Here is a 72089-nt window from a genome sequence, read left to right as displayed (position 1 = left end):
GGTATCCTGATAAGAGCTTGGCAGCCCTAAAGTGTTATAGGTTAGAATTTCTCTGGGCCTCCTCTGCGGGCTGAACGGAGGGGCAAGGCCATGGGTGACCCCAATGAATCAGTGTCCACTTCGTCATGAGATGATTGAATCGGCGTAGAGGTGGATCAAAGAATCACCAGCAGCAAGAGCGGCGACATTGATGTATTCAGAGAAGAGAGTCGGCCCGAGAATTGAACCCTGTGGCACCCCCATAGAGACAACAGGCCCTCCGATTTTACACCCTGACACACATTATCAGAGAAGTAGTTGGTGAACCAGGCGAGGCAATTCATTTGAGAAACCAAGGCTGTTGAGTCTGCCAATAAGAATGTTGTGATTGACAGTCGAAAGCCTTAGCCAGGTCGATGAATACGGCTGCACAGTAATGTCTCTTTTCGATGGCGGTTATGATATCGTTTAGGACCTTGAGCGTGGCTGAGGTGCACCCATAACCAGCTCTGAAACCAGATTGCATAGTGGAGAAGGTACGGTGGGATTCGAAATGGTCGGTAATCTGTTTGTTAACTTGGCTTTTGAAGACCTTAGAAAGGCAGGGTAGGATAGATATAGGTCTGTAGCAGTTTGGGTCTAGTGTCTCCCCCTTTGAAGAGGGGGATGACCACTGCAGCTTTCCAATCTATGGTAATCTCGGACGATACGAAAGAGAGGTTGAACAGGCTAGTAATAGGGGTTGCAACAATTTCGGCCGATCATTTTAGAAAGAGAGGGTAGGGAAGGATGAGGACGAGATCAGATCCTCACTTCTCAGTGCCGTCCACCTCATTGTCAGTGCCATGGACGGTGAGATAGAGAGCAGTTTTCACAGGATTCTCCAGTTATTATTTGATCAGTTCCTGGGAAACTAGGTTCACTACTGTGGTTTTATGTGTGTATAATTATATCTTCAGGAATGACAGATGAAGGTCTCTCTGTGTTGGGATCCTGTTGCAGTCCTCCAGTCTTACAGGCCCTGCAGATCCTGGTGAGTTCACACCTGCTTGATTGAGCCTCCAGTCCTGTATGACCTGGAGTTCATTTTTCTAGGTTTTTGTTTATGTAAATGTATTTGGGTTTATCTGTAGCAAATGACATCAAGCCTTCTAATGCGGACACTACTAATGAATCTCAATGGCAGCACCCAAGTGGGCTACAGCTGACTGAGTCCCCAGGCTAGCCTCTCCATAACAGATCACTGAGGGAGGCTGAAACAGCTGCATTAGGGAGCTGCCTTTCCTCAAATCAAATTGACCAAAATAACAGTACAACAGGGAACGAGCATGTACTGTGTGCTTTATTAGCTCAAGCAATTACAAATCAAATGTGTTTGAATGAAATCCAGAATTACATGCAGAACAGCGCCATCTCCTGGATAGTGGTGGGGCTGCCCTGAATGATGTATTGCATCAAAGTATAGGTCACATCAATTACACGTTTATAAGTAATTTAGGAGTTTCTTATGGAGGACACCGATCTCAAATCTAAGGTAATTTAACCTTTAAAAGTAATTTACTTAATAATTTACTAAAGATATTTGATTAATCATTTTGCTCATTATCTTTGTAATGAGTGATCTACAAGGCTGTAACACTAATGATTTGAAAGACATTTGTTTATTTTATAGCATTCAAAATAATATATCTCTAAATCTCCAAAATAACTCTACTCATCAATACTGGGACAAGCCTATTTGCTTCTAAGTATTTTAAACAATGCATACAAATCAGGTTTTGCAGTATAAAGGACTTCCATTATGTTTCACATTGATAAACAGTTCAGTATCAATTAAAACATGCATCATGTCTAACTATTTGTCATTTTAAAGTGTTTTTCATTGTTGCAAATTCTAGGGATGCAGATGCCACATTAATTCCTGTGCTGCTTGTCCTCCAGGTGCAGCATGTGGCAGCAGGGAGTGGGGAGACCCTCTCTCTGAGAGATGCTGGTCTGGCTGTTCTGACTGAGGAGGAGCTGTATCAGAGGACAGAGAGTCTCTTTGGTCACTCTGAAGTGTGTCCTCCTCTGAGGAGGACACACTGAGGACAGAGATGAAGGACCAGCCTGGATACCTTCCTCTAGTCATGAGTATCACTGTGAAAGGCCTGGCCTCTTTAGTGTAAGGAGGGAGGGAGAGGGAGAGAGAGACCATGCAACTTGTAAATCCCGTTTGAACTGATACACTCAGTATTCCATTCCATGTCTTACTCTTGCACTAGTTGAGCCACAGAACCAGTGATCAACAGTGTATGTATCCTTGTAATGTTTTCAGTAAAGTTCAACAAACGATATCAGACGTCCTGACCTCCATTCTTCTAGTCATTAGATAATACAACATAAAGTGGGACATTACAGAGGGGGGGGGGGTAGTTTATTAGGATTCATTCCCATTAGATAATACAACATAAAGGCACATTACAGAAGGAGGGAGGGAGGGAAGAGGGTGGGAGGGAGGGAGGGAGGGAAGAGGGTGGGAGGGAGGGAGGGAGGGAAGAGGGTGGGGATCCTACATTTTAGCATTGTCAAGTGACCCACATGTCAAGAACAGAAACAGAATCCTGTTCAAAATACTGTTAACCAGAATCATGTCCAAAGAACATTCAAAAACATTTCTGTGAAGTCCGTTATTGTTGTAGACTCATTTGAAAGTGTAAACTTTCTCACATTACTGTGCTACCAGGTTCAAAAAGTATAAGAGGAAGTCCAGCACCGTGGTAATCTTGATGTCTTGAATACCAGGGTGATGAAGATGTTATTCTTTTTAATAATGATTCTATGCTCAAAGATAACATCCCCAATGCTGAATATGTGGAGTCAGTATCATGGTCCATTCCTTTGATGTCTGATTCACAGTGTTTGAACAACATAGACATTTTGTCATCACCTATGTGATGTGCGCGTGTGTGTGAGAGAGAGAGAGAGAGAGAGGGTATGAGTGGGTGTATGTGTGGGTATGTGTCTGTGCATATGAATGGGAGAGTGAAGGAGGGTGAATATGAATATGTGTAGGAGGGTGGGAGAGAATGGATGTGTGGAGGACTACGCTATATGTTGTGTGTGAATGAAGGAGAATGGATGAGAAAGTAGGTGTATAGAGGGGTGTACAGTAGATGTGTTTGAGAAGAAGGGATGGGGGAAAGACAGAGGTGCTGATAAACTGGGTCTGGTGGGTAAGAGAGGACAAGGAGGGGAGGTGCTGATAAACTGGGTCTGGTGGGTAAGAGAGGACAAGGAGGGGAGGTGCTGATAAACTGGGTCTGGTGGGTAAGAGAGGACAAGGAGGGGAGGTCCTTATAAACTGGGTCTGGTGGGTAAGAGAGGACAAGGAGGGGAGGTCCTGATAAACTGGGTCTGGTGGGTAAGAGAGGACAAGGAGGGCAGGTGCTGATAAACTGGGTCTGGTGGGTAAGAGAGGACAAGGAGGGGAGGTGCTGATAAACTGGGTCTGGTGGGTAAGAGAGGAGGGCAGGTGCTGATATATATATATATGGACTTGGTCTTTTACCAAATAGGGCTATCTTCTGTATACCCCCCACCTTGTCACAACACAACTGATTGGCTCAAACGCATTAAGAAGGAAGGAAATTCCACAAATGAACTTTTAAGGCACACCTGTTAATTGAAATGCATTCCAGGTGATTACCTCATGGCACTGGTTGAGAGAATGCCAAGAGTGTGCAAAGCTGTCATCAAGGCAAAGGGTGGCTATTTGAAGAATCTCAAATATACAATATATTTTGATTTGTTTAACACTTTTTTGGAAACTACATAATTCCATATGTGTTATTTCATAGTTTTGATGTCTTCACTATTATTCTACAATGTAGAAAATAGTACAACTTATTAAATCCCTTGAATGAGTCGGTGTGTCCAAACTTTTGACTGGTACTGTATATTTATTTGTTTTCATATTATATATATTTTTTTTATTGCACTCAAGATAGGAAATGTATACATACGAACAACTACTAACAGGCGCACACAGATAATGACTACATCTCATCTGCCCAGACCCGCATGCTCACACCACCATCCCTAGTGCTTCTATTTAAAAAAAGAACTATAGCAACAACCAAGTATTTTGACTAATGTACTTTATATGACTAATCGCTCACGCCTGTCAGGCACTGTTTTTCCTGTTAAAACCTGTTGGGGCTAGGGGGCATCATTTTCACTTTTGGATGAAAGGCGTGCCCAGAGTAAACCACCTCCTACTCTTTCCCAGATGGGAATATATGCATATTATTATTACTGGTGGATGGAAAACACTCTGAAGTTTCTAAAACGGTTTGAATTATGTCTGTGAGTATAACAGAACAAAAACCTGAGAAGAAATCCAAACAGGAAGTGAGAACTCAATTTTGAAAACAGTGCCATTTGATGTCCATCTTAGATATGGATGAGCATGCACTTCCTAGGGCTTCCACAAGATGTCACAGTCTTTAGATTCTGGTTGTATGATTCTACTATAAAGGAGGGGCTCATAATAGCTCTTTTACTGAGTGGTCAGGCAGAAAGCCTCGGTCTCATTGCGCTCGGTCACGAGAGAGTGTTCTTGCTTTCCAATGCGTTTCTTCAGATAATGAAATTCTCCGGTTGGAACCTTATTGCTGATTAATGTTTAAAACATCCTAAATATGGATTGCATACATCATTTGACTTCTACGACCTGTAACGGAACTTTTTGAGTTTGTCTGGAGGAATTTCTCGTGCTTTTTGAGGATTGAATGCTGGGCTGAACAAGCTAACAACAAGTGGCTAAATGGTGGGCTTTATGGAACAAATCAGTCATTTATTGTCGAACTGAGATTCCTGGAACTGCCTTCTGATGAAGATATTCAAATGTAAGTGAATATTTATAGTGTTTTTTGTAGCTTCTGTTGACGGCAAAATGGCGGCTATTTCTTTGGGTTCTGAGCGCTGTTCTCAGATGATTCTTTTTCCGTAAAGTTTAAAAAAAATCTGACACAGCGGTTGCATAGAGGATACGTTTATCTTTAATTCTGTGAATAACACTTGCATCTTTTATCAATGTTTATTGTGAGTATTTCCGCAAAATCACCAAATGTTTTGGAATCAAAACATTACTGCACGTAACGCGCCAATGTAAACTGAGATTTATATATATATATATATATATATATATATATATATATATATATATATATATATGCACATTATCGAACAAAACACACAATACATGTGCAACATGATGTGCTATGAGTGTCATCTGATAGAGATAATCAAAGGTTAGTGATTCATTTTATCTATATTTCTGCTTTTGTGACTGGGAAAAATGGCTGTGTGTGTTTTTGAATTTGGTGGTCATCTAACATAAATATATGTTGTGTTTTCGCTGTAAAACATTATAAAAATCGGACACGATGGGTAGATTAACAAGATGTTTATCGTTCATTTGCTGTATTGGACTTGTTAATGTGTGAAAGTTAAATATTTTTAAATAAAAATTTTTTTCAGCTGAATGGGAGGAGGTGTTCCCTTGGAACCTTGCCATAACAAGTTTAATGATGGCGAGGGCAGGTGTTTGGCAGGCATGAGCGAAGGACACTGTGTGCTAACTAGCTAGTCCGTGGAGGATTCCGGTACACAGCAAGCGTAAGGCTTGGGGTGACACCGTGTGCTAGCTAATTAGATAACTAGCAAGCTAACTAGCTCATGGTGTCGCAAGCTAGCTAGAACAGTGATGCCCCAGCCTCCTGCCCGCTGTGTATCGGAAAAACTAGTGGGAAGCGGAGACAACAGTAGACAGTGTCCTTTGCCTGTGCCTGTCTGGCAGTGTTTTCCCCGCAGTTCGGTTAGCGACGGTGAGGACAGATGTTCTGCAGGCGGGAGCGAAGAACACTGTCAACCGGTGTCACCCATGCCTCCCGCTAGCTACTAAGGAGGACTCCGGTACACATCAGGCCGGGCAAAACTGTGGAACACTCTGGAACACAGCAGGCAGGGAGACACTGTGTGCTAGCTAGTAGGACTCCGGTACACAGCAGACAGGGCGACACTGTGTGCTAGCTAGCAGGACTCCGGTACACATCAGGCAGGGCAAAACTGTGTGCTAGCTAGCTAGTTAGCTAGCAGGACTTTGGAACACAGCAGGCAGGGAGACACTGTGTGCTAGCTAACAGGACTCCGGTACACAGCAGGCAGGGGGACACTGTGTGCTAACTGGCAGGACTCCTGTCCTGGTCATTCCCTGGATGGGAGACCAGATAGTGCTGGAAGTGGTGTTGGAGGGCCAGTAGGAGGCACTCTTTCCCATGGTTTAAAAAAATATCCCAATGCCCCAGGGCAGTGCCCCCAATATAACATAGATTTAGATTTCTTTAACACCTTTTTGATTACTACATGATTCCAAATGTGTTATTTCATAGTTTTGACGTCTTCACTATTATTCTACAAAGTACAAATATAGAAAAACCCTGGAATGAGTAGGTGTGTCCAAACTTTTGACTGGTACTATGTATATATTAATTTGTTTTCATATTATTATAATTTTTTTATTCCACTTCCAGATAGGAAGCGTATATATACGAACAACAAATTACAGATGCCCACAAACAATGACTACATCTCATCTACCCAGACCCAGATGTTCACACATCACTAGTGTCTGCATTAATGTTTGCCACTTGGCCTGAAATTGTACCAATTTGATTTTCTCAGTTGCCCATGCTAAATCAATGATGGCCCCCTGGTCGGTAATTCAGACCATGATTACTACAAGTTTAGATAGCTGGCTAGACTAATTGACTAATCAAAAACATGTTTGCTGACATGGGTAAGTGACTGTCAGTGACTGAAATAAGAAGAAGACTGCTGATGCAAAACCACATTTCGAAATTGCACCTTGTGTATTCTACTATTCCAAGCCTATTCCCTATATAGTGCACTACTTTAGACCAGAGCCCTATTCCCAATATAGTGCACTACTTTAGACCAGAGCCCTATTCCCTATATAGTGCACTACTTTAGACCAGAGCCCTATTCCCTATATAATGCACTACTTTAGACCAGAGCCCTATTCCCTATATAGTGCACTACTTTAGACCAGAGCCCTATTCCCTATATAGTGCACTACTTTAGACCAGAGCCCTATTCCCTATATAGTGCACTACTTTAGACCAGAGCCCTATTCCCTATATAGTGCACTACTTTAGACCAGAGCCCTATTCCCTATATAGTGCACTACTTTTGACGGGTCCATAGGGCTCCATTGAAGGGAAAAAGCCAAAGGAAACACTGCCTTCTTTCATTGGTCTTGTTACCTCTCTGAAAGCAGCTTTTCTTTGGGGTGTCGTCGCGGGTGCCAGACCCCCATTACGCTCTTCTTAACAGGCAGCTTCCACCTCAAGCCCCCCAAGAGTGTGGGACATTAGGCACAGCTCTGAGGAACAAGAGTGTGGGACATCAGGCACAGCTCTGAGGACAAGACAAGGAGACAGTAGTATGAACCTATTAATACAGACACTCATTCAAATACATTGGACTTACTGAACATTAACAGAGACCATGCACTTGATAAGGCTTTGTAATATACAACCTACATGGTCTGATTATGGGTCCAGGTGAGGGTTGACAGTTTAAAACGTGTGTTGTTGCCTGAGAAACTGGAAAATAAAAGCATATGCTCCTTCATCATAGTGTCCATTGAGTTTGATCTCTATCTCAATAACGCAGTAAGTGATGACAGTATGGGCAGGAATCTCCAGAGACACACTGCTGTCATTGAGCAGACTGCTGTTCTCCTTCACAGACACCTGTGGGTTGACAAGACAGAAACCTCACATCTGGGGTGTATTAACTACGAACCAAACGGGACAAAACAAGGAGGGACCTACCTGAATTTGTCCAGTAAGAAACTCAGCTTTTGTTGCAAAACTCTTTCTATAGTAAAATGTTTTGATATGGTGTGCCCAAATAAATACACCCTAGGGGAACTAGTTATAATCCCTCAGCTCTCTGAAAGAACATGTCTCTACTGACTAGCTAAAGAGTGGTAAAGTAGAACCCCAGCCTTCTCGGATGACAGTGATATGGATTTAACTGGGCATTGCTATGGATGATTGAACAATCTCCATTTCCCCTGATTCTCCCAATAATATATCCTTTCTCCTGCAATGTACACTTTTCACTAGTTCCCACACAGTAGGGTTTGGTCTGGGCGATAGTGAGTTTCCATGATATTTCTTAAAGCAGTAATTTCCTTTCAAACAAGTATTCGGCCCCCTTGAACTTTGCGACCTTTTGCCACATTTCAGGCTTCCAACATAAAGATATAAAACTGTATTTTTTTGTGAAGAATCAACAACAATTGGGACACAATCATGAAGTGGAACGACATTTATTGGATATTTCGAACTTTTTTAACAAATCAAAAACTGAAAAATTGGGCGTGCAAAATTATTCAGCCCCTTTACTTTCAGTGCAGCAAACTCTCTCCAGAAGTTCAGTGAGGATCTCTGAATGATCCAATGTTGACCTAAATGACTAATGATGATAAATACAATCCACCTGTGTGTAATCAAGTCTCCGTATAAATGCACCTGCACTGTGATAGTCTCAGAGGTCCGTTAAAAGCGCAGAGAGCATCATGAAGAACAAGGAACAAGGAACTTTCAGCTCATACAAGGAGAAGACTGATCAGAGATGCAGCCAAGAGGCCCATGATCACTCTGGATGAACTGCAGAGATCTACAGCTGAGGTGGGAGACTCTGTCCATAGGACAACAATCAGTCGTATATTGCACAAATCTGGTCTTTATGGAAGAGTGGCAAGAAGAAAGCCATTTCTTAAAGATATCCATAAAAAGTGTCGTTTAAAGCTTGCCACAAGCCACCTGGGAGACACACCAAACATGTGGAAGAAGGTGCTCTGGTCAGATGAAACCAAAATTGAACTTTTTGGCAACAATGCAAAACGTTATGTTTGGCGTAAAAGCAACACAGCTCATCACCCTGAACACACCATCCCCACTGTCAAACATGGTGGTGGCAGCATCATGGTTTGGGCCTGCTTTTCTTCAGCAGGGACAGGGAAGATGGTTAAAATTGATGGGAAGATGGATGGAGCCAAATACAGGACCATTCTGGAAGAAAACCTGATGGAGTCTGCAAAAGACCTGAGACTGGGACGGAGATTTGTCTTCCAACAAGACAATGATCCAAAACATAAAGCAAAATCTACAATGGAATGGTTCAAAAATAAACATATCCAGGTGTTAGAATGGCCAAGTCAAAGTCCAGGCCTGAATCCAATTGAGAATCTGTGGAAAGAACTGAAAACTGCTGTTCACAAATGCTCTCCATCCAACCTCACTGATAGAGACATACCCCAAGCGACAAAACGGATAGAGACATACCCCAAGCGACTTACAGCTGTAATCGCAGCAAAAGGTGGCGCTACAAAGTATTAACTTAAGGGGGCTGAATAATTTTGCAAGCCCAATTTTTCAGTTTTTGATTTGTTAAAAAAGTTTGAAATATCCAATAAATGTCGTTCCACTTCATGATTGTGTCCCACTTGTTGTTGATTCTTCACAAAAAAATAGTTTTATATCTTTATGTTTGAAGCCTGAAATGTGGCAAAAGGTCGCAAAGTTCAAGGGGGCCGAATACTTTCGCAAGGCACTGTATATATATATATATATATATTAATCTGTACTTTATTCTGTATAGATTAATATATATGGTTAACTTCAACACTTGTAATATATAATATCCAAGCCTAACAAATAGAGATGATTAATGTAACAAATCCTACAATGCTCTTCATCTCTCTCCGTCTACCTGGGTGCTCTTGGGCCCACAGAAGCTCAGCAGCTCCCCTAACTGCCCCCCCTGCTAGACCTCCTCTTTGACCGAACATGGCTGGGTCGTCACCATCCTCTCCTTCACCACCGCAAACACCTCCCTGGACTTCTCACATGTCTGCTGGATCAGACAGTGGGACATGTCCAAAATTCTGAAGGAGAGACAAATAAATCAGAGTTGTCCTTTGATGAGGTCAAAGATGATTCAAATCTATTATTTTTCGTGGCTGATAATAATGTATTCTGGAGAAATCCACTGTTTGTGCCAACATTCCACTCCTCATTGTGCTAAACATGGCAAGCAGTGGCAAGGAGTGTAATGTTAGCACAGACAGACTGGATTTCTCCAGGTTACTTATAACGCTGTGTTCAGATTCATTAAGACATTTACTGGTCTTTGTTGCAGGAATTTAATTCCTCTGTTTTAATTCCCAATTAAAATTAAACACTCTGTCAATTCATAAGAATTTGTATGACCCTTATTTTATAGAGATCGACAGAGCCCGGTCTTAAAGTCAAATAGCAGCCTTTATTCACGAGAGTACTGAATACGACACAGTTTACCACAGGTTATAAACTGAAAATGACGTCATTAGTTTCAGCACCAACCCGTGCCATCTCCGTTCCAGTACAAAGGCTGTATCTCAAGCCTTCCCACATCCGTCTCACTACCAATTTAATATAATTTACGAGCCAATGTCTTCTCGTGTAGATAAGCATTCTAGCCAGTCTGAAGATATCGTTCATTCATTCCTACCCAGGAACAGACCGTCATTGTTATAATCCTTGATTCATTCACACACATTATATTCAGTACTGGGATCAAGAATTAAAACTCATACATATACAGCAACATAATAGTATTCTGATTAGTACATATACAGTAACATAATAGTATTCTGATTAGTCAGTCCTGATTGTAAGGTATACATAATTAGTCATCATTGATAAAAATTCCCTTAACATATCCACCCTTTGATTAAATATTATACATCCAATCACACATGTAGTTATATTGTAATATTAAAAAGCCTATTTCTATTTTTATTAGAGATATTTCTTGTCATCAAAACATCACCTAAACATAACCCACTACTTGCATTCGCCATGACTGCTTTTTAGGCCTATATCTTTTTAGGCCTACATTTTTAGGCCTCTTCTTATCAGGATTTTCGTTACAATCTTCATAAAAAAACAGTCTAATATTGAAACAGGATACAACCTAGCCTCCCTACACATCAAAATGGTCTCCTCAAACGCAAATTTGTATTTATTTTTTATTTCACCTTTATTTAACCAGGTAGGCTAGTTGAGAACAAGTTCTCATTTGCAACTGCGACCTGGCCAAGATAAAGCATAGCAGTGTGAACAGACAACAGAGTTACACATGGAGTAAACAATGAACAAGTCAATAACACAGTAGAAAAAAAGGGGAGTCTATATACATTGTGTGCAAAAGGCATGAGGAGGTAGGCGAATAATAAAAATTTTGCAGATTAACACTGGAGTGATAAATGATCAGATGGTCATGTACAGGTAGAGATATTGGTGTGCAAAAGAGCAGAAAAGTAAATAAATAAAAACAGTATGGGGATGAGGTAGGTAAAAATGGGTGGGCTATTTACCGATAGACTATGTACAGCTGCAGCGATCGGTTAGCTGCTCAGATAGCAGATGTTTGAAGTTGGTGAGGGAGATAAAAGTCTCCAACTTCAGCGATTTTTGCAATTCGTTCCAGTCACAGGCAGCAGAGAACTGGAACGAAAGGCGGCCAAATGAGGTGTTGGCTTTAGGGATGATCAGTGAGATACACCTGCTGGAGCGCGTGCTACGGATGGGTGTTGCCATCGTGACCAGTGAACTGAGATAAGGCGGAGCTTTACCTAGCATGGACTTGTAGATAACCTGGAGCCAGTGGGTCTGGCGACGAATATGTAGCGAGGGCCAGCCGACTAGAGTATACAAGTCGCAGTGGTGGGTGGTATAAGGTGCTTTAGTGACAAAACGGATGGCACTGTGATAAACTGCATCCAGTTTGCTGAATAGAGTGTTGGAAGCAATTTTGTAGATGACATCGAGGATCGGTAGGACAGTCAGTTTTACTAGGGTAAGTTTGGCGGCGTGAGTGAAGGAGGCTTTGTTGCGGAATAGAAAGCCGACTCTTGATTTGATTTTCGATTGGAGATGTTTGATATGAGTCTGGAAGGAGAGTTTACAGTCTAGCCAGACACCTAGCTACTTATAGATGTCCACATATTCAAGGTCGGAACCATCCAGGGTGGTGATGCTGGTCAGGCATGCGGTTGCGGCAGCGAACGGTTGAAAAGCATGCATTTGGTTTTACTAGCGTTTAAGAGCAGTTGGAGGCCACGGAAGGAGAGTTATATGGCATTGAAGCTCGTTTGGAGGTTAGATAGCACAGTGTCCAAGGACGGGCCGGAAGTATATAGAATGGTGTCGTCTGCGTAGAGGTGAATCAGGGAATTGCCCGCAGCAAGAGCAACATCATTGATATATACAGAGAAAAGAATCGGCCCGAGGATGGAACCCTGTGGCACCCCCATAGAGACTGCCAGAGGACCGGACAGCATGCCCTCCGATTTGACACACTGAACTCTGTCTGCAAAGTAATTGGTGAACCAGGCAAGGCAGTCATCCGAAAAACCGAGGCTACTGAGTCTGCCGATAAAAATATGGTGATTGACAGAGTCGAAAGCCTTGGCAAGGTCGATGAAGACGGCTGCACAGTACTGTCTTTTATCGATGGCGGTTATGATATCGTTTAGTACCTTGAGCGTGGCTGAGGTGCACCCGTGACCGGCTCGGAAACCAGATTGCACAGCGGAGAAGGTACGGTGGGATTCGAGATGGTCAGTGACCTGTTTGTTGACTTGGCTTTCGAAGACCTTAGATAGGCAGGGCAGGATGGATATAGGTCTGTAACAGTTTGGGTCCAGGGTGTCTCCCCCGTTGAAGAGGGGGATGACTACGGCAGCTTTCCAATCCTTGGGGATCTCAGACGATATGAAAGGGAGGTTGAACAGGCTGGTAATAGGGGTTGCGACAATGGCGGCGGATAGTTTCAGAAATAGAGGGTCCAGATTGTCAAGCCCAGCTTGATCGGGGCGGCAGGGTAGCCTAGTGGTTAGAGTGTTGGACTAGTAACCGGAAGGTTGCAAGTTCAAACCCCCGAGCTGACAAGGTACAAATCTGTCGTTCTGCCCCCGAACAGGCAGTTAACCCACTGTTCCTAGGCCGTCATTGAAAATAAGAATTTGTTCTTAACTGACTTGCCTGGTTAAATAAAGGTAAAATAAATAAAAAAAAATTGTACGGGTCCAGGTTTTGCAGCTCTTTCAGAACATCTGCTATCTGGATTTGGGTAAAGGAGAACCTGGAGAGGCTTGGGCGAGTAGCTGCGGGGGGCGGGGCTGCTGGCCGAGGTTGGAGTAGCCAGGCGGAAGGCATGGCCAGCCGTTGAGAAATGCTTGTTGAAGTTTTCGATAATCATGGGTTTATCGGTGGTGACCGTGTTACCTAGCCTCAGTGCAGTGGGCAGCTGGGAGGAGGTGCTCTTGTTCTCCATGGACTTCACAGTGTCCCAGAACTTTTTGGAGTTGGAGCTACAGGATGCAAACTTCTGCCTGAAGAAGCTGGCCTTAGCTTTCCTGACTGACTGCGTGTATTGGTTCCTGACTTCCCTGAACAGTTGCATATCACGGGGACTATTCGATGCTATTGCAGTCCGCCACAGGATGTTTTTGTGCTGGTCGAGGGCAGTCAGGTCTGGAGTGAACCAAGGGCTATATCTGTTCTTAGTTCTGCATTTTTTGAACGGAGCATGCTTATCTAAAATGGTGAGGAAGTTACTTTTAAAGAATGACCAGGCATCCTCAACTGACGGGATGAGGTCAATGTCCTTCCAGGATACCCGGGCCAGGTCGATTAGAAAGGCCTGCTCACAGAAGTGTTTTAGGGAGCGTTTGACAGTGATGAGGGGTGGTCGTTTGACTGCGGCTCCGTAGCGGATACAGGCAATGAGGCAGTGATCGCTGAGATCCTGGTTGAAGACAGCGGAGGTGTATTTGGAGGGCCAGTTGGTCAGGATGACGTCTATGAGGGTGCTCTTGTTTACAGATTTAGGGTTGTACCTGGTGGGTTCCTTGATGATTTGTGTGAGATTGAGGGCATCTAGCTTAGATTGTAGGACTGCCGGGGTGTTAAGCATATCCCAGTTTAGGTACACCTAACAGAACAAACTCTGAAGCTAGATGGGGGGCGATCAATTCACAAATGGTGTCCAGGGCACAGCTTGGAGCTGAGGGGGGTCGGTAGCAGGCGGCAACAGTGAGAGACTTATTTCTGGAGAGAGTAATCTTCTAAATTAGTAGTTCGAACTGTTTGGGTATGGACCTGGAAAGTATGACATTACTTTGCAGGCTATCTCTGCAGTAGACTGCAACTCCTCCCCCTTTGGCAGTTCTATCTTGACGGAAAATGTTATAGTTTGGTATGGAAATCTCAGAATTTTTGGTGGCCTTCCTGAGCCAGGATTCAGACACGGCAAGGACATCAGGGTTAGCAGAGTGTGCTAAAGCAGTGAGTAAAACAAACTTAGGGAGGAGGCTTCTGATGTTGACATGCATGAAACCAAGGCTTTTTCGATCACAGAAGTCAACAAATGAGGGTGCCTGGGGACATGCAGGGCCTGGGTTTACCTCCACATCACCCGCGGAACAGAGGAGGAGTAGAATGAGGGTGCGGCTAAAGGCTATCAAAACTGGTCGCCTAGAGCGTTGGGGACAGAGAATAAAAGGAGCAGATTTCTGGGCATGGTAGAATATATTCAAGGCATAATGCGCAGACAGGGGTATGGTGGGGTGCGGGTACCGCGGAGGTAAGCCCAGGCACTGGGTGATGATGAGAGAGGTTGTATCACTGGACGTGCTGGTTGTAATGGGTGAGGTCACCGCATGTGTGGGAGGTGGGACAAAGGAGGTATCAGGGGTATGAAGAGTGGAACTAGGGGCTCCATTGTGAACAAAACAATGATAACTAAACTGAACAACAGTATACAAGGCATATTGACATTTGAGAGAGACATACAGCGAGGCATACAGTAATCACAGGTGTTGAATTGGGAGAGCTAGCTAAAACAGTAGCTAAAACAGTAGGTGAGACAACAACAGCTAATCAGCTAGCACAACAACAGCAGATAAAATGGCGTTGACTAGGCAGGGAGGGTCGGATTAACTACACACAGAGCCTGAGTGCGGCTGGGGCCGACAGATAAAACATAAACAAGCAGAATGGAGTACCGTGATTAATGGACAGTCCAGCATGCATCAGCTATGTAGCCAAGTGATCAGTGTCCAGGGGGCAGCGGTGGATGGGGCAGGGAAGCTAGACTGGCGAGTATTATCCAGGTAAAAAAAAATGGCTGGCTGTGCAGAGGGTAAAAGGTAAAAGCCGCTAGCAGTGGCTAACAATGACTAAATAGCTTGTAGCTAGTTAGCTGGTTAGCTTCTGGAGGTTCTTGAGTGTGTTCTAAAAATGAATAATAGAGATTCCGTATCACATTGGGTGAGGCAGGTTACCGGAAGGTATAAACAAATTAAAAATCGAAAAGAGATTGAAAGTAAATATGGGTCCAGTGAGTGGTTGGGACGCGGCGATTCAGATGGTTAGCAGGCCTGTGCTAACGAGCTAACAGTTAGTAGGCCGGGGCTAAACAAGGTAGCAGTTAGCGGACCGGGGCTAAACAAGCTAGCAGTTAGCAGGCCGAATTAGCAAGCAAGGAGATAGCAAGGGCTAGAAAGTTAGCCTTTGGGGGACGTCGCGATGGGGTGAGTCTGTTTATGCCTCTTCATGCGGTGACATCGATAGACCGGTCGTGGGTCCGGATATTGTAGCCCAGGAGTATGCTTCGGTGGTAGCACAGGAGCTCTGGCCGGGCTAGCTTCAAGCTAAGTGGGTGGAAACGCTAGCCAGGAGTAATCATCCGGGGTTGCGGTTAGCTAGTTAGCTAGTTGTGAAGATCCAGTTGAAAATGTTCCGTTTGCGGTGGGAATCCGGGGATAAAAAAAATTATAGGTCCGTTATGCTCTGGTTAGAGTCGCGTTGTTCGAACTGGCGAGAGCTTTCCGAGCTAAAGGTTAGCTGATGACCGGTTAGCTGAAGACCGCTAGCAATGGTTTGCTGACTGATAGCTGGTAGTTAGCTGGCTAGCTTCAGTTGAGGGGTTCTGCATCCGAAGTAAATATAAATACTTTAGAAAAAAAAGCTGATCCGCGCTACATTGGGTGAGGCGGGTTGCAGGAGAGTATTTAGAAGTTGAGGTTTAGCAAAATGATTTAAAAGATATGCGAAGAAAAATATGTAAAAAATCGACTGCTACGCCATCTTGGAGGATCCAGATTTGTCCACTTGTTCTGTAGACATGCATTCAGCACTCCACGGGTCAGAACCTGGAATCCACTGGTACCTCACCATCTATTGTCATCGATTTCTCTAGAGTCCTGGAAATAAGGCCTCGTACACAGGGAATTAGACAACAGCCCCATAAAACTAAAACAGTCACACAGGTGAATGTAGCCCATAATACAGTGATCATAATATTTTTTCCATTTTCCGAACATACTATCAAACCAATTAGTCAGAGAAGTATCCACCCCAGAGTTTTCTGCCAAACCGTGAGCCAGGGTGGTCAAACCAGCTGAGGCTTCGGGCACTGATTCGTCCGGAGCTGTGTTATTTGGGATGTAAGCACAAACATGGTCCCGATAATCACACATACTTCTCCCTTTTCAGCCAATAACATATCTAATGCAATTTTATTCTGCCAAGCCATCAGGCTGATTGCTTCAATCTGTTCTGAAAAACCTTTAATAGCATCTCTGGTATAATTGTTAAAGCTCTGTTGATTATAATAAATATAATTAATCCAGTCCACTTATTGAGAGTAGACCACCCGGAAATGCTTAACTCTAATCCTGCTAGGATCTGATTTCTTGCTTTGAACTCATTTGGCACCCCCCGTGGAACCCCAATGTTATGAAGGTATACTTTGTCATCAAGAGACCCGGATGGAGTAGCTCTTTTATCCCATTTGGCTAAACTTCATGTCTCGGTGTTGAATGAGTGTGAAAGGCATTCCCAAATGTACAAGGGAGCATAATCCTGTCCAATCTGCCTGGTAAAACCTTGCCCTGACATCATTTCCCAAGAGTACTGTACCGGGCCAAACGGTAATAATCTCCTCCGGTCACTGTAAAGGGAGGAACCTGTGGATATAAATCGTGCAAGTCAATGCAACTGTCATTATCTGGCATTACTGCTTTCGTGAACAGCTTTACCATACTGGCCTAAACTCCTCTACCCAGAACCGTACTAGGGTGTCGACCAAGACCTGGTCATATCCATCATACCACAACCCTAGATCCTCCTTCATTACTGTTTAAAGGGTCAGGCGTATCTTTATGCAATACATCCCTCTCTCCGGATTACAATCAAAAACTCTCACCTTCACTATACTCCACCTCCTTCCATACTAAGTGAATGGATTCATATAGCCCTCTCTCTCCAAATGAGCTATGACCTGTGTCCACGATCAATATGGGAACCTGCACCGATATATGCAATAATGGCTCAGAGTCCTAGACTGCCATGTAGACCATTTGGTCTACATAAAACTCCATTGAGAGATCCTTCCCAACCTCTACTCTAACTTCCTGTCTACCCAGATCTAGGGATCTCTTGTGCTTTTTTTGGAACAAAATCCTCATTGTCTAAACCATGGGTCAAATTACCACTCTCCGCATACTCAGGTAGGACGTGCTGTATCAGGAATATGGCACCCACGATAAGACAGCTCAGACGAACAGCTTCCATGTGAAGCCCCACCCTCTCCCCGAGAACACATCACTAGCAAGAGCCAGACACACCTTCACTTCTATGAACAAAAACAGGGGTGATAGGACAGGGAGGATTACTTCATTCGAGAGATGGCGCCCGGAATTCTGTTAATTCCAGTTTTCAACTCGAACACTGTTTATTGTTCGACAGTGTCATTGGGTCTTACCCTCCCGCCGTGCGATATGAATCCAGGTAGCTCTTTCAGCTAGCTGTCACCAGGAGTCCTTGGTATGGTCCCCCCAACAAGCCTCGGGGACTGGATTGAGTGACTTCACCTGTAGTTCACCTGTAATGCATAAAATCCTGGACATACAGGCTTGGTTAACAAACAGTTTCTCATGTGTTTTATCTGATTATATCTTTAACTTCTATGCCTATTTGTTAGCTAATTTTATTATTTTTTATTATTAGTTTATTATCCTGTAGGCCACTAACTTACCCACCCCCCTTTTGATACCTGGCTCTGCCCAGGTAACAACCTTATATACCCTAAATAATGACTTAGGTAGGATTAGTAAATTATCCTTCTTTTCTGACATTATCATGTATGTCCAATTCTCCCTTGGGCATCCATTCATCTCGATCCTGTATCAATTCTCTGTCCAGTGTCTCATCTAGTTTAAGAAGTATCTGTGCTATTTCTATATGTTCTTACAAATAAATGCTTACCGATTTAAACAGTAATTCCTTTCTCTCCTATCTCTCAAAATGCCACTAAGCGTCTCATTGTTTGACTATTTAAAATCATTGATTTTTAGTAAAAACATGTCTATAAGTGGCAATCTCTAAAGTCCTTACATTTCCTTAATCAATCTTAATCCTTACAAAAATCCTAAATCACCACAGATGTCCTATATTCCTGTTAGATTTAATAATAATATCAAAATCCTTCATAAACTTACAAGCTCTTTCCTTCAGGGATCCTCAGTATTCTCTGACAATAACATGAATTTAATATATGTTGCATAGTGTGGAATACCTTATCTACAGTAATTTATCACCCCTATTTATTCTCAATGATAAATATAATTATTTTCTGTTGTAATATCAAATCCATAATAGCCCATTCAAAAACTTCACAGCTAATATTGTAAAACAGAATCCTGAAACACTTTCTCTTCAGTGATTCAAACAATAATTCTAAACCCCAAACTAAAACTCCATTATAATTAATTTACCTTAAAATTAGTAACCCAACAATTCATTATACAAATAGCTCTCCCCTGAGGCTGATCAGACCCCAAAAGATAGCCATGATAAGGTCAATAGGTCATACCACCCTTTTATAGTCATGTTCCATACTACATTAGACATATTAAAGAACCCTTTATCCTTAAAATAAAAAAAATCACTTGTGTAATTAAAACTCATAAAATAAAAACTCATAAAGTTCCATATGTGAGCGTGCCTCTTTAAAATACCTTTGCACTAAAACAAATAGTCCTAACAAATATTTTATGTGTATATATTTGCAAACCTTAATGGATAATCAAAACCAGGCCTTTTTCAATTTGGTCGTTTATGGCCGCCACAAATCTATGATGCCCACCTAGCGAATCAGCTGCTCGTTTTTACCATCTTTCCTGACGACTCACATACTCCTTTTAAAAATGTATTTGGAAACTTTTATCAACTTCTGAAAAGTGACTCAAAACAATAATGCACGCATTTTCCTTCTAAAAGACAAACAATTTTCTCCGTTACCCCTAGTCACAACATAATTTCCGTCGCGACAAAAGTGCCTTGCGAGTGATGTCATCAACAAGCGCTCAACCTCGACCCAATCTGTAACGACTTTCAATGAATTGTAAATAATTGTTGTTCGATAAACCAAACCTAATATATCACATCTGTTCAAATCTTAAATTATAATTTACAACACCAACCAATATCTCTAAATTCGCAAATTTTATAAAAACATTTCGATGGGCCCATCGTTACATCGTAATTGTCTCTTCGTTATTATTTAGAATTAATTTTGATTTAAGTAACTGTCTCGTCTTTGACTTAGCATTTTAATTACGACTCTATTCCAAATACGTTATTCACTTGTCTAATTAAAACTCCTAATAATCCATATGTGAGTGTACCCCTTTAAGATATCTTGTCTCTGGTAACAGGGAAATCCCCTTAACCCAAACTTTTACTACAACAACGAAAGCTAATAATTATGATAATCCCTTCACATCATTTGTTTTAAATCTCTTGATGTTTCATGTTTCATGTAACAGTCTATCTTCAAATTGTCATCCCAAAATATTTTATACACTGCCATACACTCAAACCACTGTGATAAATGTGCACTGTCCCTTTAAGATAAGACATTTACTTGTTCCCTGTAATGAAAACAGATAGTGTTTTTAGAATATGTTAACTTCTTGTTCGAATTCACTGGCATTACCTAACCAAAAATCAATACTCGGGAAAACAATCACAACTTTTTACGATGAAACTATTCTTACCTATTTTATAGTCCAAAGCGTTGCACTATATAGCCCCATTGAATGCCTAGCAATTCCGTTGCTAGCTGTAGCATGTTTTCAGACTATCCTTACGATATTTAGCTCCTTTAAAAAAAATGTATTTGGAACTTTTAGCCACTTTTGAAAAGTAACTCTAAGCTATAATGCATTTTCCCTCTAAATGCCACAACCCATTTTCTCTGTTTAAATTTATCGTATGTCCGTCGATTCATAAAAATATAACATTCTGGTTATCGTATCTCTCTGTTATTCCCTACATTTAACTTTAGGTGACTTTCTCTTCTATAATACATTTATTTAGATGCGACTCCCATCTCAATACATTATTCTAGCAGATCATTTTGGGCAAAATAGCGTATTACAACGAAATTGTCTCGCCATTATTTTCAATGACTTCTTTTTCCAATTCAATCTAAAACAACATATTTAAACGTTTCAGTTCATATCTTATACAAACACTAGCGACCTTATTTTTCAGGCAAAACATACAAATAGATGAATTACAATCTAAAATCAAGTTTAGTCTATCGGTTTCAAAGCTGAAATACGAACCTTGGTGTCCCGCTATTAAAATGATTGTGATAACTATATTATTATAATTGTCTGTAGTCGCAAACTTCGACACCGAGAATTCTCAGAAAATCGTCCTAATTTAAAACCCTTCCTGACTATATTAGTAATATCAGCTTCCATTCAGGTTCTTTGTCTGAGTCAGATTTTGGACGCCTCCCTTCCATTCTCTTTGTTCTCCTATAACGGTAATCTCCCGTTAGTTCTTCCATTGCTTTGTGGAATTTCTATCCATCCTTAATCCTTACCGTTACTTAGCTATGGTATTTAATCACTTATCTATGCCTTTCTATATTTAATTTTACATTCTATGTGCGTGTATTTCTATGAATTTGCAATTTAACATTACTTAGTTACTTTAGTTGCTTTTCTGTCTGACTATGTGTGTGTCTCTTTTATGGAAATCTTATCAATAGCTTTGACTGTTGAATCAGATATTAGGTCTTACCTATACAACTATAAGCCCAGGGGTTGTAAATCCCTAGTTAATATCTTATTTTCCGGTTGTGTCAGAGGGCTTTTAAAGAACGCTAATAATCGTTATCTCACGCCACTATTTCTTAGGCTTCCCTCTCGCATGGAACCTCTTGTCTATAGATTTGGGTTTTATCCCATTCCTTTAGATTTTGGTTCCCTCTCCTCCTTATTTGGATATTTCAGTAGTATTTGTTGAATCGGAACGATGATCAATACTGCCACAATTCAAATGACCATTCCAGTTATCTTGAGCATTCCCTTCCTGTCTCCCCACACCTAGTATTTGTACAAGATCACCGTCCTATCCCCCAGCACCTATTTAATATCCCGTCTTAATCTCGGGCGAATATGCCTCTCATGATTAAGTTTAGTTTATTTACGGTAGTGCACATTACCACAGGTAATTTTCGAACCTGCTCAGTGTATATCGGTTATACAAAACCTAGTGTATGTTGGTCATACAAAACCCTGTGGGAATAGCAAAGCTCCCATTATTGATGAATTCTAAAATTTTTAGAACATCAATCAAAGAACTCAAATCCCCCCAGAATCGAGAATATAGGCTACTAACCTTGCCGCCGACTGGGAAAAGCATTGTTCGTTGGATCTAGTCACCGTACCTGCCGTCTGGGGTGTATACCAGCCTGTTTTTTAACCTCAATTTAGGGGCCAGGTCTTAAATAACGGGACCAGACCCGCTCGTGCACAATTTTTCCGGCGTACGACCTCCAGATGGCAGAGACGGGTATTTTAGATCCCGGTTCGAAGGACCAATTGTTGCAGGAATTTAATTCCTCTGTTTTAATTCCCAATTAAAATTAAACACTTTGTCAATTCATAAGAATTTGTATGACCCTTATTTTATAGAAATCGACAGAGCCCGGTCTTAATGTCAAATAGCAGCCTTTATTCACGAGAGTACTGAATACGATACAGTTTTACCACAGGTTATAAACTGAAAAGGACGTCATTAGTTTCAGCACCAACCCGTGCCATCTCCGTTCCAGTACAAAGGCTGTATCTCAAGCCTTCCCACATCCGTCTCACTACCAATTTAATATAATTTACGAGCCAAGGTCTTCTCGTGTAGATAAGCATAATAGCCAGTCTGAAGATATCGTTAATTCATTCCTACCCAGGAACAGACCGTCATTGTTCTAATCCTTGATTCGTTCACACACATTATATTCAGTACTGGGATCAAGAATTAAAACTCATACATATACAGCAACATAATAGTATTCTGATTAGTACATATACAGTAACATAATAGTATTCGGATTAGTACATATGCAGTAACATAATAGTATTCTGATTAGTCAGTCCTGATTGTAATGTATACATAATTAGTCATCATTGATAAAAATTCCCTTAACAGTCTTATACATCTATTTTTTAACTATAGCTACAACCTCAAATGTTTATGCGATAATTAAGGTTTTGTTGAAGGTCAATGTTGATGTATTATTTTTTATTTGTTTTCGTATTCCCCAGTCAGCCCATATGGTGTTGGGTAGTCAGAATACAGTTAGCCCATATGGTGTTGGGTAGTCAGAATACAGTTAGCCCATATGGTGTTGAGTAGTTAGAACACAGTCAGCCCATATGGTGTTGGGCAGTTAGAATACAGTCAGCCTATATGGTGTTGGGCAGTTAGAACACAGTCAGCCCATATGGGTAGTCAGAATACAGTCAGCCCATATGGTGTTGGGCAGTTAGAACACAGTCAGCCCATATGGGTAGTCAGAATACGGTCAGCCCATATGGTGTTGGGCAGTTAGAATACAGTCAGCATATATGGTGTTGGGCAGTTAGAACACAGTCAGCCCATATGGGTAGTCAGAATACAGTCAGTCCATATGGTGTTGGGCAGTTAGAATACAGTCAGCATATATGGTGTTGGGCAGTTAGAACACAGTCAGCCCATATGGGTAGTCAGAATACAGTCAGTCCATATGGTGTTGGGCAGTTAGAATACAGTCAGCCTATACAGTGTTTGGCAGCTAGATAACAGTCAGGCAACATGGTGTTGAGCAGTTGGAATCCAGTCAGCCCATATTGTGTGGCCACATCACCTACGAAGACATCTTCAATTATTTTGTCTCATCTCTGGTGTGGATGGGTCAGAGATGAGGCGCTACAAAAGCATTTCAATACCTCCATAGCGGCGAAGTTGGGCGGGTGCGTATTCCCTGTCTTGAGGATGACAACCTGGTGTTCCAGAAAGCTAGCTAGGTAATTGTGATGACACCACCAGAACTGATACCATTAACTATTACAAAATGTACACACGGTTCCTGGTTTCAATTGTACATTGTGTAAATATATCAGCTTATTTTCGAATGGCAAAGATGGTACAGAATCAAGGTGAGTTTTACAATCAAATAGGAAAACGACCAACATAACCTAAACCTGTTGGATTCTGTATTTTACATTATAGCCATTAGCATATATATGATTAAATATTATCTGATGTTGGTTGTGAGGTGTCTGCATTTGTGCACTGGAGCATCATTATGAGATTAAACAACTGCTTGCTACTTGCCTGTTTGTGTGTGACAAGAACTGAGTAACATGGTGTGACCTGCATGTTGCAAAACTGTAGATAACAGCCCAGCAGATGCTTTGTCCTTGTGTTTGTATGTAACAATGTTGAGCACATGGTGTGACTTGCTGTATCTTACAAAGTTGTGATAGGGAGGGGTGGTCATCACGAGGTTTAACTGAAATGGAAAAATACTGAACAACACAATAGCAGGAACTGAGCAACTGTTATAACTAGGGGGTGATACCAGAACAGTAAGGATCTATACATCGACGGAGGGAGAACTCCAAGAAGCGCCAAGAGGCGGGGACCCGCCTGAGCACCTGTGATAGGCTGGGCAAGTTTAAACCACGCCCAGCCTCTACTGTGATAGACATTGTCTCAACCCGTCTGTTGGCCTATCACAGTATAAGAACACTGTTTACATACATCTGGTCAGTTCTCTGTTCTGCCCTGCGTGTTATTATAGTGAGCCCGTATATACGAAAGTTGCATTTGCCATTTATTACTTAGCTAATAAAAAATACATAGTATAAAATCGGTGACTCATTGTTATATTTATCCTGATACCAGATTCAAATTTACGCAACTCTAACAACCTAGTAGTTACAAGGAAACTGTAAATTAGTCAGCTGTGAACGTCATGTAAACTAGTGTTATGTACTGTGATTGACTATTCTAACTATTCTAGCTAAGCTAGCTAACTTCTGCATGATTCAGGACACCCATCTGTTACGATCGCTAGCGAGTAGCAGCTAGTTAATGTATGTGTTGATGGCCTGATGAGCTGTCGCCTCCTGGTCTGTATTGGAGCATCATAGCTCACCCGCTTCTCAGGGAATGGATGCTCTTCCCTCGGCCTCTTGTCCACGAAGTGATAGGAACACACAGGGTCGGTTTGAGCCAATGCCCGAAGAGAGTCCTTGTCCTTAGGAGTAGGCTGAACAATAGAACAAGTCAAAATTCATCCAAGGCTGACAAATGGCAAAATAACGTTGGCTAAGCTGGAACACTAGCGCGAGCCCATAGCAAATGAACGGAATCGAATGTTCGCAGAGCCTCGTTAAACTTAGAATCCCATTTCGCCTAAATGGCACCTAAAAATGTATCCCTTTATATTTTACAACAATCAATTCAAATTAAGTAATCTAACAATTCCACAACAACTACCTAACACACACAAATCTATGTAAAGGAATGAAATAAGAATATATACACATAAATATATGGATGAGCAATGACCGAGTGGCATAGGCAAGATGGAATAGATGGTATAAAATACAGTATATACTAATGAGATGAGTAATGCAAGATATGTAAACGTTATTAAAGTGGCATAATTAAAGTGACTAGTGATCCATTTATTAAAGTGTCCAATGATTTTGAGTCTGTGTGTAGGCAGCAGCCTCACTGTGTTAGTGATGGCTGTTTAACAGTCTAATGGCCTTGAGATGGAAGGTATTTTTCAGTCTCTCGGTCCCAGCTTTGATGCACCTGTACTGACCTCGCCTTCTGGATGGTAGCGGGGTGAACAGACAGTGGCTCGGGTGGTTGTTGTCCTTGATGATCTTTTTGGCCTTCCTGTGACATCACGTGTTGTATGTGTCCTGGAGGGCAGGAAGTTTACCCCGGTGATGCTTTGTGCAGACCACACCACCCTCTGGAGAGCCCTGTGGTTATGGACGGTGCAGTTGACATACCAAGCTGATGCAGCCCGAAGGATGCTCTCTACTGCGCATCTGTAAAAGTTTTAGCTGACAAGCCAAATTTCTTCAGCCTCCTGAGGTTAAGGCGCTGTTGCGCCTTCTTCACCACACTGTCTGTGTTGGTTGAACTTTTCAGTTTACCCAATCTGTTCTTAGGATGGAACTGAGAAATAAGTTGTGTAGAAAGTAAACATCCGCACCTCGATGGTGCTTATGTCTGCATAATAAGGGAGGAGGAAAAACATGGCAACTTCTGACTATTTCTAGTCTAGCATTTGATGTCAATGGAATACACTGCCCAATTTACATAATTAGAAAGAGGAGATTCTCTTGTGATTAAAATGGTGTCCAATTTAAAATCTAAATATACACATTGCGAGATATTTGGCAAAATAGACAGACATACCGATATTTCCTTATAGGAAACAATGGGACGACCTCAGAGTACCATGAGTCATTTTTTGTTTACATTTAAACTACCAGCAATGTGGGCAGGTCTCCTATACAACAATAGCAAATCAGGCATTGTGAAGTAGAACAATAGGCTGGGAATAGAACGTTTGGAAGGCGGGTTGGTGCCACGGGGCTCAATAGAACTAATAGGAGCTGGCAGGGAGATAAATGCCCTATAATAAGGCCTGTTTTTAAAAAAATGATTACTTCTAAACAATGGCAAGCAGCTGGGACATATGGTAATATTACGAAACTGGGCTCCACGGCAGATGCAATTAACTTTTTATTTAAAAAAATAAAAAAATGCATTGTTAAAAATATGTCATGTGTCCAGCCTATTAGGAGGTGAGTGCAAATCAAGAGGCGCCTCACAACTGCACTTGCTCCTCAAAAGAGTTTGGTGTTCAAAACACTCTTGCTCAGGTTCCATTTCTGCCAGTTATTGTGGCATCCCCTTACCACGTTTTGAGGAGTGGAACTGAGTTAGTTTTCACTAGCTAGCTACCTACAAAAATAAATAAACAGACCCCGCCCATATTTCCATTGAAAATGAGGTGAATAGAATGCTCTTCAAGCCAATCAGAAAGGAGTATTCAACAATGCCATTGCATAACGTATGATAACTCCCAACTAAGGGCTGTTCGCCTAGAGCCGGTGACAACTCTTAGGGGGGAGTTATCACACGCTAATCCCTGGGTTCGAGGGCATTATTCCTGATAAAACAGTTGGCAACATATTTATAAAAATCGTAAATGTTTTCATTAAAAACATTATTTTAACAAGTAAATTTGTTTTTTATTTTGAAGTTGCCATCCAAGAGGGCTGGTCTTAAGTTATTTACTCATTTGACACGTAGTTATCTAGAAGAGATTCAATGATGAGACAGAAGAACTTCAATAAATAATTATTTTAATAAATATCCAATATGCTGCACTGGTTAATTAATTAAAGGAATTCTGATTGCATACGGTTTTCCTGGTGAATTATTAGTTTCATGTTCATTCTTGGGCTTGCTATCCTACTGGCACGGTAGAGATCGGATTTGTAAATACAATTTTGCACAGGTCAGAGGCAAACTGGTAGGTTTATACAACGTATAGATGCTTTTTTTCAGAGGGAGAATAAGTTTATTCATGTTCTGCCTTGTACAGTGCTGCTGCGGTACAGTAGAATTATGAGATTAACACATGGTACTTTGTGGGAGTTGTTGTCCCACAATTCCTGCATATCAACCAATCAGCATCCAGGATCCGAACCTCCCATTTTATATTATTATTATTATTATCATTGCATTGTTGGGAAAGAGCTCACATAGTATGAATTTCACACTATTAAACCTGTTGTATCCTGTGCACATGGCAAATTAACTTTGAACTTGAATGAAGCAGCAAAATGCAGATTTTTACAGTATATCTGAACTGGATAACTTTATTCATTTTAACATTGGTGTCAAGACAGCTACTCTGTGCAAAATAAAAACAACATACATTTCATTAGTTCAGTATAATGTTTGCCTTGTTTTCATAAAGTCAGAACCAAACCCAATCTCAGTTTAGTTTGCCATTTATTGATTAGTATTTAAGTTATTCTGGAAACATCACATTGAAATTGCTAATTGAACTTCGGATCTTCACATATGAGTCATACAGTTAGACACCATCAGTGTTTTAAGGTTAGTAATGACTATGCTCTCAACTGTCACACACCTCCACCTTCATGACTGCACGACTACCGCATGACATGGAGGCCTTGATGGTCACATGATCACCTTTATAAGTGATACTGGAGCCATCTCCTTCACCCCTAACAAATCTTCTCTCCACACTGTTATACATCTCACCATAAAGAGCTTCATCACATAGTTTGCAGTTGTTGAAGATTCCCACTGCGAACCAGTTGGAGAACAAGTTATAGTCAAAGGGCACAGAGAACATGACAGCTATTATTATTGTAGGGATTGAAGAGCTCATAGGTGAAAACACCAACAGCTCCCCTTGCTTTACCGGCGGTCTTGGTGAACGTGCTGACGTCTCTCTTTGAAGGTCCTACAGTAGGCTCCAAGGGACTTAAGTTGTAGCCACTGTACATGTGGACCCTAATGATAAAAGAACATCACAAGGTTACTCCAAAAAGCACCAAAATAGAAAACAATCACACTTTTTGTAAGAGCAAATTGGATATCCTAGGCTAAAACTACACAAATAATGCATTGGTAAATGAGCAACGAGAGTTTCATGAAGCTGAACCTCCCGAATCCCTTTACCCACATACAGTGAAGTATTCAGACCCATTGACTTTCTACATTTTGTTATGTTAGTCTTATTCTAAAATGTATGAAATAATATATGTAATCCATCTACACACTACCCCATAATGACAAAGCAAAAACAGGTTTGTGGAATTTCTCTCCAATATATTAATAATTAAACAATTACATTATTTACATAAGTATTCAGACCTTTTGCTATGAGACTCTAAATTGAGCTCAGGTGCATCCTGTTTCCAATGATCATCTTTGAGATGTTTCTACAACTTGATTGGAGTCCACCTTTGGTAAATTCAATTGATTGGACATGATTTGGAAAGGGACACAGCTCCCACAGTTGAAAGTGCATTTCAGAGCAAAAACCAAGACATGAGGTCAAAGGAATTGTCTGTAGAGCTCCGAAGGTCTCCAAAAACATAGTGGCCATCATCAATCTTCAATGGAAGAAGTTTGGAACCCCCAAGACTCCTCCTACATCTGGCCGCAGGCCAAACTGAGCAGTCGGGGGAGAAGGGCCTTGGTCAGGGAGGTGACCAAGAACCCGATGGTCACTCTGACAGAGCCCCAGAGTTCCTCTGTGGAGATGCGAGAACCTTCCAGAAGGACAACCATCTCAGCAGCACTCCACCAATCATGCCTTTATGGTAGAGTGGCCAGACGGAAGCTATGACAACCTGCTTGGAGTTTGCCAAAAGGCACCTACATAACTCTCAGACCATGAGAAACAAGATTATCTAGTCTGATGAAAACAATATTGAACTCTTTGGCCTGAATGCCAAGTGTCACGTCTGGAGGAAACCTGGCCCCATCCCTACGGTGAAGCATGGTGTTGGAAGCATCATGGAGTGGGGATGTTATTCAGAGGCAGGGACTGGTAGATCAGTCAGTATTGAGGGAAAGATGAACGGAGCAAAATACAGAGATCCTTGACAAAAACCTGCTCCAGAGCAGTCAGGACGTCAGACTGGGGCGAATATTCACCTTCAAACAGGATAACAACCCTAAGCACACAGCCAAGACAATGCAGGAGTGGCTTCGGGACAAGTCTCTGAATGTCCTTGAGTGGCCCAGCCAGAGACCGGACTTGAACCTGATCGAACATCTCTGGAGAGACGTGAAAATAGCCGTGCATCCAACATGACAGAGCTTGAGAGGATCTGCAGAGAAGAATGGGAGAAACTCCCCAAATACAGGTGTGTCAAGCTTGTAGCATCCAAATACCCAAGAAGACTCGAGGCTGTAATCGCTGCCAAAGGTGCTTCAACAAAGTACTGAGTAAAGGGTCTGAATACTTATGTAAGTGTCACATTTCCATTGAGTTTTTTTATACATTTGCAAAAATGTATAAAAATCTGTTTGTTTTGTAATTATGGGGTGTTGTGTGTAAATTGATGAGGTGCGGAAAACAATTTGAATACATTTTAGAATAAGGCTGTAACGAAAGAAAAATGTGGGAAAAGTTAAGGGGTCTGAATACACTGTAGGTTAGGCCAGCCTATCGGTTTCTGAAAGAATGCTGATTGGCCTGATTGTGTCTACAATTTGGCAGTCTATCGGTTTGAAGTGCTGTCAGACACTGAATCACCAATTAAAATAATAATAGGGGGAGGAATGAACAATTCATAGGCTGGGCCAGGCAAAGTAAATGCTACCAAGAGGATACTGTCATTTTCTCAATAACCAAAATGTGAGTGTGAAAACTGATTGGATGGACTGAAAGGAGTCTGGGATAGTGGTAAATGAGATACGATTCTTCAAATCAATAACCTTTTAAGTATTGTGGCTCTGACTCTAACCTCCAGTCTACACTAGAAGCAGCGCGCAGGCTGATCCATGCCAAACAGAGCCGCCACGGCAACGGTGAAGTCTGGGGGTTAGAGATCACAGAATAAAAAAAGTAGTTACTTTGGGTTGACGAGAACATGGGAACTGCAATCATTTGTAGTCTCAATGGTGCAGTTCCGGTTAGTCGGAATGCTTGAAGAAATCGCCATAAGCGACTCAGCCCAGGTAGGAATAGACATGATGGCGGTTGTAATAGCGATGGTGGCCCTTAGCCTGTGGAGACAGACACAGCACAATGGCACAACAACATTCAGTTACACGTTCACCTATAATTTCACCTAGCAGTATACAACTCCTATTGACAACTATAGTTTCACCTAGCCGTATGAAACTCCTGTTGACACCTACCGTTTCACCTATTAGTATAGAACTCCTATAAATCAGTCACTTTATGGCATAAATGAAAAGAGCTGTAAAGTCAACCTCTAACAATACATTATTGTTAGTTATATGCAGAGCTGGATCAAATTCCAACATGTATTTGCATTGCTATTTGAAAATTTTATGAATTATTTGAATTAATAAATAACCAAAACAACCACTTGTATTAACAGTATATAAGAGCAGCGTCAACTCCCCATCAGTACGACCAAGAATATGACTTTCGCGAAGCGGATCCTGTGTTCTGCCTTTCACCCAGGATAGCGGAATGGATCCCAGCCGGCGACCCAAAAAAACGACTTCGTAAAAGAGGGAAACGTAGCGGTCTTCTGATCAGACTCCGGAGACGGGCACATCGTGCACCACTCCCCAGTATACTTCTCGCCAATGTCCAGTCTCTTGACAACAAGGTTGATGAAATCCGAGCAAGGGTAGCATTCCAGAGGGACATCAGAGATTGTAACGTTCTTTGCTTCACGGAAACATGGCTCACTGGAGAGACGCTATCGGAGTCGGTGCAGCCAGCTGGTTTCTCCACGCATCGCACTGACAGAAACAAACATCTTTCTGGTAAGAAGAGGGGCGGGGGCGTATGCCTTATGGCTAACGAGACGTGGTGTGGTCACAAAAGCATACAGGAACTCAAGTCCTTCTGTTCACCTGATTTAGAATTCCTCACAATCAAATGTCGACCGCATTATCTACCAAGGGAATTCTCTTCGATTATAATCACAGCCGTATATATTCCCCCCCAAGCAGACACATCGATGGCTCTGAACTAACTTTATTTGACTCTTTGCAAACTGGAATCCATACATCCTGAGGCTGCATTCATTGTAGCTGGGGATTTTAACAAGGCTAATCTGAAAACAAGACTCCCTAAATTGTATCAGCATATCGATTGCGCAACCAGGGCTGGCAAAACCTTGGATCATTGCTATTCTAACTTCCGCGACGCATATAAGGCCCTGCCCCGCTCTCCTTTCGGAAAAGCTGACCACGACTCCCTTTTGTTGATCCCTGCCTACAGACAGAAACTAAAACAAGAAGCTCCCGCGCTGGTCCGACCAATCTGATTCCACACTCCAAGATTGCTTCCATCACGTGGACTGGGATATGTTTTGTATTGCGTCAGACAACAACATTGACAAATACGCTGATTCGGTGTGTGAGTTCATTAGAACGTGTGTTGAAGATGTCGTTCCCATAGCAACGATTAAAACATTCCCAAACCAGAAACCGTGGATTGATGGCAGCATTCGAGTGAAACTGAAAGCACGAACCACTGCTTTTAATCAGGGCAAGGTGACCGGAAACATGACCGAATACAAACAGTGTAGCTATTTCCTCCGCAAGGCAATCAAACAAGCTAAGCGTCAGTTTAGAGACAAAGTAGAATCTCAATTCAACGGCTCAGACACAAGAGGTATGTGGCAGGGTCTACAGTCAATCACGGATTACAAAAAGAAAACCAGTCCCGTCACGGACCAGGATGTCTTGTTCCCAGGCAGACTAAATAACTTTTTTGCCCGCTTTGAGGACAATACAGTGCCACTGACACGGCCTGCAACCAAAACATGCGGCCTCTCCTTCACTGCAGCCGAGGTGAGTAAAACATTTAAACGTGCTAACCCTCGCAAGGCTGCAGGCCCAGACGGCATCCCCAGCCGCGCCCTCAGAGCATGCGCAAGACCAGCTGGCTGGTGTGTTTACGGACATATTCAATAAATCCCTATCCCAGTCTGCTGTTCCCACATGCTTCAAGAGGGCCACCATTGTTCCTGTTCCCAAGAAAGCTAAGGTAACTGAGCTAAACGACTACCGCCCCCGTAGCACTCACTTCCGTCATCATGAAGTGCTTTGAGAGACTAGTCAAGGACCATATCACCTCCACCCTACATGACACCCTAGACCCACTCCAATTTGCTTACCGCTCAAATAGGTCCACAGACGATGCAATCTCAACCACACTGCACACTGCCCTAACCCATCTGGACAAGAGGAATACCTATGTGAGAATGCTGTTCATCGACTACAGCTCGGCATTTAACACCATAGTACCCTCCAAGCTCGTCATCAAGCTCGAGACCCTGGGTCTCGACTCCGCCCTGTGCAACTGGGTACTGGACTTCCTGACGGGCCGCCCCCAGGTGGTGAGGGTAGGCAACAACATCTCCACCCCGCTGATCCTCAACACTGGGGCCCCACAAGGGTGCGTTGTACTCCCTGTTCACCCACGACTGCGTGGCCACGCACGCCTCCAACTCAATCATCAAGTTTGCGGACTACACAACAGTGGTAGGCTTGATTACCAACAACGACGAGACGGCCTACAGGGAGGAGGTGAGGGCCCTCGGAGTGTGGTGTCAGGAAAATAACCTCACACTCAACCTCAACAAAACTAAGGAGATGATTGTGGACTTCAGGAAACAGCAGAGGGAACACCCCCCTATCCACATCGATGGAACAGTAGTGGAGAGGGTAGCAAATTTTAAGTTCCTCGGCATACACATCACAGACAAACTGAATTGGTCCACCCACACAGACAGCATCGTGAAGAAGGCGCAGCAGCGCCTCTTCAACCTCAGGAGGCTGAAGAAATTCAGCTTGTCACCAAAAGCACTCACAAACTTCTACAAATGCACAATCGAGAGCATCCTGGCGGGCTGTATCACCGCCTGATACGGCAACTGCTCCGCCCACAACCGTAAGGCTCTCCAGAGGGTAGTGAGGTCTGCACAACGCATCACCGGGGGCAAACTACCTGCCCTCCAGGACACCTACACCACCCGATGTTACAGGAAGGCCATAGAGATCATCAAGGACAACAACCACCCGAGCCACTGCCTGTTCACCCCGCTATCATCCAGAAGGTGAGGTCAGTACAGGTGCATCAAAGCTGGGACCGAGAGACTGAAAAACAGCTTCTATCTCAAGACCATCAGACTGTTAAACAGCCACCACTAACATTGAGTGGCTGCTGCCAACACACTGACTCAACTCCAGCCACTTTAATAATGGGAATTGATGGGAAATTATGTAAAATATATCACTAGCCACTTTAAACAATGCTACCTAATATAATGTTTACATACCCTACATTATTCATCTCATATGTATACGTATATACTGTACTCTATATCATCTACTGCATCTTTATGTAATACATGTATCACTAGCCACTTTAACTATGCCACTTTGTTTACATACTCATCTCATATGTATATACTGTACTCGGTACCATCTACTGTATCTTGCCTATGCCGCTCTGTACCATCACTCATTCATATATCTTTATGTACATATTCTTTATCCCCTTACACTTGTGTGTATAAGACAGTAGTTTTGGAATTGTTAGTTAGATTACTTGTTGGTTATTACTGCATTGTCGGAACTAGAAGCACAAGCATTTCGCTACACTCGTATTAACATCTGCTAACCATGTGTATGTGACAAATAAAATTTGATTTGAGTATTTGTTCATTCAAATACTCTTTCAAATATATATATATTTTTTTAAATATTATATTTTTTTTCCGGCATTGTCACGCCCTGACCATAGTTTGCTTTGTATGTTTCTATGTTTTGTTTGGTCAGGGTGTGATCTGAGTGGGCATTTTATGTTGTAAGTCTACGTTAGTTGCTTGTGTCAGCACAGTTCTTATGATAGCTTCACGGTCGTTGCTCGTTTATTATTTTGTATATTTTGTTCAGTGTTCTCTGTTGATTAAATTCACGATGAACACATACCACGCTGCATTTTGGTCCTCCGATCCTTCCAACTACCCCTCCTCAGACGAGGAGGACGACGATCGTGACAGGTATATTTAGCTTGTCATTAAGGGTGGGTTGCACCAACATGGAATAACTCTTAAACTGGGTTAAAATCCAGGTTTATCGATTAATCTTGTTGCACCAAATTTTTAATCTGGTTCTAAATTAATCCAGGTTCAATTAAATCCTTCCTTTAATCTACATTTAGTTTTCACTTTAAACCTAGATTAATATTAAGCCTGTTGCTAAATAAATAAAAAAATATATAAATTTAGATTCGAGATTCTAAACTGCCACTTGAGGTGGTTGAACTGATCAAATGTCAGCATATCTACTGTGGAGAGACCCAAACGACAGAGTTCCTCAGAGAATGATTAGAGACAGGTTGAATCCTGTTCAATTTTATGATAATGATACGTTTTAAAGGAGATACAGAGTCCTTGGAGAAGCGGTAATGCAACTAGAAAGAAAGGTTGAACCAACCATTAAGCATGGGAGTGAAAGGAACACGGCTGTACCTCCTGGTGGCCCTATGGTTCTACACACCTGGATGTTTCCAGATGGTGGATGGGGACCTTTTTGGACTCCACAAGTCAACCGTCTGCAGGATTGTATCAGGATCAGTATCCAGTGCTATTGCCGGTCTGAAGAATCAGTACATAACGTTCAATTCTACAGAGGAAACGGCAGCTGGATTTTACAAGAGAGCTAGATTCCCAGGTGTATTAGGGGCAATAGACTTTACACACATTCCTATTCCCAACTATTCCGTATTCTGAAAGGTTACTGCTTTATCAACATGCAGGCTGTCTGTGATGACAAATGTCAGCTCTCCAACATCCTACTGCTCCATCAACGTGCAGGCTGTCTGTGATGACAAATGTCAGCTCTCCAACATCCTACTGCTCCATCAACGTGCAGGCTGTCTGTGATGACAAATGTCAGCTCTCCAACATCCTACTGCTCCATCAACGTGCAGGCTGTCTGTGATGACAAATGTCAGCTCTCCAACATCCTACTGCTCCATCAACGTGCAGGCTGTCTGTGATGACAGATGTCAGCTCTCCAACATCCTACTGCTCCATCAACGTGCAGGCTGTCTGTGATGACAAATGTCAGCTCTCCAACATCCTACTGCTCCATCAACGTGCAGGCTGTCTGTGATGACAAATGTCAGCTCTCCAACATCCTACTGCTCCATCAACGTGCAGGCTGTCTGTGATGACAAATGTCAGCTCTCCAACATCCTACTGCTCCATCAACGTGCAGGCTGTCTGTGATGACAGATGTCAGCTCTCCAACATCCTACTGCTCCATCAACGTGCAGGCTGTCTGTGATGACAGATGTCAGCTCTCCAACATCCTACTGCTCCATCAACGTGCAGGCTGTCTGTGATGACAGATGTCAGCTCTCCAACATCCTACTGCTCCATCAACGTGCAGGCTGTCTGTGATGACAGATGTCAGCTTTCCAACATCCTACTGCTCCATCAACGTGCAGGCTGTCTGTGATGACAGATGTCAGCTCTCCAACATCCTACTGCTCCATCAACGTGCAGGCTGTCTGTGATGACAAATGTCAGCTCTCCAACATCGTAGCTAGATGGCATGAGGTCTCAGAGTTTTTGTAGTGTGGAAAAATAGATTCCTGTGCCTACAGGAGGGGCTCCGCATGCCGATGGACACTACAATGACAATCATTATTGCAGTGGCAGTTCTGTATAAATTTGGCAGGAGACTGAGGAGGACCTACCTGAGGAGAATGGAGAGAGCCAGGTGCAACAATGGAAATAGAACACTGTGAGGAAAATCTTGATTGAGAATCATTTTGCAGTCTAAGGTGTATAATGTAGTATTGGTAACAAGTAAAAAGCAATATTATATTTTGATAACCTAATTAGCAATTGTACGTGTCTATCTGTATTAAAATGTATTATTAAGACTTGTTCTCAATACCATACAGGGTGGAACTGGAGGCACCAGAACACAAGAGTGGGGACAAGACTGGAGGACAGCAAATTGCTTGGGAAAGGATTGTTTTAATAAATAATTGTTTAAATAAATAAAAAGATCAGCATTAAGTATTTGTTTCCCTGAAGGAGTTTTTGTTTCTGAATTTGCAGTAACTCTTTTTGTAAATTCAGGACCTTTATCTGCAGTAGATTCTTCTCTCCAGCTCCAAAACATCAATATGAGCTTGATTTCTGTCAGTTCTGGGGCGTCGCCTTGGCCTGTGACGTTTTTGCTGATGTTGCAAGATCCACGCACTGCTGTTTCTCCATGGCACAGGCTCAACTAAAGGAAATAAAGAAAATTAACTCATTATTAGTAGGCTATTTACGTGCCCATTCGGTACATTAATTGAATTGAGGCTTATGATATGCCCAGCCTTGGTACAAATGATGTTATGCAACATGCTGTAATGGGCCTGATTACGGTAACATTGTAGTAAAGTAGCATTAACGTTAGTTTTAGTCATTCATATTTACCAGTTATTTATGCTTACTAAATATTGGTGGGTCGATTTTTCCACTGTCATCATAGGGGGCAAACTGCTGGGGAATCATCTCGCATATCTTCTGGAAGAGAGGATCAATTCCTTTGGACGGAGGCCCCCTCCCGTCAGAAATAGCCCCCGCCTCTCTCTGCCGCATCTTTTTTTGCCTTTCGCTTTTAAGTTTTTCCAGCACGCCTTCATCCCTCTTCTCTTTAATCCGAGTCGATCTGTCGCATAAAATGGCCCGTGTCTTCCTTCTTTTTGACAGTTATGTTGTCTGTCTTTTTATCTTCCAGTACATTACTAAATTCCTCCCATCACATATTTTACGTGCCATGATCAGGTGGCTAGCAGACAAATAATACATGACTAAACAACAATGTTAAGTAATGACAATATTAAGTTATATTTCATGCTAGCTAACTTGGTTTATAATCTAGCTAGCTACAGTAGCTAACGTTAGCTACCGAATGACTTTTCTGTCTAGTACTGGCAAATAATGGAATATATTTCAAATCAGCCAACCCATGAGATCCTTTCACGATGGAGTTGCAGTACTTCTACATTGTTATTATTTAATCAAGGAACAGCACCTTTGTGGCCTCATTTGCAAAGTAGGCTAGCTACATCGTTTAAACTCATGAAATACCTAATATATTGGTGTAACATGTCACTACTCATAGTTAAATCCATTAATCATAAATCATAAATGAAGTGGTGCAACACATATCTGATTAATTATAAACCTAGATTTACAAATCCTAGTAGATTAGTTCTAATCCTAGATTAATTTTCACCATGTTGGTGCAACCCACCCTAAGAGATGATTTAATCATAATGAAAATCAAACACACACATTGTGTTGCCAGTCACAGTGTAGGGCGCAAGATGCAACTGAACATTTACAGCTGTGGAGAAAGCAAAAAGGATGGAGGAAACTTGCCTTGAAGTGTCGTAGAAATATTGGTTCAGTAATATCTCTCAGATACCGGAACTTGTGAATTCAAAATAGACTTTATTTCAAAGTAATAAGCCAAGTTGGTCCATGGAGCAACTGCCAGGCCCAGACTCAGAGATCTCTTTATATACACAGCTTCAGTGTGACGCAACACTCCTCTTTATATAAATTATCTTTACCCTTTGGTGTTCAGACACTATCATCACTTTGTTCAATCCCATCTTCCCTTATTAGCACATACTTCAGGGCATAGTTTCTATTGGTGGCGGAACCATAGCAATGATAAAAAATACGGACATACACAATGCAAGTGCATGTCTTAAGGATACTTATAGGAGTAGGTAATGGCTTTCCCTAGGCCTATAATGACACAGACATACATACATATACACATAATGGCTTCTCTTAATCATATATTGATTTTTATTACTACTCTGAGATGCATAATATATGTACTGGAAGATCACCCATAGAAGAGCTGGGCATCTTGTTATGACATGCATTAACTGAATTAGTTCCACATAATTAAACCTATGGAGAAGCGGCTTCTATGGGGGATCTTTGAATATCTTTTAACCTCTGAGTTGGTTTAATGTTGGACCAGAGCAAACGTTACTTAGCTAACTAGCTAGTGTGCAGAGCAGCACTATAATTAAAAACACATCTTACCTTTTTGCAGTTAATGAATCCAATGTGACGTGTGATAACTATAGCACAGAGAGCACAATGCCTGCAGTCCAAACACTAAAAAAGACACACCCTATCCCCTCAGCCCTCAAATGAAGTGGACACTTCTGATGACGCATCATGACTGCTTAAAAGACGCACCCTATCCCCTCAGCCCTCAGCCCTCAAATGAAGTGGACACTTCTGATGACGCATCATGACGTCTGACGACTATACACTTGCAAGGCGAAGGGCGAGAGAGGAAGGAAGGAATGCCTTTTTAAATGGACCACCCTTGGCCTGAAATTGTTCACTTGTTCATCCCGCGATGATTGTGTTTTCAGCCACCGGTATCTTGTGGGTGCTTTATATACGCTACAGTTAATTATGACTGCATGTCTACTTATATTAACTATATAAATATTAATATACAACTACTGTATGATAGCTAGCAAATAAATTAGCTAACTAACGTTAGCCTATCTAGCTGGAACTTCTGAAGGAACATTTTTTATTTCTACAATTTCCAAAAGATAACCAAACAAATACATATGTACTTTTTACGAGACATGTTTGTGCCGTCATGTGCATTAGTAGCACAGTTTCTAACTGATTTGTATTTGTTTTAACTTACACTTGTATGTTGACCTCTCCATTGATGTTGTTTTTACGTTTTCGCAGACTTTTCTTAGCAGACATACAATCATCACAAATTGAATTTATGGGGAGTTTCAGGTCCCGGAGTGAACATAATTGTACACTCGCAAAGCCGACTAAAAAGGAGGGCTGAGGGGCTTACTTTGCAAACTTCCCTTGCTTGGCCAATCATTGGGACCGCCCGCCAAAATGGCGATGGGGATTCCCCCAAAGGAATAAGAGGGTAAGTGGACGAGGGTGTGTCTTTAAGTGTTTGGACCGTGAGCTATTAGACATATATTTCACCGGATGTATAAAAGTGAAGCATCCGGTTGGCGTTTATGGTGGTGAGGAAGCCCAGTGACCGGCAGTGGGAGAAGATGGAGCGACTCGAGATGGATTTTGCCCGATATTCTGCTAATTTTATTATCAATGAAACATTTGATCTCCATACAGTTTTCTGTTTCCAAAACTAGAATCTGTAACTAAAAGAGTGCACAAAGTTTGGTGGACTTAACTCATTGTACATACAGTGAGTCTGGAAAGTATTCAGACCCCTTTACTTTTTCTACATTGTGTTACATTACAGCCTTATTCAAAAATGTGTTGTATTTTTTGGTCATCAATCTACACACAATACCGCATAATGACAAAGTGAAAACAGGATTTTAGAAATGTTTGCAAATGTATTAAAAACAGAAAACTAATATTATTTACATCAGTTTTCAGACCCTTTGCTATGACTCGAAATTGAGCTCAGTTGCATCCTGTTTCCATTGATCATCCTTGATGTTTCTACAACTTGATTGGAGTCCACCTGTGGTAAATTCAATTGGTTGGATATGATTTGGAAAGGCACACACCTGTCTATATAAGGTCCCACAGTTGACAGTGCATGTCAGAGCAAAAACCAAGTGATGAAGTCGAAGAAATTGTCCGTAGAGCTCCTAGACCGGATTGTGTCTAGGCACAGATCTGGGAAAGGTACCAAAACATTTATGCAGCATTGAAGGTCCCCAATAACACAGTGGCCTCCATCATACCTAAGTGGAAGACGTTTAGAACCATCAAAACTCTTTCTAGAACTGGCCACCCGGCCAAACTGAGCGATCGGGGAGAAAGGCCTTGGTCAGAGAGGCGACCAGAAGGACAACCATGCAGCACTCCAATCAGTCCTTTATGGTAGAGTGGCCAGACGGAAGCACATGCTTCAACAAAGTACTGAGTAAAGGGTCTGAATGCTTATGTAAATGTAACATTTCCAGGTTTTTTTTTCCTATAAATTTTCTAGTGTTTTTAGTTTTTTTTGCTTGTCATTATGGGGTATTGTTTGTAGATTGATGGGGGGGACGGGACAATTTAATCCATTTTAGAATAAGGCTGTAACGTAACAAAATGTGGAAAAAGTCAGGGGGTCTGAATACTTTCGGAATCCACCGTAGAGGACTTTGTTTAGGACGGGTGCACTAGGTAGGATTTGTCATTTGAAACTAAATGATCCAGTATCTTTATCCATTGAACTAACATTGTTCCAGAAGAAAGACAGAAGGAAACAAGAGTGACTTTTAAGTCTCAGATTTCCATTAATGTATTCCAAACAGAATGTTGTAGCTTTACTACATCGGAAAAGGCCCAGGTAAAATGAAAAACTGTGTATTAACCTGTGTTTCTTTTCTAGTAGTGCGCCAACGTTTCATTTCAGGACCACGGACAGCTACTGTTAGCTAGAGCAGGAGAAATGCAAGGCATGCTGTGGCGAGTTCAGCACCAAGGCAGTGGAGACTCTAGAGCGCCACTAACAACTAGGAAGACCACATGATGATTTTTGGACTACTGTACCCTCCAGGGGGCAGCAGCAACTTTCTCGAATAGCTGAGCCTGGTTGATAAGCACATCATGTTGCTGCCAATTAAGGTGATTGTGAGTCAGTGTCCCAGGTGGCAAGCCGTGAGGCTGCTGGGTTTGTTTGGTGGCCATATTTATGTTTTATCACCATATGAAAAATGATTATGCGCTTGGACTGGCCGACCAAGAGGACAAGACGGAGATGGCCCTGAACTCCGTATGTGGCTGTCTCCTGGATACATGCGCATCCAACATCGTCCTCAAAAGCAAATTTCTCAAGTAAATGCACACATTCATTCAGGTTACAGACCATGTAACTAGACCTAGGACCCCTAGACATAATGAGTGAGGTTACAGACCATGTAATTAGACCTAGGACCCCTAGACATAACGAGTCAGGTTACAGACCATGTAATTAGACCTAGGACCCCTAGACATAACGAGTCAGGTTACATACCATGTAACTAGACCTTGGACCCCTAGACATAATGAGTCAGGTTACAGACCATGTAACTAGACCTTTGACCCCTAGACATAACGAGTCAGGTTACAGACCATGTAACTAGACCTTTGACCCCTAGACATAACGAGTCAGGTTACAGACCATGTAATTAGACCTTTGACCCCTAGACATAACGAGTCAGGTTACAGACCATGTAACTAGACCTTTGACCCCTAGACATAACGAGTCAGGTTACAGACCATGTAACTAGACCTTTGACCCCTAGACATAACGAGTCAGGTTACAGACCATGTAATTAGACCTTTGACCCCTAGACATAACGAGTCAGGTTACAGACCATGTAATTAGACCTTTGACCCCTAGACATAACGAGTCAGGTTACAGACCATGTAACTAGACCTTTGACCCCTAGACATAACGAGTCAGGTTACAGACCATGTAACTAGACCTTTGACCCCTAGACATAACGTTATGGGTTATGGGCTTCCTAACAATACATTAAAAAAATCATTATAACAACAATAAGCTATGCAAGTGACTCTGAAAATAGCCTTGTTGTTTTTGAATTTTGTATACTTTTTGAATGGTCTTCAATAGGCAAAAACTTCATTAAAGGCATCTGGCAGAAGTAAATACAACTGCGTTTTGATGAAAAGCCATTAACACGGAAATATGACGTAGGAATGTGTCATTCATTAATGTACAGTAGTGGGAATATTATTTTGTACATTTTTCTTCACACATGTGCATTATCTTGTTTTTGATATGTTTTACTCCTGCTCTAAGTCTCTTTGCAATCATCAACAATATGTTATCAAATGTGACATTTCTGAAATTCTTACCTTACGGTGCAGTTCATATATCCACTTTGTAGCACAAGGAATGTTTCTATTCGGCTCAATCTATCCTAAAGAGGCCAGGCCATTCACAGCGATACTCATGACAAGAGGAAGGTGTCCAGGACACATAACTGAAGTCACTGTGAATTCTGCGTCCTCATTCAATCTGGCAAGTTCTACATTGGAGAGGGCAAAGAGACTCTCTGTCCTCTGATACAGCTCCTCCTCAGTCAGAACAGCCAGACCTGCATCTCTCAGAGAGAGGGTCTCCCCACTCCCTGCTGCCACATGCTGCACCTGGAGGACAAGGAGCACAGGAATAAGCTTACATGCACTCTTTTCTAAAAGGTCATATAGGACTAGAGGCTCAATCAAGCAGGTGTGAACTCACCAGGATCTGCAGGGCCTGTAAGACTGGAGGACTGCAACAGGATCCCAACACAGAGAGACCTTCATCTGTCATTCCTGAATAAATAAATATACACACATAAAACCACAGTAGTGAACCTAGTTTCCCAGGAACTGATCAAATAATAACTAGAGAATCCTGTGAAAACTACTCTCTATCTCACCGTCCATGGCACTGACAATGAGGTGGATAGCACTGAGAAGTGAGGATCTGATCTCGTCCTCATCCTTCCCAACACATTGGTCTACAAGATCCAGTATGGCCTGGACTGTTTCTCTCTCAGACTCTTCCAGGTCACCCAGGTCAGGAGTCTCACCTTCACACATCTGATCCAGCTGTGACAAGGGGTGGGGGAGGGGGAGAGAGAGTGTGAGAATATGAAAGACAGTGAGAATGTTACAGATATTCAGGGTGAGATATTCATTCCTGCTATTAGTTGTGTGTGTGTGAGTGTCTACATTGTGTGTGTGTCTACATTGTGTGTGTGTGTGTCTACATTGTGTGTGTGTGTCTACATTGTGTGTGTGTGTGTCTACATTGTGTGTGTGTGTGTGTCTACATTGTGTGTGTGTGTGTGTGTGTCTATATTGTGTGTGTGTGTGTGTCTACATTGTGTGTGTGTGTGTGTTTGTGCCCTGTTTCTGTACGTCTCACTCACCACACTCTCCAGCACACTGACTGTCTCTCTGTCCTCCATGGTTGTCTTGAGGAGCTGGAGCAGAGAGGACCGTTTGGCTGCTGGCAGGACTGACAGCAGCTGGAAATGACCACTCAGTTTCTCCAGTTCTGTCAACACACAAACAACAGACAGACCATGTTACTTTGTCAAAGTGTGATCAACAGTGTGGTAACTTCATAATTACTAATCAAAGAGAACAATTTAAATATTGAACATTCCATTCAGTAGACTACATTACATGTTGACCAGACGTTCCATTCAGTAGACTACATTACATGTTGACCAGATGTTCACTTCAGTAGACTACATTACATGTTGACCAGACGTTCCATTCAGTAGACTACATTACATGTTGACCAGACGTTCCATTCAGTAGACTACATGTTGACCAGATGTTCCATTCAGTAGACTACATGTTGACCAGACGTTCCATTCAGTAGACTACATGTTGACCAGACGTTCCATTCAGTAGACTACATGTTGACCAGACGTTCCATTCAGTAGACTATATTACATGTTGACCAGACGTTCTATTCAGTAGACTACATTACACGTTGACCAGACGTTCCATTCAGTAGACTACATTACATGTTGACCAGACGTTCTATACAGTAGACTACATGTTGACCAGACATTCCATTCAGTAGACTACATGTTGACCAGACGTTCCATTCAGTAGATTACATGTTGACCAGACATTCCATTCAGTAGACTACATTACATGTTGACCAGACGTTCTATTCAGTAGACTACATGTTGACCAGACATTCCATTCAGTAGACTACATTACATGTTGACCAGACATTCCATTCAGTAGACTACATTACATGTTGACCAGACGTTCTATACAGTAGACTACATGTTGACCAGACATTCCATTCAGTAGACTACATGTTGACCAGACGTTCCATTCAGTAGATTACATGTTGACCAGACATTCCATTCAGTAGACTACATTACATGTTGACCAGACGTTCCATTCAGTAGACGTTGACCACTAGACAGGAGACATTACCATCCACTGGCATTATTACCTTCGTTCAGATTTAAGGGGCTGTTGGCATCAGAGTCGCCTCCCAGGTCCATAATTCCATCCTCTTCAATGTCATCCTTTGACGTAACCTTTTCAAAGCCCCCATTGTTGGAGAAGAGGCACAGCTCTGTGGACAAGAGCAGACAACAGTCATAACCAGTCACTCACAGACAGATACAGTGGCTACACTAAATACACTGAGGAACATAGACGCTGGCTGTGTACTTTACCATGGTACTTAACCATGCAGCTATACCTGGGACATTGATAAACCATACACTTCCTCACCAAACTGTCCATTGCATTTGACGTAGAGTTCAATCAGACTGTAGGCCACGACAGTGTATTCAGGAATCTTCAGCGACACATCACTATCTGTCTGAGTACTGCCGCTCTGCTTCATAGAGTCCTGTGGAGGAAATGTCAAATCAGTCAGAGACGTTTGGTGCCCAGACGACCCAGATTCTAACCCAGACAGTCATCTATACTACACCATTACATCTTCAGGAAGTGGTTCTAATGATAATAACAGGAAATTATCTATGTGGGAATTCAGGGCTACAGTATTCATCACTCCTGAACAGACATCTGTGATCTGTCAATATGCTCCTGACATTTATTTTATTTATCATAAAGTGAGATTATTGAGATTAAAAATCCATTTTACAACAGAAAATCTAAATCTGTGTTGTCAATTATACATTATGAATGATTTTCCACTCAAAATGATGAAAACATCATTCACTTCAATAGAAAGCTTGGTAATCTTTCCTACTACCTTCACACTCAGGGCCACGCAGGCGCTGATGTTGGCTCCTGCATTGCCACGCTTCCGGACTTTGTTTGTGACCTGGCAAGGTTGTGATGTCATAATCCTCTCTGTCAACACCCCTAATATTGCCCTGGGCTTCTCCTGGGTCTGCTTGATCACAGGGTGGGTCATGTCCAGGCGTCTGCAGGAGGGACCCAAATAAATTATACAAAATATAGAGTGGGCAAGGAAATATTATTTAAAGCTATTAGCTGTGTTTCTTACTAGAGGGTTATTCTTGAACTGCATGTATAAACTGAACTGCCTCCTACTCTGTCCCAGATTCTAATATATGCATATTATTATTAGTATTGGATAGAAAACACTCGTACCATAGCTCAGAACGAGAGTCACTTCATGTGTACCTTTTGATAGAGGCGCGTAAACAGAAAAGTAGCATCAGTTTGTTTTGCTCCTGTATTGAACACAGATCATCCCGTCTTCAATTTGATCGATTATATACGTTTAGAAGAACCTAAAGTTGTATTACAAAAGTAGTTTGAAATGTTTTGGCAGCGGTGTTTTTCTGGATCAAACGCGCCAAATAAATGGACATTTTGGATATATATCGACGGAATTAATTGAACAAAAGGACCATTTGTGATATTTATGGGACATATAGGAGTGCAAACAAAAGAAGCTCATCAAAGGTAAGGCATGATTTATATTTTATTTCTGCGTTTTGTGTTGCGCCTGCAGAGTTCAAATATGCTACTCTCTCATTGTTTACTGTTGTGCTATCATCAGATAATAGCATCTTATGCTTTCGCCGAAAAGCCTTTTTGAAATCTGACATGTTGGCTGGAGTCACAACGAGTGTAGCTTTAACTTGCTCTCTTGCATGTGTAATTTAATGAAAGTTAGATTTTTATAGAAATGTATTTGAATTTGGCGCTCTGCATTTTCCCTGACTATTGGCCATGTGGGACACAAGAGTCCCGCCTACCCCAGAGAGGTTAAAGGCTCTCTTCAATCTGTAACACTGACGCCTTAGACTTTTAAAGGTAATTTCTCTTTGAGCCGACATATGCAATGCTTAATGTGAATGCTGTCTCTGCCAAATACATTTTTTACAACTTACCTGGGAAAATAAGGGTCAAATAAAAAATTGCCTTTACATGTCAATCACACTGTAAAGCTGAATTTCCACGATGCGGATTGAGTACAGCCCTAAAATGACAAATAGTTAGACATTATAAGAGTTTTAGTTGATATTGAGCTGTTTATCAATGTGAAAACATAATGGAAGTCCTTTACATTGCAAAACATTATTTGTATGTATTGTTTAATGAACTTAAGGAAAGCAAATAGGTTTGTCCCAGTAGTGATGTGTAGAGTTGTAGGGACATGTTGCGGGGATTTAGAGACATCGTTCTATTATTTTGAATGATAGGAAGTAAATAAAGGTATTTGATATATTGTATAGATCAATAAAAACAAATAAGGCTATTAAAATACTTTTTTTAAACAAATATAATATGTGTCCTTAAGCTTCATGTCTTTAGTGTTCCCACCTTATAAATCACTCATTAAAATAATATAAAAGGACATTAAGCATTCTCTCAAGTGGCAAGCTGTTATACTAGCTAATCACACCCTTTAAGTACAGTATGTCAGACATTTGAGGATTTTATTGATCATTTGGTGTGTGTCTAAATAAAAAGCGTATTTGCTGTTTAAATGAAGGGAAATTACATTGTGAGCAAAATACTTAATCATATCTCTTTAGTAAACTATTTTTTAAAAGGTTAATGACCTTTAGATTTGGAGATAAACGCTGCATACTGTACATGTCGTCTCAAGTGTAAATGACCTTCCATGGTCCGGATTGAATCTAGACCCTGTGATTCTTTAGTGTTATGCTGATTGTGATAGCAGTGAGGATTCTAAGCTGTATTCTAAGTATGAATCTAGACCCTGTGATTCTTTAGTGTTATGCTGATTGTGATAGCAGTGAGGATTCTAAGCTGTATTCTAAGTATGAATCTAGACCCTGTGATTCTTTAGTGTTATGCTGATTGTGATAGCAGTGAGGATTCTAAGCTGTATTCTAAGTATGAATCTAGACCCTGTGATTCTTTAGTGTTATGCTGATTGTGATAGCAGTGAGGATTCTAAGCTGTATTCTAAGTATGAGGAAGTTGCTAAATCAGTACAGTTCCACTTCTTTGTCATCTGACAGAACTTCAACCAGAAAACACCCTTTTCACAACCAGTATACAACCTGACCATGATGTCAGATTAGATGCCAGCATGACCGCATTGCAACCCATTTTGCCTGCTGGTCTTGGGTCTAAATATTGACTCCTTGGGCAGGTGAACCGTATGATTGTAGTTAACATACCAATCTGGACTCCTTGGGCAGGTGAACCGTATGATTGTAGTTAACATACCAACCTGGACTCCTTGGGCAGGTGAACCGTATGATTGTAGTTAACATACCAACCTGGACTCCTTGGGCAGGTGAACCATATGATTGTAGTTAACATACCAACCTGGACTCCTTGGGCAGGTGAACCGTATGATTGTAGTTAACATACCAACCTGGACTCCTTGGGCAGGTGAAGCATATGATTGTAGTTAACATACCAACCTGGACTCCTTGGGCAGGTGAACCATATGATTGTAGTTAACATACCAACCTGGACTCAGGGATTGAAGTGAACGTAAATCTGTCTCTCTCCATTTAGTGTAATATGTTACGTTTCGTATGTATTCATTTGTGGATGTCCATCATTCATTTCGTATGATATGTTACGAAATACTATTCGTAAGATATGTTACGAATTACTATTCGTATGATATGTTACGAAATACTATTCGTATGATATGTTACGAATTACTATTCGTATGATATGTTACGAATTACTATTCGTATGATATGTTACGAATTACTATTCGTATGATATGTTACGAAATACTATTCGTATGATATGTTACTAATTACTATTCGTATGACATGTTACTAATTACTATTCGTATGACATGTTACTAATTACTATTCGTATGACATGTTACTAATTACTATTCGTATGACATGTTACTAATTACTATTCGTATGACATGTTACTAATTGCAACCCAGATTCACCTGGTCAGTCTGTCATGGAAAGAGCAGGTTTTCTTAATGTTTTGTCCACTCAGTGTATGTACAGTATAGGGCAACTCACTTGTCTTTCGAGTAGTTAACCAACTCCTTCACTTCCACCTCCTCCTTCTTCAGTCTGCCAAAGGACGACTCTTGTTCGTTGAAGCATTTTAAGCCCAAGTTAAGTTTTAAATCAGCCGCCAATCCCTCCACATTTCCTTCTGAGTTCATTTCTTTCTTGTCAGCAAATGTCCCACTGTGGTCCACGAAGTCAGACTCCTTCACATCTGAGGGAACATTCAACATTAGAATAGACACATGATCATTTTCATATTTTTTTCATAAAGGGGGAATTCAGACCCGAGTTACTCTGAAAAATAAGAACCTAACAGATGGCGCTGCGAGCAGAGTTCACCATGATTTGTCATCAAACCAAAGAGTCCACATCAGTGGAGCAGAGCTGGCAACAAACAAGGTAGGCTAGTTCCTATATCTGTTTACACTCATTTTGACATCTTGGGGAGATGAGAATCGTTGGCTGAACTAATTATGGGATACGGACCTGGAGAGCCTGAGTTTAATTATATAAGCCCATTGTGTAACAACCGGTCGTAGCTTTATAGTAAATGGTAATGCCCGGAATGTAAACTCATACAGGCTGGTACCTGTAGGGTAAATCCTAGGGGGTTACTCCCCAGTGGGTTGGTTCCTGCTATTACTATAAAGTCAATAGTAAATCCCAGTGGGTTAATACCTGTGATTACTATAAATATAGGGTGAGTCCCGGAAGGTAAGCCTGCACAGGCTGGAACCTACGAAGGGTGAGTTCTAGGGGGTAAATCCCGGTGGGGTTGGTTCCCTGCATAGCTATAACGGGGTGAGTTGTATTGGCCATAAAAGTGTGTGTGAATGGAAGGTTAGTTGTGTGCCCTATTGGGGTTGTAAACCATTGCAGATTATGTGGATATATTGAAGCAACATCTCAAGACATCAGTCAGAAAGTTCAAGCTTGGTCGCAAATGGGTCTTCCAAATGGACAATGACCCCAAGCATACTTCCAAAGTTGTGGCAAAATGGCTTAAGGACAATAAAGTCAAGGTATTGGAATGGCCATCACAAAGCCCTGACCTCAATCCTATAGAACATTTGTGTGTGCGAGCAAGGAGGCCTAGAAACCTGACTCAGTTACACCAGCTCTGTCAGGAGGAATGGGCCAAAATTCACCCAATTTATTGTGGGAGCCTTGTGGAAGGCTACCCGAAACGTTTGACCCAAGTGAAACCATTTAAAGGCAATGTTACCAAATACGAATTGAGTGTATGTTAACTTCTGACCCACTGGGAATGTGATGAAAGAAATAAAAGCTGAAATAAATCATTCTCTCCACTTTTAAAATAAAGTGGTGATCCTAAATCACCAAAGTAGGGGAATTTGTATTAGGATTAAATGTCAGATATTGTGAAAAACTGAGTTTAAATGTATTTGGCTAAGGTGTATGTAAACTTCCGACTTCAACTATATATACAGTCGTGGCCAAACGTTTTCAGAATGACACAAATATTAATTTTCACAAAGTTGGCTGCCTCAGTGTCTTTAGATATTTTTGTCAGATATTACTATGGAATACTGAAGTATAATTACAAGCTGTCAAAGGCTTTTATGTGTCAAAGGCTTTTATTGACAATTACATGAAGTTGATGCAAAGAGTCAATGTTTGCAGTGTTGACCCTTCTTTTTCAAGACCTCTGCAATCCGCCCTGGCATGCTGTCAATTAACTTCTGATCCACATCCTTACTGATGGCAGCCCATTCTTGCATAATCAATGCTTGGAGTTTGTCAGAATTTGTAGGTTGTTGTTTGTCCATCCGCCTCTTGAGGATTGACCACAAGTTCTCAATGAGATTAAGGTCTGGGGAGTTTCCTGGCCATGGACCCAAAATATCGATGTTTTGTTCCCCGAGCCACTTAGTTATCACTTTTGCCTTATGGCAAGGTGCTCCATCATGCTGGAAAAGGCATTGTTCATCACCAAACTGTCCTGGATGGTTGGGAGAAGTTGCTCTCGGAGGATGTGTTGGTACCATTCTTTATTCATGGCTGTGTTCTTAGGCAAAATTGTGAGTGAGCCCACTCCCTTGGCTGAGAAGCAACTCCACACATGAATGGTCTCAGGATGCTTTAGTGTTGGCATGACACAGGACTGATGGTAGCGCTCACCTTGTCTTCTCCGGATAAGCTTTTTTTCCGGATCCCCCAAACATTCGGAAAGGGGATTCATTGGAGAAAATGACTTTACCCCAGTCCTCAGTAGTCCAATCCCTGTACCTTTTGCAGAATATCAGTCTGTCCTTGATGTTTTTCCTGGAGAGAAGTGGCTTCTTTGCTGACGGCACGTGTTTCCTTGCAGGTAACCATGTTTGACAGAGGAAGAATAATGAAATAAGCACCACCCTCATTTTGAAGCTTCTAGTCTGTTATTCAAACTCAATCAGCATGGCAGAGTGATCTCCAGCCTTGTCCTCTCACACCTATGTTAACGAGAGAATCACTGACATGATGTCAGCTGGTCCTTTTGTGTGGCAGGGCTGAAAAGCAATGGAAATGTTTTCTTGGGATTCAGTTCATTTGCATGGCAAAGAGGGACTTTGCAATTAATTGCAATTCATCTGATCACTCTTCATAACATTCTGGAGTATATGCATATTGCCATCATACAAACTGAGGCAGCAGGCTTTGTGAAAATGTATATTTGTGTCATTCTCAAAACTTTTGGCCACGACTATATATATATATATAAACACATACATTATATACATTATATATATATTATATATATATATACACATTATATACATATTTACATATATTTCACTGTGACCTGCTTCAACTGACTCAGGCAGTGAGGCAGGCTGTTGCTGAGTGAGTGAGTTAGGGGAGTGCTAGAAGGGTGTGTATGTTGAGACACTGGATTAGGGTGGTTGAGAGATAACTGCTGCAGGCAGCTTAGTCCATTATTGGCTGAGTCACATGAGTGAGAGGAGACAAGGCAGCAGACTCACACTTTATGACAACTTTTTACCAGTTGTAGGGAGGCTATTTAGAATGCCATTATGGAGTCACCTATTTTTTCCAACCATTTTACAATAAAACATGTTAACACGCTACAACTGATGTGCATCAAGAAATACCGGTGACAAAACACAGGATAACCACTTTGGGCAAATTAGAATAATTCACGTGGAGGTGGTTTAAACTCCATTCTAATGTGGACTGGGTTTTACACATGCTCAGTTCTAGGGTTTCCGGGGATGTGCTAGTGGAAATCCTAAATGGAAGTTCTGGAACTCCCTCGCTGATTCTGTGATTGGGAAAAGTCCTCAATGAAACAGACAAATGTGAAGAATGACACGTTTGCATCCGTTGACCTATTAGCCTATTAATTGATATGCCGTTGTTGGCTACTGTAGAATATCATTTGACAAAATACTTATGTTGAAATGGAGTTGCTGGAGTCGATGCAAATCAATTTGTGCCACTTGTGCAGCCTACTTGGAGCTGGAACACGGATTTAATAAATAGCCTGTAACTTCAGTTTAATGTTGTTATAGCCAAGTGTTATTATGAAGTTATTAATGGCCATGTTTAGTTAATTAAATTGTAAGTTATCAAAGTTCTATCGCAATTGTCATCAATTGTTAGAATGCATTAGATTGACAGTAAGAGTCAGTCAGATTAGGCTACAGGTAAACAAACTCTGGCTGTTGTTGACAAGCATATGCAGTTCATTACATATTATTCATATTCAATTCAGTGATTGAAATTATGACCTCATCCCAAATAGCCTATTCCAGCAGGCTATTGGTTAACACAAGCACCCTGCCTGAGGGGCTGCTCTGGTGTTTACAGGGTAGCCTAGTGGTTAAAGCGTTGGACTAGTAACTGGAAGGTTGCAAGTTCAAATCCCCGAGCCGACAAGGTACAAAGCTGTCGTTCTGCCCCTGAACAGGCAGTTAACCCACTGTTCCTAGGCCGTCATTGAAAATAAGAATTTGTTCTTAACTGACTTGCCTAGTAAAAAAAATAAAAAAATGGCCAATATACCACAGCCAAAGGCTGTATCTAGGCACTTGGCGTTTCATTGTGTGTTTAAGAACAGCCCTTAGCTGTGGTATATTGGCCATATACCACATCCCCTCGGGGCTTATTGATAGGATCCCTGTCTTATAAGAGTTTATTGTTTATCTTGTCATTATTGTACTGCCGTGTATTGTTTATATGGTCTGTCTTTGAGTTTAATATCGACATCCATTGATGGAAAATTATCTGGTGAGTTTAATAAGGGCAAATTATATTTTCTCTTGCGACATATTCAAATTCCTATCATGTTATAGTTTGCAATAAATATTATTTGGATAAAAAAGGTTTATTGCTGTAGGAAATAAAGGTTGGACTAGTTTTCAGGCCTTTTGGGTGGGTTTTGCGTAGTCAACGCCCGGGAATTTTTTTCTAGACCTGGCAACCCTGCCAGAGGGGCTGTTTTATTTATTTGACCTGTATTTAACCAGGCAAGTCAGTTAAGAACAAATTCTTATTTTCAATGACGGCCTCGGAACAGTGGGTTAACTGGTCTAGGAACAGTGGGTTAACTGGCCTAGGAACAGTGGGTTAACTGGCCTAGGAACAGTGGGTTAACTGCCTTGTTCAGCGGCAGAACGACAGATTTTTAACTTGTCAGCTCGGGGATTCGATCTTGCAACCTTTCGGTTAATAGTCCAACGCTAGTCCAATGTTCTGGTGTTTACCTGGGTTTAAAGGTTTGTCTTCAGGTTCTCCGGGTTTCAGCACATCACTCAGGGAAAAGCCTCTGGACTGGTATTTGGGTTCCTGCCAGAAGCATCCACATCTGGGCCTGGTCTTCACAATGAGTGAGAGGAGATTCAGTTTACCAGAGCTGTCGTTCAGACTGGACACAGGAATCAGGCTACCGTTAGAATCTACTTCCTTCAACATGGATTTTACGGCCTTGGAAATCATGATGGTGGTGGATCGTGTTTCTGGCTGCAGCAGATGACAAAGACACAAATTAAAAAGATGTCTAAGAAACAAAACTAGGATGAAAACATGAACACTCAATACAACAGCTTCAGAAGTGCATTCTAAATACATTTCACAGTTGTCAAGACACTCAATAATGCAAACACAAGGTTCAATTTCCCTGGGAAAAGAGTGGATCAGAACAGAGTAGCATTGCTTTTGACAAGACAGGAATACAGACAGGAAATAATTTCAGTCAAAATTGTTGGTCATTCAAGACAATCCAAAGCATGCTGTCTTTTATTCTGATCGCAACACTGCTTCAATACCTGGTTCCCACTGCTTCTTCCTCTGGGTCCTTATGACTTAGAGATACGTTATGAATGAGATAGGAATATGTCTGAAATGCATTAGCTAAGAGTTCATTATATACTAGTAGGAGGAGTCTCTTTTACTGGGAAACTGTCCTGTTCCACTCTTACATTCCTGCTCTTCACTTCTGTTTTATTTGATGAGAAAATAACTTCTCTAGAAGCAGTTAGAGCTACATGCCACATTACTGGGAAGTATATTCTGGTTTGATGTGTTGTCATCCTCATAGCATCCTTCAACCAAGCAGACGGTAGTTCCTGCAAGTACCTGGATGTTCGTATGAACAATGTGCGTCGCTGGAAAGTCCAAGTAGAGTGTCTGCTCCAGTGTCCAACAACACCTCTATTTCCTACACAGACTCAGGGTTATTACAGTTACCAGAGAATAATGCTCCTGTTCTTACATGTAATAACTCAGTAACTCATCCACTTTCACTTTCACTTCAGGCTACCGAAGCACAGCTTTGTTTTTACACTGCTGCTACTTCCTGTTTATTATCTATGCACAGTCACTTTACCACTACCTACATGTACAAATGACCTCAACTAACCGGCACCCCCAGTATATAGTCTAATTTTTGTTATTTTATTGTGTCACTTTTTTGTCATTTTTTACCTTGGTTTATTTGATAAACATTTTCTTAATTATTTCTTGAACTGCATTGTTGGTTAAGGGCTTGAGGTTAATAAGCATTTCACTGTAAGTCTACACCTGTTTTGTATTCGGCGAATGTGACAAATAAAGTTTGATTTGATGAGGAATGTTTCCTTTAAGGCCCTGTACACACTGAAGTTGTAGAACTAATAAAGCACAATGGTAACACTGGTTTAATACAACAGAGAGTTTCTGCACAAACAGCGTTATGGAGACATTGTACAATGGTTGTGTGAAATATTTTGTGTAGATGAACTCTGTTATAGCACAAGAATATCAGTATTAGCCTACTGTATTTTAAGGCTCCCGAGTGGCCTAAGGCACTGTATCTCAGTGCTACAGGTGTCACTGCAGACCCTGGACTGTATCACAACCGGCCGTGATTGGGAGTCACATAGGGCAGCGCACAATGCATCATCCGGGTTAGGGGAGGCTGGGGTAGGGGATGCTGGGGTAGGTGCGGCTGGGGTAGGGGAGGCTGGGGAAGGGGAGGCCGGGGAAGGGGAGGCCAGGGTAGGGGAGGCCGGGGTAGGGGATGCCGGGGTAGGGGAGGCCGGGGTAGGGGAGGCCGGGGTAGGGAATTCTGGGGTAGGGGAGGCCGGGGTAGGGGATTCTGGGGTAGGGGAGGCCGGGGTAGGGGAGGCCGGGGTAGGGGATTCTGGGGTAGGGGAGGCCGGGGAAGGGGAGGCCGGGGTAGGGGAGGCCGGGGTAGGGGAGGCCGGGGTAGGGGATTCTGGGGTAGGGGAGGCCGGGGTAGGGGATGCTGGGGTAGGGGAGGCCGGGGTAGGGGATGCTGGGGTAGGGGATGCTGGGGGAGGCCGTCATTGTAAATAAAAAAAGTCTTAACTGACTTGCCTAGTTAAATCATTGTATAATTTTATAAAGTATCATTCACAACCTTTGTGTCCAACGTGTGGTAAATCAGTTGTCCAACCTGAGTGTGTACGGGGCCTAACTGTTACTACAGGGTCAGAAAGTCACATCCATATACTTCACCACTGTACCGTAGGAGAGTCCAACACCAACAGACACTTATCAGTTCCAATGTGCAATAACAGTTCTCAAGGTCAAGTGTTAGTTTCAGTTTGAACAAATCCCAGGAGCCTTGCAGTAATAACATACTGTAGTATAGGGTTTCTGATGACAAAATGTCTATGTTGTTCAAACACTGTGAATCAGACATCACAGGAATGGACCATCATACTGACTCCACATATTCAGCATTGGGGATGTTTTCTTTGAGCATAGAATCATTATTAAAAAGAATAACATCTTCATCACCCTGGTATTCAAGACATCAAGATTACCACGGTGCTGGACTTCCTCTTATACTTTTTGAACCTGGTAGCACAGTAATGTGAGAAAGTTTACACCTTCAAATGAGTCTAGAAGAATAACAGACTTGTTTTTGGGACATGATTCTGGTGAACAGTATTTTGAACAGGATTCTGTTTCTGTTGTTGTCATATGGGTCTCTTGACAATATGTAGGACCCCGGTCTTCTGTCTTGCTCATTCACCCTCTGAATGACACACACACACAATCTGTCTTCATTATCTCAAGGCTTGAAAATCGTCATTTAACCAGTCTCCTCCCCTTCATCTACACTGACTGAAGTGGATTTAACAAGTGTCATCAATAAAGGATCATTCACCTGGATTCACCTGGTCAGTCTGTGTCATGGAGAGAGCAGGGGTTCTTAATGTTTTGTACACTCTGAGAATAACTATTATTTTAATGTAATGTAATGTAATATCTTCTGTTGTTCTTGTCTATAACCGTTCTGTAACTTGTAATGTATTTGTCGGTTTCATGTGCACTCCAGGAAGAGTAGCTGCTGCATGTACAGTATCTAATGGGGATCCTAATAAACTAACCCCCCCCCCCCCCTTTAATGTCCCACTTTATGTTGTATTATCTAATGGGGATCCTAATAAAGTTACCCCTCCCTCCCTCCCTCCCTCCCTCCCTCCCTCCCTCCCTCCCTCCCTCCCTCCCTCCCTCCCTCCCTCCCTCCCTCCCTCCCTCCCTCCCTCCCTCCCTCCCTCCCTCCCTCCCTCCCTCCCTCCCTCCATCCCTCCTTCTGTAATGTGTCTTTATGTTGTATTATCTAATGGGGATCCTAATAAACTAACCCCCCCTGTAATGTCCCACTTTATGTTGTATTATCTAATGGGGATCCTAATAAAGTTACCCCTCCCTCCCTCCCTCCCTCCCTCCCTCCCTCCCTCCCTCCCTCCCTCCCTCCCTCCCTCCCTCCCTCCCTCCCTCCCTCCCTCCCTCCCTCCCTCCCTCCCTCCCTCCCTCCTTCTGTAATGTGTCTTTATGTTGTATTATCTAATGGGGATCCTAATAAACTAACCCCCCCTGTAATGTCCCACTTTATGTTGTATTATCTAATGACTAGAAGAATGGAGGTCGGACGTCTGATATCGTTTGTTGAACTTTACTGAAAACATTACAAGGATACATTCACTGTTGTTCACTAGTTCTGTAGCTCAACTAGTGCAGGAGTAAAATACTGAATGGTTCAAACAGGATTGACAAGTTTCATAATATGCCATTTAGCAGACACTTTTATCCAAAGCAACTTACAGTCATGCGTGCATACCTGTTACATTGCCAAAGCAACTTACAGTCATGCGTGCATACCTGTTACATTGCCAAAGCAACTTACAGTCATGCGTGCATACCTGTTACATTGCCAAAGCAACTTACAGTCATGCGTGCATACCTGTTACATTGCCAAAGCAACTTACAGTCATGCGTGCATACCTGTTACATTGCCAAAGCAACTTACAGTCATGCGTGCATACCTGTTACATTGCCAAAGCAACTTACAGTCATGCGTGCATACCTGTTACATTGCCAAAGCAACTTACAGTCATGCGTGCATACCTGTTACATAGCAACTTACAGTCATGCGTGCATACCTGTTACATTGCCAAAGCAACTTACAGTCATGCGTGCATACCTGTTACATTGCCAAAGCAACTTACAGTCATGCGTGCATACCTGTTACATTGCCAAAGCAACTTACAGTCATGCGTGCATACCTGTTACATTGCCAAAGCAACTTACAGTCATGCGTGCATACCTGTTACATTGCCAAAGCAAGTGAAATAGATAATAAACCAAATTTAAATAAACAATAACAAATGAACAGTAAACATCACACTCACAAAATATTATGTAAGAATATTCGAAGATAAATACACAATGCAGGGAATTAACAATCAATGGAAATAGTTGTTTTTCAGTTCAACGTCTGTTTAGAATCTGCGTGTGGGATTCTAGTCCATGACTCTCTGCCTCTCTCTCAGCTTAAACTAAATAGGCCTTTCACAGTGATACTCATGACTAGAGGAAGGTATCCAGGCTGGTCCTTCATCTCTGTCCTCAGTGTGTCCTCCTCTCTCTTCAGTGTAACTTTAAAGAGACCAAAGAGACTCTCTGTCCTCTGATACAGCTCCTCCTCAGTCAGAACAGCCAGACCAGCATCTCTCAGAGAGAGGGTCTCCCCACTCCCTGCTGCCACATGCTGCACCTGGAGGACAAGCAGCACAGGAATACATTGATATGCTTTATTTTCTGGGTCATTCTGCATCCCTCCACTTTGCAACAATGACAAACACTTTAAAATGACAAATAGTTAGACATTATACATGTTTTAATTGATATTAAACTGTTTATCAATGTGAAACATAATGGAAGTCCTTTATACTGCAAAACGTTATCTTAGTGGCATGTTTTTGGGATATATTATTTTGAATTTGATAAAATAAACAAAATTATTTCATATATTTTATAGATCAATGAAAATAAATATAATACATTGTTAACCCCTTGAACATCACTCATTACAAAGACAAATATATATATATATATATATCTACACAGTAAACTACATTTATGAATACACTGTATATAGATCAATAAAGCAAAGAAGGCCACTAATATATTTATATATTTACAGTTATTATGTGTCCCTACGTTTTATGTAATTAGTGTTACCGCCTTAGGAGAGGGGTCAATATTAAAGAAGATTTTTAGCTAATCACACCCTTTTAGTATGTCATCAATGTTATGATTCCATAGATAATTGGTGTGTTTAAATAAAACATATCATTGGTGTAACTCAATTTAAATGAAGGGAAATTACACTCTGAGCAAAATGATTCATCAAATCTCTTTAGTGAATGATTAAGTCAATTATTTTTAAAGGTTAAATGACCTTAGATTTGAGATCGGTGGGCTCCATTTAAGAAAATCCTAAAATACTTACAAAAAGTAATTGGTGTGACCTATACTTTGATGTAACACATCGTTCAGCTCCACCACTATCCAAGAGATGGCGCTGTTCTGCATGTAATTCTGGCTTTCACTCATGTCACAACATTATGTCAGTAAGCAAACACATTTGATGTGTAATTGCTTGAGCTAATCAAGCACACAGTACGTGCTCGCTTCCCTGTTGTACTGTTATTTTGCCAAATGTTATTTGAGGAAAGGCAGCTCGCTAATGCAGCGGTTTCATTCTCACTCAGTGATCTGTTGTGGAGAGGCTAGCCAAGCCCGCTTGGGTGCTGCATAGAGAGTCATTAGTAGTGCCCGCCCATAGTTGTTAATCGTCTTCTAGCTACCTAGCTGAAAAGTCATCATGAATCATGTCAACAATCACCAAGAAAATTATTTTCAAACTTGTAGAGCTAAAATATATTGGTGCTCATCAACCGCTGGACAGGCTTCCGTTAAAATAAAGCAAGTTATAAAATAATTAAGCTCATCAAAGGTAAGTTCATATTTATAATGCTATTTCTGACTTCTGTTGACTGCACAACACGGCGGATATCTGTTTGGCTGTTTTGTTGTCTGAGCGCTGTACTCAGATTATTGTAAAGCTTTTTTGAAATCTGACACAGCGGTTGCATTAAGGAGAAGTTTATCTAAAGTTCCATGTACGAGCCTCCCGGGTGGCGCAGTGGTTAAGGGCGCTGTACTGCAGTGCCAGCTGTGCCACCAGAGACTCTGGGTTTGCGCCCAGGCTCTGTCGTTACCGGCCGCGACCGGGAGGTCCGTGGGGCGACGCACAATTGGCCTAGCGTCGCCCCGGTTAGGGAGGGCTTGGCCGGTAGGGAAATCCTTGTCTCATCGCGCACCAGCGACTCCTGTGGCGCGCTAACCAAGGTTGCTAGGTGCAAGGTGTTTCCTCCGACACATTGGTGCGGCTGGCTTCCGGTTTGGATGGCGCTGTGTTAAGAAGCAGTGCGGCTTGGTTGGGTTGTGTATCGGAGGACACATGACTTTCAACCTTCGTCTATCCCGAGCCCGTACGGGAGTTGTAGCGATGAGACAAGATAGTAGCTACTAAAAACAATTGGATACCATGAAATTGGGGAGAAAAAGTGGTACAAATACAAAAAATAAAAAGTTCCATGTACAACACTTGTATTTTCATCAATATTTATGACGAGTATTTCTGTAAATTGATGTGGTTCTCTGCAAAATCACCGGATGTTTTGGAACTACTGAACATAACACGCCAATGTAAACTCAGATTTTTGGATATAAATAAGAACTTTATCGAACTAAACATGCATTTATTGTGTAACATTAAGTCCTATGAGTGTCATCTGATGAAGATCATCAAAGGTTAGTGATTCATTTTATCTCTATTTCTGCCTTTTGTGACTCCTCTCTTTGTCTGGAAAAATGTCTGTGTTTCTCTGTGACTAGGTGCTTACTTAACATAATCGTTAGGTGTGCCTTTGCCGTAAAGCCTTTTTGAAATTAGATACTGTGGCTGGATTAACGATAAATGTATCTTTAAAATGGTGTAAAATACTTGTATGCTTGAGGAATTTTAATTATGAGATTTCTGTTGTTTTTAATTTGGCGCCCTGCACTTTCACTGGCTGTTGCTGAGGTGGGACGCTACCGTCCCGAATATCCCAAAGAGGTTTTAACAGACAGGCAGAGGCAACTGCACTCAGAATGGTGTTCTGCTGCGTCCCATCACTCTAACAGTGATTAGCAATATTGCAGAGCGATGCTGATATTGATTCTGAAGTAAAATAGACTTTACTCTATAAAGTATGCTGGACTACCGTGGTCTTCCTTGCAATAGGAGCCAAAGATATGGACAGTAGCATATACACTGGTCATAACCCTTATGTTATAACGTTTGTGTGTGTCTGATAAGTATTTATGATGGTACGTCCATTCAATGTTTAGTGTAGTGTAGTAATGTATCGATGCATATTCACTTTTTTTTCAATGAGTTTGCCCCACCAATATTTTTGTTAAAAATCGCCACTGGTTACCGTCAATGGTGTTACTACTGCTACTGGTGGTACAATGTTATCATAATGGTAGAAATATTAGTTTATTTAACATGGGAAGATACATTTACATAAACCTAAATACATTTACATAAACCTAAATACATTTACATAAACTCAAATACATTTACATAAACCCCAATACATTTACATAAACCTAAATACATTTACATAAATGCAAATACATTTACATAAACCCAAAACATTTACATAAACAAAAACCTAGAAAAATGAACTCCAGGTCATACAGGACTGGAGGCTCAATCAAGCAGGTGTGAACTCACCAGGATCTGCAGGGCCTGTAAGACTGGAGGACTGCAACAGGATCCCAACACAGAGAGACCTTCATCTGTCATTCCTGAATAAATAAATATACACACATAAAACCACAGTAGTGAACCTAGTTTCCCAGGAACTGATCAAATAATAACTGGAGAATCCTGTGAAAACTGCTCTCTATCTCACCGTCCATGGCACTGACAATGAGGTGGACGGCACTGAGAAGTGAGGATCTGATCTCGTCCTCATCCTTCCCAACACATTGGTCTACAAGATCCAGTATGGCCTGGACTGTCTCCCTCTCAGGCTCTTCCAGGTCACCCAGGTCAGGAGTCTCACCTTCACACAACTGATCCAGCTGTGACAAGGGGTGGGGGAGGGGGAGAGAGAGAGTGTGAGTGAGTGAGTGAGTGAGTGAGTGAGTGAGTGAGTGAGTGAGTGAGTGAGTGAGTGAGTGAGTGTGTGAGTGAGTGAATGAATGGTAAAAAGAGACAAGGCAAGAAGGGCCTTTGCTCTTGGGGGAGGCAGGTAGACTAGTGGTTAGAGCGTTGGGTCAGTAACCGAAAGGTTGCTACATCGAATCCCCGAGTAGACGAGGTCAAAATCTGTCATTCTGAACAAGGCAGTTAACCCACTATTCCTAGGATGTCATTGTAAATAAGAATTTGTTCTTAACTGACTTGCCTGGTTAAATAAAAAAATGCCATCAAAATTTGACGTTTTCAGCACCCCACACTACAAATACTTGAATCAGATATAGAACCTGTTACCACTGGTTATGGTTGTGAGGTCTGGGGTCCGACAAAATGGGACAAACACCAAATTGACACTCTGCAGAATTCTGCATCCTCCGTGTACAACATTAAACACCTAATAACGCATGCAGAGCAGAATTAGGCCGATACCCACTAATTATCAAAATACAGAAAAGAGCCATTAAATTCTACAACCACCTAAAAGGAAGCGATTCACAAACCTTCCATAACAAAGCCATCACCTACAGAGAGATGAACCTGGAGAAGAGTCCCCTCAGCAAGCTGGTCCTGGTGCTCTGTTCACAAACACAAACAGACCCCACAGAGCCCCAGGACAGCAACAGCAACATAATTAGACCCCAAAAAATCATGAGAAAACAAAAAGACAATTACTTGACACATTGGAAATAATTAACAAAAACTGAGCAAACTAGAATGCTATTTGGCCCTAAACAGAGAGAACACACTGGCAGAATACCTGACCACTGTGACTGACCCAAAATTAAAGAAAGCTTTGACTATGTAGAGACTCAGTGAGCATAGCTTTGCTATTGAGAAAGGCCGCCATAGGCCGACCTGGATTTCAAGAGAAGACAGGATAGGTGCACATTGCTCACAAAACGAGGTGGAAACTGAGGTGCACTTCCTAACCTCCTGACAAATGTAAGACCATATTAGAGACACATATTTCCCTCAGAATTTTAAAATAAATCCTATTTTGATAAACTCCCTTAACTATTGGGGAAATACCACAGTGTGCCATCACAGAAGCAAGATTTGTGACCTGTTGCCACAAGAAAAGGGCAACCAGTGAAGAACAAACACTGTTGTAAATACAACCCATATTTATGTTGATTTATTTTTGCTTTTGTACTTTAACTATTTGCACATCGTTGCAACATATTTGAAATGTCTTTATTATTTTGGAACTTTTGTGTGTGTAATGCTTACTGTTATTTTTATTGTTTATTTCACTTTTGTTTATTATCTATTTCACTTTCACTTGTAAACATACAGTACCAGTCAGAAGTTTGGACATAGCTACTCATTCAAGGGTTTTTCTTCATTTGTATTATTTTCTATATTGTAGAATAAGTGAAGACATCGTAACGATGAAATTACACATATGGAATCATGTAGTAACCAAAAAAGTGTTAAACAAATCAAAATATATTTTAGATTCTTCAAAATAGCCACCCTTTGCCTTTATGACAGCTTTGCACACTCTTGGCATTCCCTCAACCAGCTTTACATGGAATGCTTTTCCAACAGTCTTGATGTAGTTCCCACATATGCTGAGCACTTGCTGGCTGCTTTTCCTTCACTCTGCGGTCCAATTCAGCCCAAACCATCTCAATTGGGTTGAGGTTGGGTGATTGTGGAGGCCAGGTCATCTGATACAGCACTCCATCACTCTCCTTCTTGGTCAAATAGCCCTTACACATCCTGGAGGTGTGTTTGGAGTCATTGTCCTGTTGAAAAACAAATGATAGTCCCACTAAGAACAAACCAGATGTGATGGAGTATCGCAGCAGAATGCTGTGGTAGCCATGCTGGTCAAGTGTGCCTTGAATTCTAAATAAATCACAGACAGTGTCTCCAGCAAAGCACACCCACACCATCACACCTGCTCCTCCGTGCTTTCCGGTGGGAACCACACATGCGGAGATAATCCGCTCACCTACTCTCTGCATCTCACAAACACACGTCGCTTGGAACCAAAAATCGTAAATTTGGACTCATCAGACCAAAGTTGTGACGTGATGAGGTTGGATCCAGGTGCAGAGAAGAGACCAGATGAGGAATCAGTGGCTAAACATACATACTTTACTGAGAAACGGTATCCAACGGATCACAGTAACAACAAACACTAAGTCTCAAAAACTCACTCAGGAAACAAACGCACACGGTAAACAATTGAAGCTTCAGCAGGAAACCAGAACACACCCCTGTTTTAACAGGGAAATCATAATGAATAATAGGACACAGCTGAGTGTTGTTAATGTCTCTAGGTGACAAGTGGAACCATGACAAAAGGACAGATTTCCACCAGTCTAATGTCCATCGCTTGTGTTTCTTATCCCAAGCAAGTCTCTTCTTCTTATTGGTGTCCTTTAGTAGTGGTTCATCTTTGTAGCAATTTGACCATGAAGGCCTGATTCACACAGTCTCCTCTGAACAGTTGATGTTGAGATATTTCTGTTACTTGAACTACATAAGCATTTATTTGGGCTGCAATTTCTGATACTGGTAACTCTAATGAACTTATCCTCTGCAGCAGAGGTAACTCTGGGTCTTTCTTTCCTGTGGCGGTCCTCATGACAGCCAGTTTCATCATAGAACTTGATGGTTTTTGCAACATTTTCCACATTGACTGACCTTCATGTCTTAAAGTAATGATGGACTGTATTTTCTCTTTGCTTATTTGAGCTGTTCTTGCCATAATATGGACTTGGTCTTTTACCAAGTAGGGCGATCTTCTGTATACTACCCCTACTTTGTCACAACACAGCTGATTGGCTCATACTGTAAGGACCGACGCTGGAGTAGAGAAGCAGGTACGGGGAGTCAAACATTTAATCGGAACAGACATAGAACAAGACAGGAAGAGCATCAGCACAATGCTGAAGTAGGGAAAAGAGGGGGGGGGTGACAGACAGATATAGGGGAGGTAATGAAAGAGGTGATTGAGTCCAGGTGAGTCCAATAATCGCTGATGCGAGTGACGGGGGAAGGCAGGTGTGCGTAATGATGGCTGGCAGGAGTGCATAATGCTGGGGAGCCTGGAGCGGGAGCAGGCGTGACACAAAAGCATTAAGAAGGAAAGAAATTCCACAAATTAACTTTTAACAAGGCACACCTGTTAATTTAAATACATTCCAGGTAACTACTTCATGAAACTGGTTGAGAGAATGCCAAGAGTGTTTAAAGCTGTCATCAATGCAAAGGGTGGCTACTTTGAAGAATCTCAGATATGTGTTATTTCATAGTTTTGACGTCTTCACTATTATTCAACAATGTAGAAAATAGTAAAAATTTTGATAAACCCTTGCATGAGTAGGTGTCTCCAAACTTCTGACTGGTACTGTATGTTTCCCATGCCAATAAAGCCCCTTGAATTGACATTGAATTGAATTGAGAGAGAGAAAAAGAGAGAGAGAGAGTATATTTAACACAGAGAGAATATTACAGATATTCAGGGTGAGATATTCATTCCTGCCATTAGTTGTGTGTGTGTGTGTGTCTACATTGTGTGTGTGTGTGTGTGTCTACATTGTGTGTGTGTGTGTCTACATTGTGTGTGTGTGTGTGTGTGTGTGTGTGTGTGTTTGGGCCCTGTTTCTTTACGCCTCACTCACCACACTCTCCAGCACACTGACTGCCTCTCTGTCCTCCATGGTTGTCTTGAGGAGCTGGAGCAGAGAGGAGCGTTTGGCCACCGGCAGGACTGACAGCAGCTGGAAATGACCACTCAGTTTCTCCAGTTCTGTCAACACACAAACAATACAGAAACCATTTTATCAAAGTGTCTTACTTTCATGTAACAAATCCATACATTTTTATATATTTCAAAAGTGTGGTAACTTTGTAATTACTAATCAGAGAAATATTGAACATTCCATAGACATTACATTTTGACCAGACGTTCCATTCAGTAGACTACATGTTGACCAGACATTCCATTCAGTAGACTACATGTTGACCAGATGTTTCATTCCGTAGACTACATGTTGACCAGACGTTCCATTCAGTAGACTACATTACATGTTGACCAGACGTTCCATTCAGTAGACTACATCACATGTTGATAAGATGTTCCATTCAGTAGACTCCATGTTGACCAGTCTTTCCATTCAGTAGACTACATTACATGTTGACCAAACCTTCCATTCAGTAGACTACATTACATTTTGACCAAACATTCCATTCAGTAGACTACATTACATGTTCACCAGACGTTCCATTCAGTAGACTACATGTTGACCAGACGTTCCATTCAGTAGACTACATGTTGACCAGACATTCCATTCAGTAGACTACATTACATGTTGACCAGACATTCCATTCAGTAGACTACATTACATGTTGATCAAACCTTCCATTCAGTAGACTACATTACATTTTGACCAAACATTCCATTCAGTAGACTATATTACATGTTGACCAGTGGTTCCATTCAGTAGACTACATGTTGACCAAACCTTCCATTCAGTAGACTACATTACATTTTGACCAAACATTCCATTCAGTAGACTACATAACATGTTGACCAGACGTTCCATTCAGTAGACTACATGTTGACCAGACGTTCCATTCAGTAGACTACATGTTGACCAGACATTCCATTCAGTAGACTACATTACATGTTGACCAGACATTCCATTCAGTAGACTACATTACATGTTGACCAAACCTTCCATTCAGTAGACTACATTACATTTTGACCAAACATTCCATTCAGTAGACTATATTACATGTTGACCAGTGGTTCCATTCAGTAGACTACATGTTGACCAAACCTTCCATTCAGTAGACTACATTACATGTTGACCAGATGTTCCATTCAGTAGACTACATGTTGACCAGAAGTTCCATTCAGTAGACTACATCTTGACCACTAGACAGGAGACATTACCCTCCACTGGCATTATTACCTTTGTTCAGATTTAGGGGACTGTTGGTATCAAAGTCGCCTCCCTGGTCCATAAATCCATCTACTTCCAACCCCTCCTTTGACTTATCTATTTCAAAGCCCCCATTGTTGCAGATGAGGCACAGCTCTGTGGGCAAGAGCAGACAACAGTCATAACCAGTCACACACAGGCAGATACAGTGGCCATACTAAATAGAGTGGCTGTACTAAATAGAGTGGCTGTACTAAATACAGTGGCTATACTAAATACAGTGGATATACTAAATACAGTGGCTATACTAAATACAGTGGATATAGTAAATACAGTGGCTATACTCAATACAGTGGATATACTAAATACAGTGGATATACTAAATACAGTGGATATACTAAATACAGTGGATATGCTAAATACAGTGGCTATACTCAATACAGTGGCTATACTAAATACAGTGGATATGCTAAATACAGTGGCTACACTCAATACAGTGGATATACTAAATACAGTGGATATACTAAATACAGTGTAAATACAGTGGATATACTAAATACAGTGGATATACTAAATACAGTGGATATACTAAATACAGTGGCTACACTAAATACACTGAGGAACATAGACGCTGGCTGTGTACTTTACCATGGTACTTAACCATGCAGCTATACCTGGGACATTGATAAACCATACACTTCCTCACCAAACTGTCCATTGCATTTGACGTAGAGTTCAATCAGACTGTAGGCCATGACAGTATTTGCAGGAATACCCAGTGACACATCACTATCTGTCTGAGTACTGCCGCTCTGCTTCATAGAGGCCTGTGGAGAAAATGTAAAATCAGTCAGAGACGTTTGGTACACAGATGACCCAGATTCTAACCCAGACAGTCATCTATTCAAAGGACCTTGCTCCCAGACAGACTAAATAACTTATTTGCTCGCTTTGAGGACAATACAGTGCCACTGACACGGCCTGCTACCAAAACCTGCGGACTCTCCTTCACTGCAGCCGATGTGAGTAAAACATTTAAACGTGTTAACCCTCGCAAGGCTGCAGGCCCAGACGGCATCCCCAGCAGCGTCCTCAGAGCATGCGCAGACCAGCTGGCTGGTGTGTTTACGGACATATTCAATCAATCCTTATCCCAGTCTGCCGTTCCCACATACTTCAAGAGGGCCACCATTGTTCCTGTTCCCAAGAAAGCTACCGCCCTTTAGCACTCACTTCCGTCATCATGAAGTGCTTTGAGAGACGAGTCAAGGACGATATCACCTCCATCCTACCTGACACCCTAGACCCACTCCAATTTGCTTACCACCAAAATAGGTCCACAGACGATGCAATCGCAACTACACTGCACACTGCCCTAACCCATCTGGACAAGAGGAATACCTATGTGAGAATGCTGTTCATCGACTACAGCTCAGCATTTAACACCATAGTACCCTCCAAACTCGTCATCAAGCTCGAGACCCTGGGTCTCGACCCCGCCCTGTGCAACTGGGTACTTCTCCACTCCATTGATCTTCAACACTGGGGCACCACAAGGGTGCGTTCTGAGCCCTCTCCTGTACTCCCTGTTCACCCACGACTGCGTGGCCATGCACGCCTCCAACTCAATCATCAAGTTTGCGGACGACACTACAGTGGTAGGCTTGATTACAATGACGAGATGGCCTACAGGGAGGAGGTGAGGGCCCTCGGAGTGTGGTGTCAGGAAAATAACCTCACATTCAAAGTCAACAAAACAAAGGAGATGATCGTGGACTTCAGGAAACAGCAGAGGGAGCACCCCCCTATCCACATCGACGGGACAGTAGTAGAGAGGGTAGTAAGTTTTAAGTTCCTCGGCGTACACATCACGGACAAACTGAATTGGTCCACCCACACAGACAGCGTGGTGAAGAAGGCGCAGCAGCACCTCTTCAACCTCAGGAGGCTGAAGAAGTTTGGCTTGTCACCAAAAGCACTCACAAACTTCTACAGATGCACAATCGAGAGCATCCTGTATCACCGCCTGGTACGGCAACTGTTCCGCCCACAACCGTAAGGCTCTCCTGAGGGTAGTGAAGTCTGCACAACGCATTGGGGGCAAACTACCTGCCCTCCAGGACACCTACACCACCCGATGTCACAGGAAGGCCAAAAAGATCATCAAGGACAACAACCACCTGAGCCACTGCCTGTTCACCCCGTTATCATCCAGAAGGCGAGGTCAGTACAGATGCATCAAAGCAGGGACCGAGAGACTGAAAAACAGCTTCTATCTCAAGGCCATCAGACTGTTAAACAGCCACCACTAACAATGAGTGGCTTCTGCAAACATACTGACTAACTCCAGCTCACTTTAATAATGGAAATTGATGTAAAAAATGTATCACTAGCTACTTTAAACAATGCCACTTAATATAATGTTTATACCCTACATTATTCATCTCATATGTATATGTATATACTGTACTCTATATCATCTACTGCATCTTTATGTAATACATGTATCACTAGCCACTTTAAACTATGCCACTTTTATGTTTACATACCCTACACTACTCATCTCATATGTATATACTGTACTCGATACCATCTACTGCATCTTGCCTATGCCGTTCTGTACAATCACTCATTCATATATCTTTATGTACATATTCTTTATCCCTTTACACTTGTGTGTATAAGGTAGTAGTTGTGGAATTGTTAGGTTAGATTACTCGTTGGTTATTACTGCATTGTCGGAACTAGAAGCACAAGCATTTCGCTACACTCGCATTAACATCTGCTAACCATGTGTACGTGACAAATAAAATTGGATTTGATTTGATTCTACACCATTGCATTTTCAGGAAGTGTTTCTAATGTCAAGAACAGGAAATGATGTGGTAACTAGAGCTGGGTCATTCCACCAATTCGGTTTGAGAAGTGTAACTTGAAAAAAAAATTTGCATCACAAGAGGTATCCTTCTTTTATGACTATAGTAAGTCCCATATAAAGTAAGTTTGAACATAACTAGGGATGTCCTTGTGACAGGGGGAATGTAAGCTTGTTGTTTGAAGGGATTGGCAATTGAATGCAAGCTTCACAAAAAATGAAAAATTGTTAAAACATTTCTAGCATGTCTATCTATGGTGCGCTGTGGTCCACCTGCTCAGTGTTCCACCACAAAACACAAGATAATTGGCAAAAATAATAAAACCAGCTGACCTGCTTTTACACTATAATTTGAATATTAGATGTTCAATATTTCTTCTGAAAAAAACATTTAAAAAGGAATAGTGTTGAGAGTTCAGTTCACATAAAAGGACCTTAAAATGAGGGACGGACGTTACATGAATGCTGCATGGATGGACAATATGCTGAATGGTGGCACTTTAACAAGTCTTTATTCATATCAACAATCAGATTTATTGAATTCTCCATGTGGTCTATATTAATGAAAGGGCACTTCATTTAATTTAACATGCTTTTAAAATTCAATATTGGTGCACAATTTATTCTGGAACAACCCAGGTACAGCATTCTGACTTGAGCAAGAGACAGTATTACCACTACTGAACAGACATCTGTGAGTATTACCACTACTGAACAGACATCTGTGAGTATTACCACTACTGAACAGACATCTGTGAGTATTACCACTACTGAACAGACATCTGTGAGTATTACCACTACTGAACAGACAGCTGTGAGTATTACCACTACTGAACAGACATCTGTGAGTATTACGAAATACTGAACAGACATCTGTGAGTATTACCACTACTGAACAGACATCTGTGAGTATTACCACTACTGAACAGACATCTGTGAGTATTACCACTACTGAACAGACATCTGTGAGTATTACCACTACTGAACAGACATCTGTGAGTATTACGAAATACTGAACAGACATCTGTGAGTATTACCACTACTGAACAGACATCTGTGAGTATTACCACTACTGAACAGACATCTGTGAGTATTACCACTACTGAACAGACATCTGTGAGTATTACCACTACTGAACAGACATCTGTGAGTATTACCACTACTGAACAGACATCTGTGAGTATTACCACTACTGAACAGACATCTGTGAGTATTACGAAATACTGAACAGACATCTGTGAGTATTACCACTACTGAACAGACATCTGTGAGTATTACCACTACTGAACAGACATCTGGGAGTATTACCACTACTGAACAGACATCTGTGAGTATTACCACTACTGAACAAACATCTGGGAGTATTACCACTACTGAACAGACATCTGTGAGTATTACCACTACTGAACAGACATCTGTGAGTATTACGAAATACTGAACAGACATCTGTGAGTATTACCACTACTGAACAGACATCTGTGAGTATTACCACTACTGAACAGACATCTGTGAGTATTACCACTACTGAACAGACATCTGTGAGTATTACCACTACTGAACAGACATCTGTGAGTATTACCACTACTGAACAGACATCTGTGAGTATTACCACTACTGAACAGACATCTGTGAGTATTACCACTACTGAACAGACATCTGTGAGTATTACCACTACTGAACAGACATCTGTGAGTATTACGACTACTGAACATCTGTGAGTATTACCACGACTGAACAGACATCTGTGAGTATTACCACGACTGAACATCTGTGAGTATTACGAGTACTGAACAGACATCTGTGAGTATTACCACTACTGAACAGACATCTGTGGGTATTACCACTACTGAACAGACATCTGTGAGTATTACCACTACTGAACAGACATCTGTGAGTATTACCACTACTGAACAGACATCTGTGAGTATTACCACTACTGAACAGACATCTGTGAGTATTACGAAATACTGAACAGACATCTGTGAGTATTACCACTACTGAACAGACATCTGTGAGTATTACCACTACTGAACAGACATCTGGGAGTATTAACACTACTGAACAGACATCTGTGAGTATTACCACTACTGAACAAACATCTGGGAGTATTACCACTACTGAACAGACATCTGTGAGTATTACGAAATACTGAACAGACATCTGTGAGTATTACCACTACTGAACAGACATCTGTGAGTATTACCACTACCGAACAGACATCTGTGAGTATTACCACTACTGAACAGACATCTGTGAGTATTACCACTACTGAACAGACATCTGTGAGTATTACGACTACTGAACATCTGTGAGTATTACCACGACTGAACAGACATCTGTGAGTATTACGACTACTGAACATCTGTGAGTATTACCACTACTGAACAGACAGCTGTGAGTATTACCACTACTGAACAGACATCTGTGAGTATTACCGCTACTGAACAGACATCTGTGAGTATTACCACTACTGAACAGACATCTGTGAGTATTACCACTACTGAACAGACATCTGTGAGTATTACGAAATACTGAACAGACATCTGTGAGTATTACCACTACTGAACAGACATCTGTGAGTATTACCACTACTGAACAGACATCTGGGAGTATTACCACTACTGAACAGACATCTGTGAGTATTACCACTACTGAACAAACATCTGGGAGTATTACCACTACTGAACAGACATCTGTGAGTATTACGAAATACTGAACAGACATCTGTGAGTATTACCACTACTGAACAGACATCTGTGAGTATTACCACTACTGAACAGACATCTGTGAGTATTACCACTACTGAACATCTGTGAGTATTACCACGACTGAACAGACATCTGTGAGTATTACGAAATACTGAACAGACATCTGTGAGTATTACGACTACTGAACATCTGTGAGTATTACCACGCCTGAACAGACATCTGTGAGTATTACCACGCCTGAACAGACATCTGTGAGT

At 41.7% G+C, this 72089-nt stretch overlaps 2 protein-coding genes across 5 annotated transcripts in view; both read right to left on the bottom strand.

Moving 5' to 3' along the window:
• Positions 1 to 26892: 26892 nt before the first annotated feature.
• Positions 26893 to 54083, bottom strand: LOC116371654 (gasdermin-E-like). 4 transcript variants are annotated; one of them, XR_004208974.1, is made up of 12 exons: positions 53863 to 54083; positions 52992 to 53247; positions 48271 to 48475; positions 45069 to 45243; positions 44579 to 44699; positions 44292 to 44417; positions 43237 to 43364; positions 42742 to 42913; positions 42561 to 42634; positions 42173 to 42466; positions 30171 to 30323; positions 26893 to 28094 (listed from the first exon to the last, which is right to left on the bottom strand). XR_004208974.1 is itself a non-coding variant. In XM_031820542.1 (10 exons), exons 2-10 carry the CDS (start codon positions 53221 to 53223, stop codon positions 42233 to 42235), a joined length of 1467 nt encoding a protein of 488 aa, XP_031676402.1. In that variant the 5' UTR covers positions 53224 to 53247; positions 53553 to 54061; the 3' UTR covers positions 37761 to 42232. The 4 variants fall into 4 exon arrangements, 2 of the variants coding, with proteins under 2 accessions (XP_031676402.1, XP_031676403.1); XR_004208973.1 differs by lacking the exon at positions 53863 to 54083 and adding an exon at positions 53553 to 53678 and having other exon boundaries at positions 26974 to 28094; XM_031820542.1 differs by lacking the exons at positions 26893 to 28094; positions 30171 to 30323 and having other exon boundaries at positions 37761 to 42466; positions 53553 to 54061.
• A 2596-nt stretch (positions 54084 to 56679) lies between these two features.
• The window catches only part of LOC116371657 (gasdermin-E-like), an 18872-nt gene continuing 3462 nt past the window's right edge, over positions 56680 to 72089 (bottom strand). The window contains exons 5-10 of the mRNA XM_031820548.1: positions 66956 to 67076; positions 66280 to 66405; positions 64984 to 65111; positions 61056 to 61227; positions 60875 to 60948; positions 56680 to 57796 (exon numbers count right to left, since the gene is read on the bottom strand). Of these exons, the coding sequence (XP_031676408.1) occupies positions 57569 to 57796; positions 60875 to 60948; positions 61056 to 61227; positions 64984 to 65111; positions 66280 to 66405; positions 66956 to 67076 (849 nt within the window). The 3' untranslated portion in view covers positions 56680 to 57568. The remainder of the gene's footprint in view (positions 57797 to 60874; positions 60949 to 61055; positions 61228 to 64983; positions 65112 to 66279; positions 66406 to 66955; positions 67077 to 72089) is intronic.

This window comes from Oncorhynchus kisutch, unplaced genomic scaffold, assembly GCF_002021735.2.
Source record: "Oncorhynchus kisutch isolate 150728-3 unplaced genomic scaffold, Okis_V2 scaffold3465, whole genome shotgun sequence".
NCBI classification, from domain to species: domain Eukaryota; kingdom Metazoa; phylum Chordata; class Actinopteri; order Salmoniformes; family Salmonidae; genus Oncorhynchus; species Oncorhynchus kisutch.
The sequence above is the reverse complement of the archived record's forward strand: the minus strand, read 5'-3'. Positions and strand labels throughout refer to the sequence as shown.

What these genes read in the sequence shown, in the direction of transcription:
- LOC116371654 (XM_031820542.1), bottom strand. Translation starts at nt 53,223, where the DNA reads ATGATTTCCAAGGCCGTAAAATCCATGTTGAAGGAAGTAGATTCTAAC. An exon ending in AGACAAACCTTTAAACCCAG is followed by an intron (nt 48,476 to 52,991) that starts GTAAACACCAGA and finishes ATGTTCCCTCAG; the next exon opens with ATGTGAAGGAGTCTGACTTC. An exon ending in TACAGGCCCTGCAGATCCTG is followed by an intron (nt 42,467 to 42,560) that starts GTGAGTTCACAC and finishes CTTGTCCTCCAG; the next exon opens with GTGCAGCATGTGGCAGCAGG.